At 36.1% G+C, this 59,924-nt stretch overlaps 4 protein-coding genes, 2 long non-coding RNA genes and 1 pseudogene across 9 annotated transcripts; all 7 read right to left on the bottom strand.

The window, feature by feature from the left end:
• Positions 1-3,023: 3,023 nt before the first annotated feature.
• On the bottom strand, positions 3,024-10,952 carry LOC125220606 (annotated as a pseudogene).
• Positions 10,953-18,896: 7,944 nt separating this feature from the next.
• Positions 18,897-19,536, bottom strand: LOC125223668. The gene is made up of 2 exons (XR_007176760.1): positions 19,458-19,536; positions 18,897-19,365 (listed from the first exon to the last, which is right to left on the bottom strand). It is a non-coding gene; the product is annotated as an uncharacterized LOC125223668 (long non-coding RNA).
• A 12,607-nt stretch (positions 19,537-32,143) lies between these two features.
• Positions 32,144-34,853, bottom strand: LOC125223663 (serine carboxypeptidase-like 7). Of its 3 annotated transcripts, none has more exons than XM_048126910.1 (14): positions 34,671-34,851; positions 34,450-34,595; positions 34,312-34,373; positions 34,108-34,230; positions 33,901-34,003; positions 33,789-33,826; positions 33,601-33,702; positions 33,422-33,508; positions 33,180-33,332; positions 33,033-33,104; positions 32,825-32,943; positions 32,622-32,735; positions 32,476-32,536; positions 32,144-32,393 (listed from the first exon to the last, which is right to left on the bottom strand). In XM_048126910.1, exons 1-14 carry the CDS (start codon positions 34,808-34,810, stop codon positions 32,310-32,312), a joined length of 1,404 nt encoding a protein of 467 aa, XP_047982867.1. In that variant the 5' UTR covers positions 34,811-34,851; the 3' UTR covers positions 32,144-32,309. The 3 variants fall into 3 exon arrangements, with proteins under 3 accessions (XP_047982867.1, XP_047982868.1, XP_047982869.1); XM_048126911.1 differs by having other exon boundaries at positions 34,486-34,595; XM_048126912.1 differs by lacking the exons at positions 32,144-32,393; positions 32,476-32,536 and having other exon boundaries at positions 32,801-32,943; positions 34,671-34,853.
• Positions 34,854-37,221: 2,368 nt separating this feature from the next.
• LOC125223665 (armadillo repeat-containing protein 7) lies at positions 37,222-38,917 on the bottom strand. The gene is made up of 7 exons (XM_048126915.1): positions 38,828-38,917; positions 38,507-38,582; positions 38,323-38,359; positions 38,172-38,245; positions 37,987-38,080; positions 37,825-37,907; positions 37,222-37,649 (listed from the first exon to the last, which is right to left on the bottom strand). Exons 2-7 carry the CDS (start codon positions 38,576-38,578, stop codon positions 37,473-37,475), a joined length of 537 nt encoding a protein of 178 aa, XP_047982872.1. The 5' UTR covers positions 38,579-38,582; positions 38,828-38,917; the 3' UTR covers positions 37,222-37,472.
• Positions 38,918-42,975: 4,058 nt separating this feature from the next.
• Positions 42,976-45,317, bottom strand: LOC125223667. Its single transcript, XR_007176758.1, has 3 exons — positions 45,038-45,317; positions 44,187-44,274; positions 42,976-43,209 (listed from the first exon to the last, which is right to left on the bottom strand). It is a non-coding gene; the product is annotated as an uncharacterized LOC125223667 (long non-coding RNA).
• A 4,931-nt stretch (positions 45,318-50,248) lies between these two features.
• On the bottom strand, positions 50,249-51,211 carry LOC125220605. Its single transcript, XM_048122759.1, has one exon. It carries the CDS (start codon positions 51,209-51,211, stop codon positions 50,249-50,251), a length of 963 nt encoding a protein of 320 aa, XP_047978716.1.
• Positions 51,212-54,159: 2,948 nt separating this feature from the next.
• On the bottom strand, positions 54,160-56,838 carry LOC125223664 (serine carboxypeptidase-like 7). Of its 2 annotated transcripts, XM_048126913.1 has the most exons (14): positions 56,671-56,838; positions 56,445-56,590; positions 56,231-56,307; positions 56,042-56,164; positions 55,850-55,952; positions 55,712-55,749; positions 55,527-55,628; positions 55,365-55,451; positions 55,135-55,281; positions 54,989-55,060; positions 54,785-54,903; positions 54,588-54,701; positions 54,451-54,511; positions 54,160-54,349 (listed from the first exon to the last, which is right to left on the bottom strand). In XM_048126913.1, the coding sequence occupies exons 1-14, from the start codon at positions 56,793-56,795 to the stop codon at positions 54,266-54,268; spliced, it is 1,398 nt and encodes a 465-aa protein (XP_047982870.1). In that variant the 5' UTR covers positions 56,796-56,838; the 3' UTR covers positions 54,160-54,265. The 2 variants fall into 2 exon arrangements, with proteins under 2 accessions (XP_047982870.1, XP_047982871.1); XM_048126914.1 differs by lacking the exon at positions 55,365-55,451.
• Positions 56,839-59,924: the final 3,086 nt, after the last annotated feature.

The following is a 59,924-nucleotide window of genomic DNA, read 5'->3' as shown; positions in this document are numbered from 1 at the left end:
AGCAAGAAATTCATCATTCATGGCACATCGCCAAACTGGAATAGCTATAGCAATTTTGGCAGATGCAGGGACAACAAGATGGAGATCTTTGGAGTCATCAGAGGCAGAGGAAGTCGCAGTGAGAGCCTTGGGCTTATGAATGCCATGTTGAGATCTAGTTTTCATTTGATGCTTTCGGGGTGGTGGAAGCGCTATGGGAGGAGGAGAAGGAGGATGAGGAGGAGAGGAGATTGGAATGGAGGGAGATGAGGAATCATCAATCACAGGAGATAGGATGCAGCCACTGTTGGGAAAAGGTGAAGGAGTGGGGAGAGCATTGCTGGGAAGAGGTGAAGGAGTGAGAAAATCAGATTTCATTGATGTACTGGGAAGATTACATTTCAGCAGGATCTTTTTTACAATAGGATAAGCACAATGACCAAGCCGTTTGTGCCAAAGATCTAGACTAGATGCTACATTACAAGATGAAGTAAACACAGATGGAAGAGCATCAGGGGAAGTAGGAGAGACACTGGCTGCAGATGAGTTCTTGACTGAAATTGATGAAGGTGAGGGAGACTTGTGAAGAATGAACTTGTAAGGGCCATGTTCAAGGGTGCCCCGTAGAATTACTTCCATGATATTCAGAAGCAGTGTTGAGATTAGCTAGATCGTTTGAAACATGGTGAGTTGCACCCGAATCTGGATACCATGATGAGGATTCAGTATTGAACTCGGAGGGCGAGTAATAACTGGAAGCATTACGGGACTGAGCCAAGTTAGCAGAGGGAGGTTGCTGAGGCTGAGATACAGGCTGATTTGAGTGAAGCTGAGATGGAGGCTGAAGTGAGTGAAGCTGTTGATGTTGAGCCCTATGATGAGAAGGTGGGTGGGGCATAAATGACGGCTCAAAACGGTACCAACACCTATCAGAAGAGTGACCAGGTTTTTGGCATAATTGGCAAATAAGCCTTCCGTTGCCTCTGCCGCGAAAACCACCGGATCGACCACCGCGAAAAACAGAGCCTCGACCACCACCATTCCTGTTGAAGTTGGATCCACCACCTCGACCTTGATGGAAACCATCCTTTCTTCCTCCAGATGTGTGAGCAAGATTAACTGAGGGTACAGAACCATCAATATTGATTTTCGAAATTTGTGCGCTTGGATCTTCCAAACGGGACTCAAAGCTATGAAGCAGAGCCGCAACGTCCTGCACTGTCCAGTCGTGAGTCTTGGCTGTGACAGTGACAATAACTGAGTCATAATCATGACTAAGGCCTCCAAGAATGTAAAGAATGTGATCCTCCTCAGGAATGCGGCATCCAGCGGCACCAAGAAGATCGCAGAGCTCTTTGATTTTGGCTAAAAAATCTCTCATTGTGAGATTATCCTTTTTGATGGTCTGTAGTTGAAATTTATACTGCATGACTTTAGCTCTCGACTGATTTGCGAAGCTAGTTTCCAAAGCCTTCTAGATCTCACAAGTTGTTGTAAGTCCCACCATGAGAACCATGATATTCTCTGTGAGTGACGACTGAATCCATGAGGCAAGCAATTGATCTTGCCTACGCCAAGCCAAGAAGGCAGGATTTGGCTTCATGATGCCTCCTGCACCAGTTATCTCATGGGGAGGTTTCTCTTGATCCTCCAGCAGATATGACTCAAGTTCATATCCTCTAATTGTTGACATGATTTGTTGTTTCCAAACAAGATAGTTGGATTCAGTGAGTTTGATGGCAATGGGGTGACTTTGTGATAGGAAAGGTACTGCATAGGGACTATGCCCATTCCCCTCCTCGGAGGTTGAACTGCTCATATTTAAAAAAAAAAATTGGGAATGAACAAGGGAAGAAAATAGAGCCACAGAACCTAGGAAGAACCTAGGCTCTGATACCATAAAAGGATTGCAGCAAAAAACATAGTAAAGCAAGAAATCATTATAGCTTAAAGAGGAATGTGTGAAGCACTTTTCATTGATCAAAAGATGATATACATAATCAGAAATACATCTATATATAATAACTACAAGTGGAAAAACTGCCTCATGGAGTAACTGCCTCATAAACGTGGGAGAGTGCAGCATTGCATCAAGAACATGGGAGAGTGCTCTTATTCGATTGCTCTCTTCCTTTCAACAGAATATCTTTCCAACTTGGGCTGCTAACGTGGCAAGGATCTTCTTGAGCTGATCTTAAGGTCTTATCCAAAATTCTCTCAACATGAACATCCTCTGTGTGAACATTTGACAGATTCTCATTCTCTACATTGTCAATGATTCGACATAGGTTAACAGTTAGAAAATGTAGACAAAAGTTAAACGGTAATTATTGCAGCTCGCTGAAATCATTATTCAAGACATGGAAGATAAAGCCTATGAGGAAATGAAAACAACTATGAGCAGAAACTTCAATAATGCAACCATGCTTCTAAACAACACTTGAGATATAATTTCTATAGAATTAGTTTAAATTCGCAAATAATGCCGAGCAAGAAATGGTGTGTGGTGACACCAGGAGCAACCAGCGAGAATCAGTATGCGCTTTTGAACGTAGCGTGTGGACGATTAGTGGACTGCAAAGAAATCAAATGAGGCGGTTTGTGCTATCAACCGTTTACGTTGCATATTATTTCTCCATTCGTTGAAGAATACATGACTCACTTAAATGAGTTCAAAAAGTTCGCATTTTTTTCCCGCTCGATTTGTTTCTTGCAGTCATCGTCGGCTCGGCCCTATAAATCCTTTCTATTGCAGGTTTTGATGTATTGTAAATCCTATTTTTATAATTAATTTCTGTTGGCAATTGAAACATAAAAATGAATGTAACAATACTCCACATCGGTGTACACCAAGAGCTTAATCCACTATATAAGTCTCATGGGCCCCTCCTCCTATAACCAATTGGTTTTAGGATGGAACCCATGGATTTCTATCAATTTCATTATAAAATTTGAGGGAAATTAGTTAGTGTTATAATCCATATATAGTAAAATTGAAAAGAGGCATTTAATGGTAGATATCTTACAACGACAGTACTATAAAATATGTAACAATAGATGTATGCAGTATTATTTATCAAGAGAGAATTTTCAAATACAAATACACAACTTATACAGAGGGAGTATCCAAAATGCGTTTATATAAGTTAATCGCCACATTTGAGAGTCCGAACACAATAACGAAACGCGGTACCTGTGTTATAGGGGGCTGTGGTCGACCCACCTCTGGATCATGGGAAGACATTGCAGGGGCTTGTATTCTGCCGGTGTGTGTCCGGCCCCCTGAAACGCAGCATCCACAAATCTCAAACATCCACACTGCAGTACTCTGTAATATGTGCAAAACAGTTTCTTACCTTCACAGTTGCGTATGTTAGCTCATGCTCACTGTGTGAATACATAGTAGTATACCTTAAGAAAGAGCAAGAAAACCTCTATTAAGTTAGACAAGTACTTAACAACTTTCACTTTAAATCTAAACAAATCAACAAACCAACCCTGTGATTTGGCCTTGTACGAACCAAGGTCTCCATTTACTACGAATCTGGAGGTTTAAAGACGTTATCCATTTTTCAGTCACGGTGTGAGGAGCCGCCATGTCATGATCACCGCTGTCAAAACATCATTTCACTGTCTTAGTTCAAGTGGAAATGGTTGATAAGTCTGAAGTTGAAAACTGAAAAAATCAATTCACCTGAATATTAGAGCTCGGCAATTTTTATGAATGAACTTCCTATGATAATCGAGGGTGGAGTTGACATCGTATGTATAATCTCTTCCTTTTAAGGTATCATTACAGCGCGCCCATTCTATCTTTGTCCCCTGTCGAATAGGATCCCTTTATAGCCTCAAAAACACACAAACAGACAAGCCTAACTCGGATAATACCTCACGAATGTGTAGAGCTCTTTGGACGAGCTCATTATTCGCCCACTTGGTGGAGTATAGCATGTTCATACCCTGGTTTATATACAACAAACGAGTTCTGAAGATACAAAAAAATGGCACATGAGAGAAATTAACTAGAGGGGAAAAAAACAAGGAAATATTACGCGACACCATGGTTCTACACCAAGGGGAGAAGAAGATCGTAGAAAGCGCCTAGCAATTTCATCATGCATAGGCATATGATCCAGTAACAGGCCTCGTTTATCATTCCCAACATCACACACGGGCTCTAAAATTTGCATTACATATATCTTTTCCAGACACTGTACATGAAATAAGTAGAACATGTTTAGAGCACATGAAACCTAATAACACAAGCATATCGAACCACAAACCAGAATGCCATCACCTCAGTTACTCTTTCGAGATCTTCCATGCATAAATGATTGTCCGGATGAATGTTTAGGTAATTTCCATTGCAATTTTCTCTAGCAGACTGCACAAGAAGAGAAAGAAAAATGTAAGACGCGTATGACTCAATGAAATCAATAATAAATGGGAGTTATGATAGTGGAAGAGAGTAAGGAGGTGCCGTGTAGAGTTCATCTGACAGGAGTCCCATTCGATAAGCATAAGCAACTCTTCCATTCACTTCTCCCGACATTCCATTCATATCAGTAAATGGATTTCCCAGTACATAGCCCTGCTCGCAACCACAATATGTAATTAAGGAATTATACAAATACAAAAATTGCAACAGAACCAAGTTAAAATGCCTAGGCAGGGTGGACTACTTTGAGATTCAGAGGAGGTTCGTTCCCGGCTTCAATACCTATCAAACATAGAGAAGAACGTGTTACAAATTCTCATACGAACTCTGGTTTTCACTGAGCTTTAGCCTTAACTTCATTTTGGTTTAAATCAAATCTTGCTCTATCATTTGGTCCCCAACTTAAATTGTGCACAAAAGTAGACTCACAATCGCATTATGATTCCTACCATTATATACTTGGTCGACAACAAGAGGGACAATAACTCCAGCATAAGAGCCACCACCAATATATAGTGGATTCTTCGAATATTGGGGATGATTTATAAGCCACTGCACAAGAAACCAACTAAATTACTACTACTATCTATATGTGTAATAGTAATTGGGATTTTCAGGAAAAAAGGTCACCTTTTTCAGGAAATCATAAGTAAGCGTAGCTGAAACCGTGTCGCTGGTCTTATAAGCTTGTTCAGTTTTTGCATACGAAAATCCAGTACCAACAGGTTGGTCTATGAATATAATGTTTGCTACCTACATATAAATGCAATCAACATAAACTCTCCCAAAATCACAACCAAATATTCAATTGCTCTGTAAAACCTTAGTCCATGAATATGGATTCAATTGGAGTGCAGGTATGCTCCCATTGGAGTTAGCATAATCAATGTGGATAGGCCCTGCATGTAATAATCAAATTAATTTGAACAAATTGTTGAAATCTGAGATTGAAATTGAAGTTAAAAATGTGATGATTGGAATTACCAATCTCATAAAGGAGTGCGGAAAGACCGGAACAGGCCGGGCCGCCGGTGAGCCAAAGGAAAAGGGGATCATTTGTAGGGCTCCTTTGGGATTCAATGAAGTAGTAAAACAGTTGTATTTCTTGTGATTCTCCCACACCAACATAGCTTCATCATAATCATAACAGAGAAGATATTACAAAAATGGGATGAATTGATAAAACAACACAACATACCCAGTATGAAGTTTGAAGGGAAGTTTGCCGGGAAAACCAGGCAGAGTTTGAATTAGAGATTGCGAGTGAACCGCTAGCCAGAATGCGACGGTCAACGCCGCGAGCAGGTGGAAACGCATTACAAATCTCAGAAACAAGCACTACTCCATATGCAAATGCAATTATGCAAATACATGTGGTGGTATCTTATATTTGTATAGTAAGAAATGAATGATTATGATTAGATGCAAAATCTTAACATCCACTATTTCATTTTTTATTGTTACACAAATGTATACGTTTTCTAATTTTTTAAATGTTTTTTTTTATCTTTCAACCAGGGCTTGTCATTTATTGCGTTGTTGCAGACCACTCCACCATTTTTTACGTCAGAATTGGATTGAGTTATTTAATTTTTCAGTACATGTGACTTTAGAAATTTATTTCTTTAAGAGAGCTCGGATGGTATTGATATACCCACATGCACCCACCCCAGAATATGCTTCAACAGGAATCACACAAGGGTAGAATGTCAGTGAAATAAATGAGGCACGTGGAATTACTACATGATATTAATGCTTGGTGTTTTATTAATGAACTTAATTACGTGGATTGATTGTGCGAACTGCGAACCATATCTCGTTGCGAGTCGAGATGACTTGAATGAAGTTTAGTACTCCCTCCGTCCCACTTTAAGAGTCCCGGTTGAGTTCGACACGAGTTTTAAGAAATAGGAGTATAAAAGAAAGTTGGTGAAAAAAGATAGCGGAATGTGGGTCCTACTTTTATATATTAGTTTTATAATAAAATGTAAGTGGGAAAAGATGAGTGGAATGTGGAGCCTATTATCAGTTATGGAATATTCTAACGGGACTCCTAAAGTGGGACACCTAAAAATAGTAAACCAGGACTTCTAACTTGGGATGGAGGGAATTAGTACAGTACTATTTTGATCTCAAACGAATAAAATCAAAATGTTGTACAAGTGCTTGGAATTGTTGTACAATTTTGAATTTGATAATCTCTTTCGAATTGTTTATTTGACTCAATTTCGTATAATGAACTAAATAAAATAGTACCATTAGGAGTCCCGGTCATTTTTGTGCACTTGTTTTACAAAAATGATAAATAGTTAAAGTGGTGAAATAATAAAGTAAGAGAGAATTTTCTCAACACTATTTTTTCTCTTAATTTACTATTTCTCCCCCTTACCTATTTCTTAGTATTATTTTTATAAAATGAGTGCGCAAAAGTGACCGGAACTTCTAATGACGTACGGAGGGAGTAGTTAAAGTCCAATTAAGTAGGAGTAAAATACAAGAATTGGGCTAAACACTTACAAAGGTGTTGAGCCAAAATCAATTAGTTTAAATCATACACCTTCTTGAGCCCAATGAAGACTCAGAAATATTTTCTCTGTCATCTTCACGCTCCGTTCCAAAAACATTCGGTGAGTGAATAGTCCAGTATTTTCAATTTTTGGCGCCTTCGAAAATCTTATGGTAGGATATTTGGTGAATAATTCTACCGTAAAAGCTAGTACTAGTACTATTTATAAGTCTCACACCTACTATTATTTTTGAAGTAAAATAGAATTATGGTATAAATGAATCGTAAGGAAAATATACTAAGCTAGAGTAATATAATAGAAGACGATGTGATTATAAAAATAGAAAAAGACTGTAATAACCATGCTTCAACGAATAGTAGTAGTAACTTTTTTTTTCAAATCGCATATACTTCATCTGTTCTCCGAAGAATATAAATTTTTGATTGAACATGGATTTTAGTACACAGATGGTAAAGTAAGAAAAATGAAGAGAGAATGGTAGGTCCTCAGCAATGACATGACATGTGTGCAACATAATTTTACACGTTGTGGTAGTGTAGCACACATGTCGACGTGACGACGTCATGATTTTTTTCAGGAGCATGGCGTGTAGTGCGCATGAGCATTACGTTGTCAATGCCCTAAAGGACATTTCAAAGAATTCAAAAACATGATACATAAAAAGTGATGGAACAAAAAACGTCAGAAGATCTACAATGGGTACAAAGATGACCATCATCCGATCAATTCCAAACATTCTCTAGTTTGGAAATTGAAATGAAGATAAGAGAGATTCTAGAGTGGGGAGAGAGATAACCATCTTCTAAACATTTCAAAACACTCCCTAGGCTTGTATGATGGTGCTGTATGCCCTGCCCCCTGCATATATGTATTGCCAACCATAAAAAATTGTTACTAATAATTTACTTCATTTCAAATTAAATACTAATAGTATAAAAAAGATTGCATCTTTTATCTTGCCTTAATTGTAGCAAACATGAGGTAAGCCTCCTTGATCTTATTCTTGTATAGCTCTGTATAACTGCAAATCACATAACACACAAGGTTGAACAATGAGATTTTTACTTCAATCATCTGTTGCTATAGCAGCAAAATTCACCCTGCAACTTGACCATCAACGGTCCATGCCCTCCACTCATCATTCACGGACAAATTCAGTTGGCGTATCCATTTCAACGTGGCCATGTAAGGTACACGCATGTCATGATCACCGCTGAAACAAAGAGGCGTATAGCTTCACTAACATTGTCAAAAATTATACGCGAGCATTAAGACTGTGGATTTCACCTATACACCAAGGCTTGGAAGCCTCTAGCACTCAGATTTTGATGATACTTGACAACGCTTTCTATGTCATATTCGTAGATGAAGCTCCGGTTACATCTAATCCAATCACCTACCGTTCCCTGATTGATTGGTCAATGTTCAAGCAAAACAACATCTTAATCATGTGTTATACTCAAATTAAAAAAGTTGGGTCATGTTTTGTACCTCTCTGATGTGCAGAGCTTCTCTCACAGTTTCGTCGTTAGCCCACACGTTGGAGGCCAGATATGTGTGTTCCTGCAAAAGACAACAACTTTGAGTTAGGTCGATGATGGATGACATGAATGAAGGCAATGTGAGAGGCAGAGTGGAGGAATACACGACATGGTGGTTCATTTGGGCTGGAGAGGGATAAGAAGTCGATTGGATCATCTACTATAGACAGTAGGAACCTTCTAGAACCACTCTGATTTGGTGTTGTGATTTCTTTGCACTTTGGCTCTAGAATATGATCGCCATAGATAAGCTTGGTGCACTGCACTTTATTAAAAGGCAAAGCAATATAAAACATCAAAATCTTTTAACATATGCCAAGAATATATCATTAGTAGGGATGCCAGCCCGAATAGCCCACCATATTTATAGAGTTGGGGTTGAAAATTTCTAGCATGATAAAATTACAACCCGGTTAGCCCGCACCCGATTAACTCGCAACCCATTACGGTCACACTCAAAAACCCGATAAAATTTATATTGTTCTTTTTGTTTTACTCATAATTCGACACTACATTGATTATTTTTATAATACAGATAACAAAAAAAAAACTTTCAATTTTATATTAATTAATATATTATATTTTTATTAATATAATAATAGATAAATAAATTAGAAACTTCAAATTCAGTAAAAAAAATAAATTTCTAAAACATGTTTTAAAATTTCTCGAAATATGACGATGTTTTATTTTGCACAGATCTCAAATATTAGTATTTGATCAAGTTTATGTTTGGTATATATATCAAATTTATCACAATTAAAAGTTTTACATTTTATAAATATAACTGATTTTCACCATTATTTATTGATTGATCGCATGTTAATTTTATCCGATTAACCCGTTGGCCAGCCCGAAACCCGAACTTTTAAGGTTAGGGTTGAACTTTTATAACCCCAAAAAAATCACAACCCGAGTAGGGTTGGTTCACCCGCTGGGCCGACTTGATTAACATCCCTGATTATTAGTGATGTATACCTGATTGATACTATACAGAGCAAATAAACATTCGATGTTATTTGGATCTGGATTCTTATACTCTCCGTTGCAGCTGCTTCTTGCTCGCTGAAATCATTATTCAAGACACGAAATTAAAGCATATTTAAGCAGCAAGTTCACCAATAGCGATATAGTAATATGTATAGTAGGCACTGGTTTAATTTTGCAAATAAACAACGAAAACACCTCAAATTGTTTGTCTGAAATGAGTGCCACTCTGTGAGCATAAGGTATCTGTTCATTCACATCCTCAGCATGTGTCACTGGATTCCCAACCATGTAGCCCTGTTCCCAATCCACAAAATAATTACTGTCTACTTATATCTTATTCATATAATCATAGTATAGAAGTATTAATAAAACAAAATCAAGAATGAAATAATTAATATAGCAAGAACTCCCATTACTTGGAGAGACATTGTTGGCTCTAGTCCAGCTTCATTGCCTGCAAATTTTCAACTTAATGATGAGGAAATAAACAAACCGTAAGCATATTTAAGTCTTGAGATGCAACTAACTACCTTTAGCTATTTCAAGTGCAAGCATGGGAACCATCTTGCCACCATAAGAGTCACCCGAAACATAGAGACGATTCTTGATAAACTCGGGATGAGCTAACAGCCACTGTATTTATTTTTCCAAACAATGACGACAGAAATAAGCAAGCCTTCCATCAATAACAAAACAAAGGGTAAGGATGAAAACCTTGCGTAGAAATGTGTAATTATGTTGGGTCGAATTAGTGTCGGAGGAAGGGTAGCTTCTTGCATTGTTGGAATATGAGAATCCAGTCAGAACAGGATAATCTAGGAATATAATGCTGGCAACCTAACACCATCAAAACAACCATCATCATGTAATGTGGATGAAAATCAAGAATGGAAATTTATGTATCAAACCTTAGTCCAAGAATATGGGTTCAATACAAAAGAAGGTAAGCTTCCATCAAAGCTCTCAAGATCAAAGGCTAGTGGACCTACAAATTGACATTAAATATTCTAATTAGGACCCAATCCAAGTATAGCTCATCTCCAACAAAAGAAGAGAAGAGAAGAGACCGATTTCATAAACTAGGCTGGAAAAGGCAGAGCAGCCGGGGCCACCGCTGAGCCATATGAGCAAAGGGTCTCTATTAGGATCGGTTTCGGATTCGATGAAGTAGTAAAAGAGCTGAATTTCATCATCCTCTCCAACCCCAATGTACCTGAATCCCACGAAACAGCATCAGTTCTGTCCAATTAAACAGAGGAAACAGAGTATAGTGAATTGAGACATGAAGAGACCCTGTTTCGAGTTTGAAAGGCAGAGCTCCGTCGTAGCCGGGAAGGGTCTCCACGATTATTTGTGAAGCAGCACACTTGATTCCGACAACAAAAGCAACTAGCAAATGAAGGAATGTCTTCATGGCTTGTGACAAATCTACTTCAAACTTTTCTTAGTACCTCGCTAAAATAGAGTTTTTTTAGCATTCAATGACCACTGACGCTACTAAAAGGAGGTTTGTTTAAAAATCAATCCCTATATGCTTGATCAGACAACTTGATTGGCACACAGTTTGCCACGTTTTTTCCATGTACAGTTTGTGTTTTCCTTAGGTTTGAAACCAAAAAAAAGTAACGGGAATTTACATGACTTTTCACATTCGGTGAGTATTTTAGTCCAATTATTTTCGATTTTTGGCACCTTTGAAAATCATACAGTGGGGCATTTTGTGAATAATTCTACTGTAAAACCTATTTCCCTCTATCCGTGAAATATTGTCTAGTAGTGTCATTTTGGTCTGTTCGTGAAATGTTGTCCACTTTACTTATTTTTTCATTTTTGATAATATTTTGCAGAAGGAGTATTTAATTATAATAAATTTATGTCGCTTTCTACATAAGCCTCGTGCTCATTGTTTTGAAGAAAATAGAATCATGGTATGAATGAATGAAGCATGAGGAAAATATGATAGTATGACACATTGTGAATGACACGGGTTTTAATATGAAATTGGTAAAATAAGAGAGAAAGGAAAAAAAAAGAAGAGAGAAGTAGTATTAGTGGAATGTTGAGTCCATGTTATTAGTAAGAGTGAAGGGAAAAAAAGTAAGAGAGAACTGGTTGAAAACTTTCTGTTTTTAAACATGGTTTATTTTTTGTGGACAACCAAGAATGACAAATGTGGTCTATTTTTCGTTGACGGAGGGAGTATATGAATGTGAGTTTTAAAATGTTAGAATCATGCTTGGTCAAAGGGTTTTGATCAAGAATAAATGTTACGAAAAATTTAATTTTATAATATTTAATGATTTAATGTTGATCTACTAAGAGAGTAGATGACCATGATATATTCATTTTCTCCAAACTGATTTCTGGTGCGTGAAAAATAATAGATTAAAGTTAGTCATATATAGATTAATTAATAGTGTATTAACTACTATCTCATATTAGAAGAGTATAAAAGATGTACTCTTTATGTCTCAATCAAGATATCTATCTTTCTTTTATTTGTTTGTCTCATTCAGTTATTTGTCTCATTCAGGATATTCATTTTTTCTATTTGTAAATAAAATACTTCATCCGTCCCCAACGAGTATGAACTATTTTATTTTTCATCCGTCCTTGAGAAGTATGAACTTTCTAATTTTAAAAAGGTCAAACAACATATTACCCCTACATGATAATTTTATTTACAACTTATACCATTATCATTAATAATTTATACCAATACGATAATGTAGACCTCACTCTCCACTAACATTATTTTCACTACTCTCTCTCTCTTACTTTTCTCCTTATTTATTAAATCTCGTGCCGAACCCATTGTTCACACTCTTTGGGGACGGAGGGAGTACCTTCATTATGCTTTCTAATTCAAACTAGCCATGATGACAAATTCAAATTCGATTATGCTTTCTATTTTGAAAACTCTTCTCTCTATGATGTGAGATTCGTTTTAACTATACTTTAATTATTTGTTCTTTCTATCTCTCTTACTTTATCAATTATGCATTAACATTTATGTCCAACCAAGATTGCATACTTATGTAAGACAGAGGGAATAATATTTACTCCCTCCGTCCCGGATAATTTGACTTACTTTAACTGGGCACGGGTTTTAAGAAATATAATGAAAAGTGAGTTGAAAAAGTTAGTGGGATGTGGATCCTACTTTTATATATTAGTTTTATAATAAACGGTAAGTAGGAATGAATTAGTGGAATATGAGTTCCAAAACTAAAAATGATAAAAGTTAAATGGGCCAAATTATCTAGGGAGTACTATTTTAATATAGAACATCTATAACTAGAATTAACCCGCGCACCACAACCATTGGTCAAGGAAGGTGTGTCCTCAGGCCTCAGCAAATGTGCAGCATAAGCACTACTGCACTACGTTGTCAATGCCCACAAGGTCAATTTAGAAACACGATTAAAAAACAAAAGTGGTGGTACAGGGTACAAAGATAAAAACCAAAACATACGAAAATTAATACATAAATGAAGATGAGAGAGATTTTAGAAATATAAAATATTGTGGTGCAAAATTTATTGTAGAATTAAAATTTTGCCATAGATATTTTTTTTTATCACATTATATATATATTTTTCGATGTGAGAAAATCGTATTCTCAGGCAAAACAACAATACGCCCAAACCAAATCTAACCAATTTTCTACCCCTACCAGCAAGCACAAATACACCAAGCCTTGACCCAACAAGATAGAAAAGAGAACGACTAGTAGGGACAGCACCACCCAAGGCTAAAGCGACCAAAAGAAACTCTCAAAAGCACGAAACGAGCATGATCAAACAAGAGGATGAGGTCAGCCATGTCTACCCCACAATGTTTCTCGAATTATGCTGTGGCATTCGAAATCCTGTCAAGAGCTCTTCGTTGATTCTTTGGTTCTCTCCAAGGTCTAACTTCACTCCTCTCATCATTTATTTGTTCCACTGAGAAGGGAAATTCTGGGCACCAACCTCGATTCCATGCGCCAAGTCTCTAGAATAAGCATTTCTTCTCAAACTTCCAATTGGATTGAAACACTTGAAAGTTGATTTTATTTCTTATGTCCCAAATGGTTCATGTAATCACAAAGAACATCGCTATGAAGAGCTTCTTATCAAACTCTCAAACTAGGGACCCTTTCCATGCTAAGAATTGTTGAAATCGTGTGTCCAGTCAAATGAGTTGACCAAGACTAAATATGACGAGACATTTAATTTTGTGTAATTAAATGATATAGTGTCGATCTACGCAGATGATCGTAGTATATTTATTTTCTCAAATCCGATTCCCGGTGAAAAATAATGAATTAAAGTTGGACAAAAATGTGAACTAATTAAATGAGCTATGAGAGAAGCTATGCGATTAATTAAGAGAGTTAATTATTTCACATTGGAAATGCCAACCTTCTTAAACTAGCACTCCCTCCGTCCGCCATTAGGAGTCTCATTCCTTGGTGGCACGGATTTTAAGAAATGTTAAGGAAATTGAGTGGAAAAAGGTTAGTAAAATAAGGGTCTCACTTGTATATATTAGTTTTAAATGAAATGTGAGTGGAATGAGTTAGTGGAATGTGGAACCTATTACCATTTATGGTAAAAGTGAATTGAGACTCCTATTCACGGACGGACTAAAATGGAAAAAATGAGACTCATATTCACGGACGACGGGAGTATTTAATAAAAAGAGTTATTACATGTAATAATTATAGTTTACTAACATGGGCTGTAGAGCCCACACGCGCGATGTCGCCGCGAGTGCTGCCGTGACTGTGTGCTCGTGTCCTTGGAGTTGGATCTTGGTCTTTGGGTGGTCTTTAGACTGTTCTTTGGGTTCGATCGTTGGGCTTGACCTGAGGCTAGTCTAATTCTTTTTAGATCACGCTTTCACGTCAGCAACCCAAGTGGGATGACACCTCGTCAGTATAACGCAGTGAAACCAACGTGGCTGACACGTGATAAAGTCCACATCGTGAGCGAACCTAGACACACAGTGTGTCCATATACATCTGCCCAAGATCAGCCTCTCTAGCTCCCGTAACGGCTTGTAACGCCCGGCGGTTACAGCCTTGCAACGATGACAACCATCAAGCTTGTGTTGACCCTTGCAGTTGACTAAGCCTATAAATAGGCTAGTCATTCCATGCATAATACACACAATAAAAAGCATTCTGCATCATAAGTTCTTTCTCATTTTTGCATTTGTTCTTCTGTCGAAGCCCTGCTCTCACCTCCATCCAGTTCGCCGGAGCTCTGCTGATAGCAGTGCTGCTTCATCAGAGACAAAAGTCGTTTTATCTTTTGGGACGACACGCCAATCCGAAATAACTACATGGCGTATCTCATCTTGTAGACAAAGGCCTCCTCGACTCGGCTTACTACTGCATTTACGGTTTTATTGTTTCGCTTCCAATTATTGTAATTTCGTTTCAGTCTTCTTTTTGTATTCTTTTGGATTGTATTACACCTGGTTTATCTCTTATAATCTAGAAACCAACAGGAAAAAAACCATCGGTTCTCTGTGAAAGCTCACACGAATGTTCCACAAGCTTCCCAATATCCTGCAACTAAATATAACGTGCTCAATTATCTCTAGCTCCGTCTTGCAAAGAACACACCGGTCATCCTGATTCCACTCACGCCTATTATATAATGCATGATTTATTCAATAATTAAAATTTTGCAATTATTTTTAAAAAAGAGTAAAGGTCAATTTTGGTTCTAAACATATGACCGAAATACCAATTTGGTCTAAAACATTCACTTTTTAAAAAACTGGTCCATAACAAATAAAATTGTTGCCAAAGTAGTCCTTTTTTAACGGTTCCATTAAAAAATTAACGGTCAACACTAAATAACCACATTTTGACCTAATTAGTATATTAATCTATAATTAAGTAAAAAATAAAATTAAAAATTAAAAAACTATTCACCTTCTTCGTCAAAAAACCTGTCTCCACTAGCAAATCGCCGGCTTAACCAGGGTACGCCCCTTTCGGAAACAGATTTCCAGCGCCCACCGCTGTCTTCGCCGACATGGTGCTTAAGCCTCTAACTTTTCAACTCCGTCTCTAAAAATCAGAGACAAACTCCAAATTCACACTCCCATCTCTCTCTTCTTCTCCTTCGTTAAAATTCTCTCCCTGCCAGCGAAATTCAGCCCCTCCGCCGCTACCGTTGCGGTGCTGCCAGTTCTCTTTCTCACGCTTATCCTCTCTATCTCCTCAATCCAATCCAATTCACTCTCTTTTCTGTCTCTATTCCAGCGGCCGCCTCCGTCAGTCCCCTGCATGCTCTTTTCCTCCGTCATAGCCAACGTGTGATGACGTCTTACCATCGCCCTCACACTGTTCCAGATCTGTCTCCCTCTCTCTCTCTTTCCGTTACGCCTTTCCTTTGTCTTTCTCGTTCATTTCCCTGCTCACCGCTACACCCTCTCGGTCATGCCCCTGTGCAATCAGCATGACCACTTCCAAGCTCGCTCTCTCTTCGTGACGATTAGCCGGTGTGGAGCTGCTGCTTCCACGAAGATTCACAGCTCACCGTCGAGAGCTCCTCCAGACTGGGATGCTTCCACCGTTGTCAGAAAATGATTGTTAACTTAGCAATCGAGACTCGTGGAGTCAGAAAATGGTTTGAAGGGTGTTTTACTGGGCGATTTCTTCATAGGGTTTTCAATAGTGAATTGGAAGAGTATTCTGGGAGTTGAGGTAGTGTGTTTTTGCAGAGAAAATTAGGGTTCTTGAGATGAAAAAGAAGGAGAAAGAGAGATGGTTTGTACTAATTAAAATCCACTAATACAGTCAAAATATCACTAATCAAGAGCTGATTGTCAGTTTTTTACGGAATCATAAGAAAATGACCACTATGACAAGTATTTCATTTTTTATGGACCTGTTTTTCAAAAAGTGAATGTTTTAGACCAAATTGGTATTTCAGCCATATGTTTAGGGCTAAAATTGACCTTTACTCTTTAAAACATCATATAATTTTTTTTATACAATACAATTTTATATTGACATAATAACTAATTAAATCATGAAGTTGCCAAATTCTAGTTTATCATATCTGTATATGAATCAATAGTAACCTTTTTTTTATATTAAAAGTTCCACTAAAATTAAAAATAAAAGAAAATAAAAGAAAAGAAAAGTTAACCCATTTTTATTTTGTGGAATAAGTTTAGACTAGAAATAGCTTTTCTTTACGTAAATATAGATCCATTTGTGTGTAATAGTGTATTAAGAAATATACTATATAATTTATTAGGTGATTCCTTCAGGTGTAAATGAGTCTAACAATTATTTTGACAATTATTCGCAACGGTTACTATCGCGAAGTCTTATAAACACTTCCCGATAATAGTTCATTTTTTATTTCATAATATATAACTTATTTATACACTTTTATAGTTATATTGACATATTTTAATTTGATATATAAATTTCATTCAAATAAAAGAAAATTTACATAATTAAAATGCTAAAATTACATAATCAATGCCCATAAGGTCATCTAAAAGAATTTAAAAACATGATACACGAAAAAGTGGTGGTAATGGGTACAAAGATAGAAACCAACATATACAAAAACATGAATAGAAAATGGCAAGTGCTTTAATCCAAGCAAGAATAGAAAATTATTAAGTGATTGATATTTGTAAAGTTACTGATATAGTATTATAGTATATAATATTGTATTCATTTGCATGTATAAATAGATTCAAAAGGAGGAAGCATACTGATAGTAGAAATATGTTATTGATTTATCGGTACAAATTGATTGAAAATGAGGAAGCACAATAAATGCTACATTGAAAAGAGAAAAAAAACCATCTTCTTAACATTTCCAAACACTCTTTAGGCTTGTATTCTGGTGTTGTATGTCCTGCCCCCTGCATTTCAAATTATATTAGCAAACATGAGGTCATCTTCCTTGATCTTACTCTTGTACAGCTCCTTGTATATGCAAATCACCAAAAAAAACATGGTTGAGCAATGAGATTTTTACTTCAATCATCAGTTGCTATAGCAACAAAATTCACCCTGCAACTTGACCATCAACGGTCCACATTCAGTTTGTGTATCCATTTCAACGTGCCAAGGTAAGGTATATTAATATTGTGATCGCCACTGTAACAAGGAGGTGTTGTATAGCTTCACTAACGATGTCAAAAAATATACACGGGTATTAAGACTGTGGAATCAGCTAATAGAGACCGTAGGAACCAATGGCGGAATCAGAAATTTAAATAAGCCGGGGCTGAAAAATTTACAAATTATAACAGTAGTAAAATATTTAATTTCATATATAACAACATTACAATTTTAAAAAGTACTCCGTATTAAATAATACTCCCTCCGTCCCCGATTAAGAGTCACACTTTGACCGGGCACGAGTTTTAAGAAATGTAAAGAAAAGTTGGTTGAAAAAGTTAGTGGAATGTGAGACCTATTTTTTTATATTGGTTTTATAATAAAAATGTGAGTGAATTGAGTTAGTGGAACGTGAGACCTACTTACTATTTATGGTAAAAGTGAAATGTGACTCTTAATTGGGGACAGACCGAAACGGAAAAGTGTGACTCTTAATCGGGGACGGAGGGAGTACTCCTTTTGTCCTTATGCAATATAGACATTTCATTTTCAGCATTCATTTTGAAGAAATGATTCTCATTCCGTCCACGAAAAATAGGACACATTGTGAATGACACGAGTTTTAACGTGGAATTGGTAAACTAAGAGAGAAGAGAAAAATGTACTAAGATATAAGTAGTGTTAGTGGAATATGGGGTCTATATTATTAGTAAGAGAGAAGGGAAAAAAGTAAAAGAGAGGTTATTGAAAACTTTCTTTTTTTAAAATGTGCTCTATTTTTCATGGACAATCAAAAATGACAAATGTGTTCTAATTTTCATGGACGGAGGAAGTAATAAATAATTAAAGTAGAGAAAAAGTTAAATAAGAGAGAATAATATAGAGAATACTCTTTTGTATATTATTCCCCCCTCTTACTTTACTCTATGTGCACTTTAACTATTTATTAGTAGTATATTTTTTTTCCAAAATGAGTGCTTAAATGAAACGCCTCTGCTGCAGATGAAGTAATTATCACAGACGAATTGTAGTAAAAAAAAAAGTTACCATCATTTTTATATGCTCTATCCACAAATGACAAATTTGTTTTAATAAGTTTCACAAATACTCTTTTTATCTTAGTAAAATTAAGAATGTTTGGAACTAAGTTTTTTTTCATTATTTAGAATAATTATATAGTTTGTGATGATTTGATTTTAATGATTAAGGGTGGAATTAAATTATGCTGAAAGTATTTTATACGATGAAGTATTGGACTACATATATGTTGGGGAGAATAAAATAAATTAAATGCTCGTTTAAGTTTCATTTTGGTGAATAAGATGGAGTATGAGAATAGGGTAAATATAGTTATTTATCACTAATTTTTATGCCATTTGACCGGTCAAATATTTTTCTTTCTTCCAATGCTAGAGATATATCCAAAAAGAAAAAAGAAACAGATCTTTTGCACTCCCCTGTTCATCTTTATTCCCCACCGTCTCGCCATTCCTCTTCCTTCTTTCCATAATTCCTCTTTTTGCGTACTTCTCTCGGCCTCTTCTCCACTTCACCGCCCAATTCTTGTGTTCTTCTTCCTGATACTACTTTCAATTTTAGAAAATCGGGCGCGGGGTTCACTGGCTCTTGGGGCGGAGACTAGTCGGAGGAAGGCCATGTAATGGGGAGTCTGTGTCTGGGTCCCCATGTAGTTCCGCCGGTGGTAGGAACCTTCTAGAACCACTTTGTTTTGGTTTTTTTGTATTCTTCGCACGTTGGCTCCAGAATATGATTAATATAGATAAGCTTGGTGCACTGCACTTGATTAAAAGGCAAAGTATTCAGCGTCGTCTAAAACATCAAAATCTACTGACATATGCAAAGAAAACATCATTAGTGATGTATACCTGAATGATAGTACTATAAAGAGCATATAAACATTCGATATTATTTGGATCTGGATTCACATACTGTCCGTTGCAGCTGAAGTCGACACGAAATGAAAGCATATTTGAGCAGTAATATAAATAATCATGTGTTGGGATAATTGAGTGAACAATTATATAAAGCTCTCTATGATGATTAACCGAGAACGATGGAGAAGGAGCATAAACTGTAGAGCAGAAGCGTACCTTAGATCCATAACGTATTGAAAGGCGGAATTGCTTTGCAGCGGCTATGGATCTTCCAAACGATTAGAGACATTCTTTGCAATAGTCTGCCGAGAGAATACAGAGATATCGAATGTTCTTCTTACGTCTGGGGACCATAACCCTATCTTATATTTATATAAATATAAGACCCTTTTATTTTCTATTCGGTCCCTCATCAAATAGAAAATCACTTTATGGAATCTACACTTATTTCCATAACAATTAAATACACTTTAACTCAAACCTTAATTTTTATTGGATCACTTTAATTGATCAACTGAAAGATAGCCATACACATTAAATTAGTCATGTGGAAGCCCAAATTTCCAACAATCTCCCAATTGGGCAATACATGACACCAAATAAATGTGTACAAACCGAATGAGCGCTCAAAAGTGCTATCACATAGTGTATTTTCAAACAATCTTATTATCAACCATATCGACATAGGACTAAAGGGGCAGTCACCATATTTTTTCATGATTAAACCCATCAGTAATCACATATGCAAATATAATCAACAACAGATCAATTATAGAGTGTAGCATGAAAATTTCATGCAAGGTGATCATACATGCCTATTTCCAACTAGTCCTCCCAAAGTGAGATCAAACCAAAAATAATGGACAAAACATAATACTTTATTTCTGCAGAGAATAACATAAGTTTTATAACTATATGTTCAAAACACAATATAGAGCAATAACTAAAACTACTCCCACTGAACGGAAGTATCCTTAAAAAACATAACACCCATTTGGGCTACATGCCCATGAAAGACCTTGGGTGATAGTCCTTTAATGATTGGATTTATAATCATCAAATCCATTCCCTTATGCTCTATATGTATTTGTCCATTCTGAACCCTTTATTTACCAACCAGGAAGCTCCTGTTGTTTTAGAATATAATACTGCAGAGTTATTGTCACAACATAATTTAAGTAGTCTTTCAATACCTTACAATATGCAGCCCAGTGACAAAATTTCACAGTCATATTCATTAACTAGATGCCTCAAAACAAGTTACGAATTATGTTGTCATGGTAGAAGTAGCTACAAGTGTTTGCTCAGCACTTCTCCACGAAATGGCTCTACAGCCAACAGACACACGTAACCTAAAATGGATCATTTACTGTATTGGCATCTAACAAAATCAGAATCAAAATGCCAAAAGATCTCTCCAAATGATCTGATTTTCTATATGCGAGCATGTAATGCTTAGTTCTCTATAAATATCTCATAACCCGTTTTGCTGCTTCCTAATGATCCATATCGAGTTATTGAAATATCTGCCCAACATATAAATAATTAAAACCAAATTGGGTCTAATACACACTTGAGCACACATTAGGCTCCCAATCACCGAAGCATATGGAACCTTCTGCATTTTCTAAATCTCAAGATTTATCTTAGGGCACTGAATGAGACTAGGTTTGTCTCCTTTAGTCATAGGAGTATTTCTTTACTTGCAATTATGCATCTTAAATACTTTAGGCACCTTTTTCACTATATCCCTTCTGTTACAATCGAAAATTATTTCTTTCGATTTCCAAATACAAAAGAGGCTTCCCCAAGATCTTTCATCTCAAATTTCTTCAAGAGAAAATTCTTGGTGTTAGTGCAACATATCCTTATCGAAAATTATTTCTTTCGATTCTAAATACAAAAGAAGATGCATTTGCTCCCACTGAACTTGTGATACACACAACCATCAATAGCATTCTTTCTGAATCCAAATTAAAGAACTACTTCATAAAATTTGTGGTACTATTGACGAAAGTCTTAATTGAGGTTGTTGAGATTGACTTTAACTGATATCATCCGCATGAGATTGAATGTTTACGACAATATCATCTTGAGGTTCTTAATATGCTTCTTCTTCAATGATAGTAATTTACATGATCATTGTCAGAAGCAGTAGCAGGTGCCTATACAGACTCCTCCTCAAAAGTAATGTTCTTTAACACATTCTTTCTCCAAACTCAACATTCTCAAGGAATACTATGTTTCTCGTCCCAAAAATTAGTTTCTTTTGTGGGATCATAAAGTTTAAAAACCCCTAAATTTTTCTGGAAGACCAAAATGAGAATATATGCTATAGTCTTTAATGCCTCTCCCTAAAGCGAATGCGACAAGGAAGAATGATAAATCATACTCCTTCACATATATTTTTAAGAGTTTTATTTCGTCTTTTAGCTACACCACTCATGCTAGGCGATCTCGATATGGTGTACAAAAGGACAATCCCACACTCTTCCAAATAGAAGGCAAAAGGTCTTTGACATTGTTCACCTGAGCAGTCATTTCTGTCGTAGTATTCGCCACCACGGTCAGATTTGACTTTCTTAATGCCTTTGTTGAGTTGGAGCTCAACATCAGCCCTGAATATTTCGAACTTGACTAAAGCCACAGACTTTTAATAGATTAAATGTAGGTGCCCAAAACAAGAATATTCATTTATGAATGATATAAAATATTGTTGATCATTCCAAGAAACCGAAGTGAATGAACCACAAATGTCCCCATATATCAATTCTAAAATGTATAGCTCTATTGACACCTAATTTCTTAAGTTTGGTCTGCTTTCCTTCGATACATTAAACACACAAATCAAGTTCTGAAAAGATAAGTGTATTCAATACAACATCTGACACAAGTCTCACAATCCTTTATTTTGAGATATAACCAAAACACTTGTCTCATAAATTAACCAAATTTTCATTATTTAATTTGCTTAGTCCCTTTTGATACAACATGTAAAGCTTTTGAATATGAAGTAATATAATCGAGCATACAAAGATTGTTATATGCACTTAAGAAACAGTGCCCACAATATTAGAATTATTTGATGAAAGAACTTTACTATTTCTGAATGAACAAGAGAAACCAAATTTGTTCAAAACAGAAATAGAAACCAAATTCAGTCTAAATGACTGTACAATAAAGTATCCTTCAAAACCAGAATAATTCCAGTCTTTAATAGCAATCTACAATGCCCAATAGTCTCTACTTCCACCGATTTGTCATATCCCACATTGATGTATCTTTCACCATCAATTGACTTTCGGTAGCTCAGACAGCCTTGCACTGATAACTTTATGTGAGTAGTAGCACCAGAATCTACCCACTAAATATCATTAGGGACTAAATCCAAATTAACTTCAGAACAGACCAAAACAAGAATTGTAACTTTCTTTGCACGCCATGCGTGATATTTATCACAATTCTTCTTTTTTATATCCATTTATCATAATAGAAACAACTATCATTATCCTTATGTTGTTTCTTTTGTGATGAACTCTTATCCATAGCAGCATTCTCAATAGACTTTCTCTTAATGTCCTTTAATTTATTTCTTGAGATACTGACCAGATGTGCAACACCAAATGCACAAACAAGTCTTTAGAATTCAAGTTTAAGTGAAGCAACGTGAGACATTTTCAGAATGTGCTCCCTTATGTTGCCCTTGCCCTTATACTTTATTGAGATCAAGCACGCTTGTCTCAACCTTAATGTTTTTCACAAAACGTTCCTTAATTTTTGGCAAGACATTCACTGGCCTTAGTGATATACTTAGATGCAGTGCCTCGAAAGGCTTCTGGGATGCTACACTTAATGATCAGTAGACTTACACGATTCACGTATTCCCACTTTCTCATAGTGTCTTCTTTGATAAGAAGCACCATAGTCCGTAGGAGAAGTAGGTTGCTCAATCCTTAGCGCGTAATCTAGATCCATGCAACCCAAAGCAATCAAAATATAATATTTGCAATCCTTAAAATTTTACCCATTCAACACTAACATATTGTTCATGTTGGAAGAAACTGCAGAAGCAGACATCACAACTGAATAGAGAACAAAACCAAATTAATTTTCATGCTCACATCATAAAATTCAAATAAAATGGTAGCATCTCGAGGTACCAGCACAACAACGAATCAAGTCTGTGGACAATAATATGAACTTGCAAGTGGCAACCTTTTGCAGTAATCAAACACTGACAATAAGATCATGTCAAGCAATGTCCACATGTGGGCATCACATTTGCTCACACGAAAACTGGATAATCATCACGTATTTATCACCACAGGTATGTGTGTATCTCGTGCCAAATATTAATCTTCCTGTGGGCCGACTAATATCCGCATTAAAAATACGCACACACTTACCGTCCTAACATTCGCAGTAAAGAAGTCTAGACAAGAGAGGTTACTGTTGCAACGTCTTATTTCGACTAATCTATTTGAACATTAGTAAACCGGATCGAGGTATTGAGCACAACATTCACAATAAGTTGTAATGTGAATTTGTAAGTGGTATTCTCTTTATAATGATCAAACACTGACAATAAGATCATGATAAGCAGTGTCCACCTGTGGGCATCACACATTACTTACACGAAAACTGAATAATTATCACGTATTTATCACTAAAGGTATGTGTGTATCTCGTGCCAAATATTAATCTTCATTTGGGCCGACTAATATTGGCATTAAAATACACACACATCAATGAAGGAACATGAGATGCACCAAAAATTTGAATTAAAAATTTTAAAAACCGAATACAAACACTTGCAAGCAAGTCGTTGTTAACTGTCTGGAATATAGTGGTTAGCCAACGAGTCACTGGGTTCGCATACCTTGCGAACTCAGCAAGTCGCTAAATCCTGACGGCCAGCCTTATAACTCCCCAGCAAATCGCAAATTGCTGACTCCTAATGGGATTCCATATAATTTTTCCAAATCCGATTTTCACTAAAATTGACAAAATATCCGAATTTTGATGTTCCCAAGAATGAAACCAATGACTATAAGCAACCGAAAGTAACATCAAAACAACCAAACAATTCCACGAAACACAAACTCTAAATTTCATGGATTTACATTAATAAGAAAGACATATAGAAGCATGGATTCACAAGACAGAACATAACTCAATTCATAAACCAGATAACAAAATACTCGTATGCGTGCGGAGATATAAAACAGAGAAACAAAAACCGGATATCTGAAAGTCGTGTTTATCACTTTCAGATCAAATCAATTTCGGGGTTCAACCAAAATGTTTGATCGGATAAAATTCAGAGTATTAGAAGATCATATGTTTGTATTTTCGATATATTGAACCAGAAAATGATCAGTAGAAGAAGAAGATGAAACAGTGCAATGAAACATTGCAACTGTTGGGAGATGAAACCGAAAATAACCGAATTTCAAAGGTTTCCTAAATTGCAATTTAGTCCTTCGACTTTCGGAAATTATATTTTCGGATGAATTTCCGATACAGTAACTTTGTCGGAAATAAAAAATTTCCAAGCTCGACCCCAGCCAGGGGCTCTGCCCCTTGGACCCCGCTACCCGGGGGCGCTGCCCCCGGACCCCCGTTCATCTATCTAGGAGCTTCGCTCCTAATATTATAACGAATTCAAATAAGCGTGCACTCCGCACCTCCATACTTAAATGATGTATCATTATAACAATAACCGATCATTCAAGTTAATCCAATTACACTAAAATATCTAACAATCCTCCCCTATTTTAGTGCAATCCTTGATTAACTAAAACAAGTCATCTCAAACATTCAAACTTTTGCATAAATGAAATATCGTAACGATTGAATTCCATATTAGTACATTACACATTCCAAATATTCGAATACCCCGGGTGTCTCTAAGGATTGAACCCTGGGAACTCACATTGAATACACGAAGATAATGTACACAAAAGTTTACATATGAATAGTTCTATCTTGACACTATATTTTACTAGCCTATGTCCTTATCCTTCATAAACATATCGAAACCAAGTCCCAGCTTCTTGAAGCGGCTAAACTTCATGCTTATATAGGTAGCTCCTTTATTCTTGCACCTACATTTGCAATTTTTCAAAAGAACTATTAAGAATCTATATATTCAACCTCCTTAACTTGTAGGTCCGAACACATACCTTGGGACGATTTTCAAATGTGTTCCAATCTCCAACATTAAGTTTTCCACATTGAATTCTGCATCTAGTGTCATACTAAATGGGAATTGGGTATCTTAATATCAGAGATTTGTAGTGGACTTTAATCCCATCCCTATAGCCGATTTGTACACAAGATCTCTACTTAACCCTTTGGTTAAATGATCGGCTAAGTTGTCATGAGTTCTTACAAACTCCACAGATATCACACCATCCAAAATAAGTTCACGAATCATGCTATGTCTAACACCTAAGTGTCTTGACTTTCCATTATACACTTGACTATATGCCTTAGCCAAGGTAGCAGCACTATCACATCTGATAGATATAGGTGATATCGGTTTAGGCCACAATGGAATCTCATATATCAAATTTCTTAGCCATTCAGCCTCTTTACCAGCTGCTGCTAATGCCACAAACTCCGATTCCATTGTTGAATTTGTTATACAAGTTTGTTTCTTTGATGCCCAACATATAGCACCACCTCCAAGACGGAATACCCAACCACTTGTGGAAGAATGATCTTCCATATTGGTGATCCAACTTGCATCCGAATAACCTTCAAGAACAGAAGGAAATCCAGAATAAGACAACCTATAATCCATTGTTCCTTTTAAGTACTTAAATACTCGATTCATGGCTTGCCAATGGATTAAACTTGGATTATGAGTATATCGACTCAACTTTCCAACTGCAAAGGCTATATCGGGTCTGGTACTAATCATAGCATACATTAGTGATCCAATAGCCTTTGAATATTCAAGCTGATTCACAACAACTCCTTTATTAGGTACGAGCTTTGCACTAGGATCAAAAGGAGTCTTAACTGGAGAACAATCTTTGAAGTTAAATTTTTCCAAAATCTTCTCAATATAATGTGATTGAGAAATGGAAATTCCTTGTTCTCCATGTGTGATCTTAATTCCAAGAATCACATCAGCCTTCCCCATGTCTTTCATCTCAAACTTAGATGACAAAAATGCCTTTGTTTTATCAACTTGATCTTGGTCAGTACCGAAGATCAACATGTCATCCACATATAGGCAAATGATAACCCCTTTACCGGTAGCATCAAATTTGCTATATACACACTTGTCTGCTTGGTTTAATACAAAACCATTAGACAATACTACGTCATCAAACTTCTGATGCCATTGTTTGGGGGCTTGCTTTAGTCCATAAAGAGATTTTACCAATTTACAAACCTTATGTTCATTACCAGGCATGACAAATCCTTCTGGTTGTTTGATATAAATCTCTTCATTTAATTCACCATTCAAGAAGGCAGTTTTGACATCCATTTGGTGAATTACAAGATTATGTATAGCAGCAAGTGCTAACAATAATCTAATTGTGGAAATCCTAGCAACAGGAGCATAGGTGTCAAAATAATCAATTCCTTCCTTTTGTCTAAAGCCTTGGATAACCAATCTGGCTTTATATTTGTCTATGCTTCCATCCACCTTCATCTTCGTTTTGAAGATCCATTTGCTATTTAAAGCTTCACAACCAGGTGGTAAATCAGTCAGTATCCAAGTACCATTTTGGATTATAGAATCCATCTCCTCTTGGATTGCCTCTTTCCAAAAAGCGGAATCTCTTGAAGCCATAGCTTCTTTGTAAGTCCTTGGATCATCACCAATAGTAAAGCAATATTGATATTGAAAATTAATTTCATTTCTTGATCCTTCAAGTAAGTACAATTGGAAATCATTTCCAAAGGACTTAGCTTTTCTTGCTCTACTACTTCTCCTAGCCTCAGGAGGTGTATCTATCACCTTTCCAGTAACATCATCAGAGTTACTAGACCTTGCAATCATGCCTCCAGGTTTAGGTATAGACGTGAATCTATCCTCATTGCCAAAATCAGCATCCCTTGACTCAATAATAGAGTGCACAGATACATAGTCATTAGGTTCTAAGACATAGAACCTATAACAAACAGAATTTTCTGAATACCCCAGAAACACACAATCTATGCCTCTTTGACCTATGGTTTTCATTTTAGGGTCAGTTAGTCTTACCACTGCTCGACAACCCCAAACTCTAAGATAACTCAATTTTGGAGGTTTCTTATGCCAAAGTTCATAAGGGGTAATCTTGTTCCTTTTGTTAGGAACTCTATTCAACAAATAACAGGCTGTTAACATAGCCTCACCCCAAAATCCTTCACTTAGGCCAGAATAACACAACATTGAATTAATCATTTCTTTCAACGTTCTATTCTTTCTTTCAGCTACACCATTTTGTTGTGGTGTATATGGAGCAGTCGTTTGATGTACTATACCAGTCGATTCAAAATACGCTGGATCATAATACTCACCTCCCCTATCAGTGCGAAGAGTTTTAATCTTCACACCATGATAAAGCTCTACACTTTCCTTAAAGATTTTAAATTTATCAAGAGCTTCATCTTTTGAATGACATAGATAGACATGGCAAAATCTAGTAGCATCATCAATAAAAGTAACTACATACTTTTTATTACCAAGTGATGGAGTCGAATGAAAATCACACAAGTCACTATGTATAAGTTCTAATACCTTAGTTTCTTTATTTACATTCTTATTGAAAGGTTGTCTAGTTATTTTAGTTAACATGCAAGTTTTACACCTTTCATTATTCAACTCGAAAGCAGGTATCAAACTCATTTTCGACATATCTTTTAATCTCTTATAATGAACATGACCAAGTCTAGCATGCCACAATTCTGATTTACTAACATGATTACCAATACTTGAAGAAGTCATGCAAACAGAATTATTCATAAAAGAGACATCTAGATTCAACCTAAACATGCCACAAAGATAACCAAAGCCAATAAAATTACCATGCCTTGACAGAATGTATTTATCACTTTCTAATACTTGTTTATAGCCACAACTATTCAATACAATACCAGAAACTAAGTTTTTACGAATTCCAGGTACATACATAACATTTTCTAACAACAACGAATTTCCAGAGGTAAATACTAGGCTAACAGATCCTATTCCTTTGATTGGTTCAGTTGCAACATTGTCCATCTTCAAGGAAGATCCATCTTCAATTGGTTTAAAGTCCTTGAACCATTGACGATCCTTGCATACATGACATGTTGCACCCGAATCAATCCACCATGAGATATCATCATCCTGCACATAAAATGCTTCAGAGATTATTGATGCATAATAATTCTCAACCGAATGATCATTAGGTACAAAAGACGAACCTGATTGCTTTTCCGGATCCTTGGATCCATTTTGACCAGCCTCGTTTTTCCCTTTTCCTCCACCCTTTCCAGACTTACAATCCTTCTTGAAGTGCCCGGATTTGCCACACTTCCAGCAAGTCAGTTTGGGCTTCTTATTCCCATCCTTACTGTTATAACCTTGAAACTTCCGTTTCCCTTGAAACTTACGTTTCTCTTTACCAGCCTTTGAGGATTCACCCTCTTCCACCATGTTCACAGAAGAACCGACCACATTTTTAGTATTACCACCAGAACTCTTTTCCATATCACGTATGGACTGTTCAATTTGGAAATCACTTCCAAGTTCGACCAAGTTTAGTTCTTCCTTCTTGTGTTTCGGATTATTTTTAAAATCCTTCCAAGAAGGTGGCAATTTATCGATAATACTAGAAACATAAATAGATTCATCCATTTTCATATCATATTGGGAAAACTGTCCCAATATCCTCAACAATTCATTGTATTGTTCCATGACAGGCCTCGAATCAACCATTTTATAGTTGATAAAGTTACCAACAAGAAATTTCTTGCTAGAGGCATCTTCTGCCATATACTTGGCTTAGAGAAAATCCCACAATTCCTTAGCAGACTCTACATTTTGATACACATCAAAGAGGGAATCAGACATACCGTTTAAGATGTGACCACGACATATGTAGTCATCGTTCTCCCACTTCATCCGCCTCCTCGTCTGTTCCAGAGTTTCATTATCAACAGCCTCGGGCATGGGAGTACTCAGAACGTACACCACCTTGAGATTTGTCAGCATGAAATGGATCTTCTTTTGCCAGCGTCTAAAGTCCTGGCCAGCAAACTTATCTAACTTTGCGAAACCTTTCGCTCCTTCCTTCATTGTTTCTTTGTTCGACATATTGATTTGATCTTTGTTAGGGAGATATAAAACAGAGAAACAAAAACCGGATATCTGAAAGTCGTGTTTATCACTTTCAGATCAAATCAATTTCGGGGTTCAACCAAAATGTTTGATCGGATAAAATTCAGAGTATTAGAAGATCATATGTTTGTATTTTCGATATATTGAACCAGAAAATGATCAGTAGAAGAAGAAGATGAAATAGTGAAATGAAACATTGCAACTGTTGGGAGATGAAACCGAAAATAACCGAATTTCAAAGGTTTCCTAAATTGCAATTTAGTCCTTCGACTTTTGAAAATTATATTTTCGGATGAATTTTCGATACAGTAACTTTGTCGGAAATAAAAAATTTCCAAGCTCGACCCCAGCCAGGGGTTCTGCCCCTTGGACCCCGCTACCCGGGGGCGCTGCCCCCGGACCCCCGTTCATCTATCTAGGAGCTTCGCTCCTAATATTATAACGAATTCAAATAAGCGTGCACTCCGCACCTCCATACTTAAATGATGTATCATTATAACAATAACCGATCATTCAAATTAATCCAATTACACTAAAATATCTAACATACAATAGAACAATTATTGATTCTCGAAACACCAGAGTAACACCAAAAATAACCAAACCAGATCCATAAAATATAAACCCTAATTTTATGGATTTACGGAACAACAATAAATTAAAACTCTAATTCTCCTTTTCCAATTCTCAGAGAATCATCAATAGAGTGGCTCTGATATCACTTGTTGGGATAATTGAGTGAACAATTATATAAAACTCTCTATGATGATTAACCGAGAACGATGGAGAAGGAGCATAAATAGTCTGCCGAAAGAATACAGAGATATCAAATGTTCTTCTTACGTCTGGGAGCATAACCCTATCTTATATTTATATAAATATAAGACCTTTTATTTTCTATTCGGTCGCTCATCAAATAGAAAATCACTTTATGGTATCTACACTTATTTCCATAACAATTAAATACACTTTAACCCAAACCTTAATTTTTATTGGATCACTTTAATTGATCAACTGAAAGATAGTCATACACATTAAATTAATCATGTGGAAGCCCAAAATTCCAACATCATACTCCTTCACTACACTTCTAAACAAAAAAGAAAATGAAAAAAACATGTAAAGCAAAAGCAACTTTGCGTAAAAATGTGTAATTATGTTGGGTTGAATTAGTGTCGGAGGAAGAGTAGCCTCTTGTAGTGTTGGAATATGAGAATCCAGCTCCAACAAGGTAATCTATAATTTATGAATATAATGTTGGCAACCTAACACCATCAACAACACCATCATGATGTAAGGTGGATAAATTCAAGAATGGAAATCAAGAATCAATGAATTTATCAAACCTTAGTCCAAGAATATGGGTTCAATACCAAAGTAGGTAAGCTTCCATCAAACTTCTCAAAATCAAAGGCCAGTAGAGCTACAAATTAACTTTAAATATTCTTCTAATTAGCACCAAATCCAACTATAGCTCAAAAATATAGGCTCTATATTTTTGAAATATTTGTTTTTCACGTGGTTTGAAATCAACAAAATAAACAGTAGTTTTCATGACTTAAAAGAGAAATACATAGGTTCTAACCCAAAACTAATTGGTGATAGGAGACTAGGAGTAGTGACCTATGAGATTTATATCCTTAGTTTCGGTTTTCTTTTAAAACTAATGTGGAATAGTTATATCTTATTCTTTAGTTTCAATTGCCAACACCCTCCCTCAAACCCTACAAGGCAAACCTTGGAGGGGTTGAACTTTTTCTTGATCAATTGGACGGATGACCCAAAAATTTTCAAATCGATTGGATCATTGACCCTAATTTTAAGTCCAGACATACTATTGGGTCGGTCATTTTTTTAGTTTCAACCCAATATTCTGTTAGATTAATTAAATTTGACCTACAATCGGTAACCCACTCTAATAACTACTCTAATACCATGTTAAATGATATAGAAGAAGACATAGAATATGGTTTATATAGAATGAGATGATTATTCTATTGAAGACACTATACATGGTATGTCTTGTACAAGGGAGAAGAATAATCCTATTCTATGAAACAATTGATTTCAATCACAATATCTTCCTTTTCTAACACATTCAGACGTGTTCTCTGTTGCGTCCAATTATTTTCGAATTTTGGCACATTCGAAGATCATATGGTAGTGAATTTTGTTAATAATGATACCTTAAAAGCTAGTATTAGTAGTAGTATTTATTACACAATAAATTTAGTCACATTCATTCTTTTTGAGTCTCACGTCCATTGTTTTGAAGAAAACAGAATCATGGTACGAATGAAGCGTGAGGAAAATGTGATATTTATGTATGAATATGAGATTGTAAAAATACAAAAAGACTGTAACGACTATGCTTCAACACAAGAAAAAAGTAACTTGTGCTAATGGGTACAAAGATAGAAACCAAAACATACAAAAACATGAATAGAAAATCCCACGTGCTTTAATCCAAGCAAGAATGGAAAATTATTACAGAAATGAAGATGTGAGAGAATTTAGAGTGGGAAGAGAGATAACCATCTTCTTAACATTTCTAAACACTCCCGAGGCTTGTATTCTGGTGCCGTATGCCCTGCCCCCTGCATACATGCAGGGCAACCATAAAAATATGATAGCACTACTAATATTTTACTTCATTACAAATTATATTATTTTTCTTGCCTTGACTGTAGCAAACATGAGGTAAGCCTCCTTGATCTTACTCTTGTATAGCTCAGTGTATCTGCAAATCACATAACACACAAGGTTGAACAATGAGATTTGTACTTCAATCATCAATCATAAGTTGTTACAACAGAAAAAATCACCCTGCAACTTGACCATCAACGTTCCACGCCCTCCACTCATCATACACGGACAAATTCAGTTGGCGTATCCATTTCAACGTGGCCATGTAAGGTATATCCATGTCGTGATCGCCACTGTAACAAGGAGGTGCTTATAGCTTCACTAAAGTTGTCAAAAAAATATACATGAGTTTACAGACCGTGGGATCAAATTTTGAGGTCACCTATACACCAAGGCTTGGAAGCCTCTATCACTCAGATTTTGATGATACTCGACAACACTTTCTATGTCATATTCGTAGCTCAAGCTCTTGTTACATCTCGTCCAATCAGGTACCGTCCCCTGATTGATTGATTGATTAATTTTTAAGCACAACAACATCTTAATAATGTGTTATACTCAAATTCAAAAAGTGGGGTCATGTTTTGTACCTCTCTGATGTGCAGAGCATCTCTCACAGTTTCGTCATTAGCCCACGTGTAGGAGGTCGCATATCTCATATTCTGCAAAACATGACAGCTTTGGGTTAACCTCAATGATGACATGTAGACAATGTGATAGGCAGAGTGGAGTAATACACGGCATGTTAGTTTATTTCCGCTGGAGAGGGATAGGATATCGATTGGATCATCTACCATAGACGGTTGGAACTTTCTAGAACCACTTGGTTTTGGTGATAGGAATTTGCATTTTGGCTCTAGAATATGAGCTCCATTGATAACCTTGGTGCACTGCACTTGATGAAAAGGCCATCACCATTGTGTAAAACATCAAAACCAAATGGCATTTTTGTAAGGAAATTGTGTTGAATGATGTATACCTGATTGATGCTATAAAGAGCAAATGAACATTCAATGTTATGTGGATCTGGATTCTCATACTCTCCGTTACAGCTGACTCTTGCTCGCTGAAATCATTATTCAAGATATGGAAGATCAAGCAAAGGAAAAAAAAATACTCCAACACTAATTTAAATATGCAAATAGACAACAAAAGCACCTCAAATTGTTTGTCTGAAATGAGTGCCACTCTATGAGCATAAGGTATCTTTTCATTCATATCCTGATCTTCATATGTCAGTGGATTCCCAATAATATAACCCTATTCCCATTCCATAAATTAGCCATAGAAACCAATGACAAGAAAACAAATAAAGAAGGAAATAAGATATCAAGAACTCCCATTACTTTGAGAGACATTATTGGCTCTATTCCAGCTTCATTGCCTGCAAGTTTTCGACTTAAAATTTTGATGAGGAAATAAACAAACCGTAAGCATATTTATGTGAAAAGTAACTACCTTTAGCTATTTCAAGAGCAACCATAGGAACAATCTTGCCACCATAAGAGTCACCCGAAACATAGAGACGATTCTTGATAAACTCAGGATGAGCTAACAACCACTATACTTGTTTTTCCAAAAAATGACAGTGAAACCAGAAAATGAAGGTAAGCTTCCATCAACAACAAAGATGCAAAAAAGCAGCTAAAACGATCGAAGAGCAACCTTGCGTAGAAATGAGTAATTATGTAGAGTTGCATTTGTGTCGGAGATCGGGAAGGTTGTTGCATTGTTGGAATATGAGAATCCAGTTCCAGCAGGGTAATCTAGGAATATAATGTTGGCAACCTAGCATCATCATAACCACCATCAAATAAAATGGATGAAATCAATCAAGAGATAATGAATGTAGCAATAATTGTAAGTAACCTTAGTCCATGAATATGGGTTCAATAGGAAAGAAGGAAAGCTTCCATCAAAGGCAAGTGGGCCTACAAATTAGCATTAAGGAGAATTAATCAGAACCAAAATCCAACTGGTGTCACCTTAAAAGCATACGATAAAGACCGATTTCATAAACGAGGCCGGAAAAGGCAGAGCAACCGGGGCCGCCGTTGAGCCAGAGGAGCAAAGGGTCTCTAGCTGGGTCGTTTTCGGACTCGATGAAGTAGTAAAAAAGCTGAACTTCATCATCCTCTCCCACACTAATATATCTGAATCCCACAAAACAACATCAATTCATTCCAATTAAATAGAGGAAAACAGAGTGAATTGAGAAATGGAGAGACCCTGTTTCGAGTTTGAAAGGCAGAGCTCCGTCGTAGCCGGGGAGGGTTTCCACGATTGATTGTGAAGCACCACACTTGATTCCGACAAGCAAAGCAACAAGCAAATGCAACAAAAATGGCTTCATGTCTCTCCACCTCATGGTCGTGAAATTTCAACGTGTCTTAATATTTCTATTATCAAACATCGGCAGCTACTTAAAAAGATCATGTGATATTATCATATTATCCTAATCAAAGGGCTAAATTGTCAAAACATCACTATCCATTATTTAACATATTACATTTTTATCTTCTTTCGGTGCAATTAAGACTCCTTTTGTCTAAAAATAAATTTTTTAGGCAGCACGTGGAGACGTGGTGATCATGAGGTTACAGGTTCAAACTCCGTCACCTGCTAGAAGACTTTCGGCCTTAATCCGCAAGTTCGGTCGAATAGGATTAGTCGAATTCTGCTAAAAGACGGGTTCGGTACACCTATGATTAAATAAAAATATATATATATATATTTTTGTCTTTTTATCCGTCTACTAAAAGTAGAAGATACTATCATTTTCAATTTATACTCATTTCTTTTGATCTCTTCTAATTTATCAATTTTATATTAACATTTGTTCTGCTTCAAAAGATTTTATTGCAGATTTGATTTTAAGGCTGCTTCAATTATTTAAACAAAAGGAATATTTGAGTAGCATATAATTATGTCTTTAAATATGGACAAAAGGTCCACAATTATTGTTTCACCCATGGCATTTTTTGTGATGACATTTTGCCACCAACTCCATTTAAAAGTTGAGCTAGTCTTGGGCCCAGCGCGTGGTGAGCTCAAGAAGACAAGCGAGTAGATTGCAATGGAGGCAACGGAAAGGAGAAGAAGAGTGTGCACACCGTGCAAGTGCACTAGAGCTTTTTTTGACATAAAAGACTGCCTACTAAACTTTTGCGATGTGATTTACCAGCTCAAGATTGGGTAATGTTGAATCATTTTTAACGGCTCTAATTGTTTTGCAACATTTTATATTTTGTTAGTATTTTTTCCCTCTAACGTTGTGGGAATCTTTTTGCAATTCAATCAAATACGAAAAGAGAAAAATAGGTAGCTCGGGACAAAAGGAGAAAGATAAGAATTAAGCTTTGAATTGAATTACTGACGCTGTCACGCTATTATCTATGATTTGGTTTCAATCTCAATCTGTCTGATTACGTATATCATGATGGTATACTCTTTGTTACGATGCTACAGTATATCAATGAACAATTATTTAATGTAGCAGTGGAGTACTCCCTCCTTCCCCCGTTCAAAGAATCATTTTACTCCCTCCGCCTCAACGAAGATGACTCATTTAGAAAATGATATGAGATTTTAAGAGATGTTGTTTTATGTGTTAAATAATGAGAAAAAATACAATTTTACAATTGATGTGAGAGGAAACTTTTTCTAAAAGAGAAAATGTGACATCTTTTGTGGGACAAACTAAAAAGGAAAATGTGACATCTATTGTGGAATGGAGGGAGTACTCCTTTTGTTGTCCATGATTTATAGAAACATTTACTTTTATTCTACATTTAGTATGTTGACTCCACATTCCACCAACTTTTCACACTCACAATTTAAATAGATACCACATTCCACTCACTTTCTCCTTTTACTTTTCTTCATAACGTTAAACAAATTTTTAAAACTCGTGCTGAATCAGAAGGACTCTCTAAATGGTGGACGGAGGGAATAGTTGTTTTAGGTTTGAAATTTTTGGGTTTGAAAAATTCGACTTAAATTAGTGGTACTTCATGCTTATTAACTGTCCCACTTATTTGATTTTATTTGCAAGCTGGATGCATGAAAAATTTAGGGTAAGAAAAAAAAAAGACACAAGTTTGATCAAATTCTTATGTATTATCTCATAATTGTATAAAATGGCCGATTAAATTATAATTTGACTAATTTTCTTAATTGTCCCATGAATTTGGATTTGGAAAATATAATTGAGTGCGACGTGGACATCAGGAAGGTATGATGTGGAATAAATTATTAGCGACATCGTTCCACTCCAGCTTTACGTCTTTTACAAAAAAAGAGGTTGAAATTGTGTTCCTTCCGTTCTTCTTCACAATCGTTTAAGTTATGATTTAATAGAGCTGAATCACCGTTCAATTCACGCACAATCACATGGGTTGCAACGTTCCCTACGTCCATGTCATGCCCAATTTTCTCTAAATTCAAATTCATGGAACAATTCATAAAATCATTAAAATTATGATTTAATCAGCCATTTTTTTATGTGATAAACTAAAATTTGAACCAAGTTTTTTTTTCTATTTACCCAGAAAATTCATGTGTGTCATGTCATGCATATATTTCGCTATTAATATTTAATATTTGATTAAATGTTTGGTTCCCCAAGAGGGGCCCAGCAGAATTAGTAAGCAGCTCCATCACATCATCATTTAAGAGTTGAGACAAATCCACTTTCCTTTTCTATGATTTTGAGATAAACACCCATAAAAAAAGGTGTTCTATAGAAATTTGGCAAGAATTTATAAACCTTATGTAGAATTGTGTGACTTTTGTCACCTCAATTAACACAGAAATGTATCTTTCCAATAAATTTTCACATTTTACAATAAAAAAATATACAAAATGAAATGTTTTAGAAGAAAAGAAAATAATCTTCATGATTTCTCATCTGATAAGCCTCTTGCTCTCATTCATGTCATGTAGGATCATAATTTCCAACTTACAAGCTCAAAAATTCAGGAGATGTGAAACTAAACTTATCTGCTATACTTACATGCTGTAACACAAGCCTATTTTTCGTTGAGAGACGTAACGTACCTATCCAAGAACGCCCGTGCTGGATTGCTAAAGCTCGCACCAGCTGCTGTAAACCTTTTCATAGCATCCACTACCTCTGGTTTCAAAATTTCATCCTCAGCCTTTGCACTACTACACAGATAGTACAGAGATCCAATTGCGTAATTCACCTGCATACAAGCGTTTTAAGGAACTTCTCGATGAACATAACCTTAACTACATTGAGACGAGAGCCATCAAATCGAGCTCAAAGCTCCAAAACAATCTTGAATGGAATCTTTTTATTGATGACGGTGGAGCAAATAATGTATAGTAGTATGTGTTAAGAGCTCAAAGAAGATTTACCGTGTTTCTAACAGGGCTCGATAAGCATTGGATGACAAGAGGAATACCGTCGCATTGGATGACAACCGCAGCATTTGTTGGATCTGCAATTTGGAAAAGAATTCTAAACGAGAAATCGTTGCAACGGGAAAAAAATGATAACTACATAGCGTCCAACCACACCTGCACAAGCATTGCAAATTCCTCCGACTGCAAACTCCACAAGCCTCTCATTGGACTCAGTTAGGCAGTCCAGAAAAAGCTCCAAAACATTTAGCTGCTCAACGAAAAAAAGAACAGTTGCTCGTGTCACCAATACGAGATCCGTTTCACTAATAAACTAAACCGAACACAATAAAAACACAAACCTGACGGAAGAATGTATAATTATAAGGATCATAAGCAAAGTTCCCCAAACTAGCAACAACTTTCTCTTTTGTTTCTGCATTATCATCACCACAAATTATTAAATGCTGATTGGAGTTCAAATACATGAAACAATTGATTGATATCTCATACCTTCATCAGATGCATTTTGAAATTGTGCAACCAGTTCCTGTGGCACAGAAATGTAGAAAGCTAAAGCCCTAAAACCTAGTCCCCATCAATTGACAATTGATCATACTCCTTAAATACACGATAAATTAGAAAAATTGAACAATTCTAGGGCAAAATTAACATTTGATTGAGATAGGAAACTGACCTGAAGATATTGCAATCTCGGAGATCCATATTTTCCGGTGCGCTCCTTTTGTCTCTGATCATTGGTAAACATGTTGCTGTAACACATCATCCAAAATGTTCAAAAGCGCAATACAGATTGCATTTAGCATTAACATGAAATGCTACATCTTCAATTTGTTAAAATGTAAGCTCAATTATCCCAATTTATCATTTTTTTCGTTTTGCTACAGTATATGCGTTTGAACTGCAAATATTTTTGGAAAATTGCAAATCAACCAATAAATATGCATTTGCAGAATTCTGTGAGTGGAAGAAACACTGTAGGAAGATAGAGACATACCTGGAAGAGAAAGAAGCGGCGACGGATGTGCAGAGGCGTCGGGAAGAAGAAGAGCGCGGCGTTTAATTTCATTATATGAATTGAATGGGCTTAATTTAATTGAATTAATTATGGGCTCAAACATTATTAATTTTCGAAAATAGCTACTATTTAAATATGAAATCCAGTTAAATTATCTTTGAAAACGTAATACTCCCTCCATCCTCCGTTGGGAGTCACACTTCCGTTTCTGCACTCGTTTTATAAAATGATAATAAATAGTTAAAGTGGAGAAATGATAAAATAAGAGAAAATAATGTAGAGAAAATACAGAGGGAGCATTAAATTATGAAATTTTAACTTTTTTTAGTTGTCGTATTCATGCACAAAATTTCATTTTTTAATAATGTTAAAAATGAATGCGAATAAAATGTGATATTTATAAACGATCGGGAAATTAAAATAATGTAAGTACTAGTACTCCCTCCGTTTCGCCATAGTTGAGTCATTTTTCATTCCGGGAAGTTTCTTCACAGTTGAGTCATTTCTATATATGGTAACTTTTTTCTCTTTCTTACTTTATTCTCTCTACTTTATTTACTTTATACTTTATTCTCTCTACTTTATTTACTTTATACTTCATTCTCTCTATTTTACTTTTATATCTATTTATTTAACACATCCAATATTCATTTCTAAAACTCTGTGCGAAAAGTTTCGTCAGAACTATGGCGAAACGAAGGGAGTAGAATAAAAGGTTGAACGCACACTTTGACAAATAGAAAAAGAAGTTTTTTTATTCTGATTTTGATTGGCATCTAGTAATTTTTTGAAAAGATTCATGCTCCATATTCATCGTACGAGAAGAGGACAACATGTGTTGTAACGTGTTTTTACACGCTACGGCATGTAAGCACACCGTGCGTTTTCTCTTACGCATGTCGTTCAATGCTCATAAGTTGCCAATAACGCCCTTAGAACATCTAAAGGAGTGAAACAAAAATTTAAGATTACAAACAAGGTAAAGAAGAGTTCAGATGCCTACAATGAGTACTATGAGATTTCTTAGGCCCTAAATTTTGGCCCATGTCTTCTCATGGCCCAAATTCCAAAGTTCCAATTAGGCTAAGATGACAAACTGAATAACTCAAACTGTGGCGGAAATTAGAATTTTTTAGACATAAAAACAAAGCAGCAACTTGCAACAATTTACTAAATTCAGAAGCAAAAGAACTAAGTTAAAAGCTAAAAATAAAACAAAAAGTCTCACCAAGGGGAGCTAGAAATGTTATAAAAACTAGGAAAATGACTCCCAAAAAAGTGGTCTAAAAGTGTATCTGAAAACTGAATGTGAAATGGAGGCTAAAGTGGTGAAAGAGTGCACAAATCAGATTCTACTTAGTGAGAAAAGAGAGAGAAACTCGATGCGAAAAGGTGTTAGTATTTTGTGTTCCCTTAATTTCTATTGTCCAATGTGCAAAACCAATGGACAAAAATACTTCAACTAATAATGGTTAAACAATTTGATTACTAAAACGTGATCCTAACTCTCTAATTCCACTCCCATCACACGCAAGAAATGAGGAAGGAAAAGAAAAATGGCTGACACACAATTACCTAAACCTTAAAAACACAAAATCAATTCATTAAACTTCCAAAACATATGCATACAAAACATCAAATTAAAAGCTGAAAATTAAAGGCTCGTTGAAGAAGTTAAAGAAGCTTAAGAACACTTAAACATGGTGAAAGAAATGCTAAAAAACAAGACCAACATGAACCATGCAAAACATGCAAATCGAACCCAACTAGACGGCGAAAATCACGAAATCAACCGGCAATCTTGCATACACGTTTTTCCTTTGCGTTTTCTTCCACAAAATTCAAACACAATCAAGGAAATAAGCTAGATAAACTGATTTAAAAGCTCGAAAGAAGTTTTGACTAACAAGAAAGTAACAAACCCTAGAGCTAAACAACAAGCTAAAACCTAAACATTCAAACAAGAATAAATATTTTTTTGGTGCTTTCTTTTTCTTCAAAATCCTTGAACACAAACTGAAATAAGATTTAGAAGTAAATATAAACTCAAGCTCACAACTAAATTATAACAAGCAAAACCGAAAATTAAATGCACTAAGCAACTAACTATCAATTCCCAACACAACTAAACAACAAGAGCAATAAATACACAAGAACTTAGAGCAATAACTACTACTTCAATATGCAGCAAAATAAGGCCAACACTCTTAACTATAGAGTTGAGATGTTAGCAAAAGTAAAACCAAAACAAGTGCTACAAAAGAACTAGAGCATTTAACCACTACAAACAAACTACAACTTCACCCCATGATGAGCAAAAAGATGATGGTTGTTCTGTAATGAAGAGAGTATGTTTCTAGAGAGAGAGTCAGCTACTACTAAAACTAAAGATGATAGATGGAAATTCGTGGTAGTTGGTCTCAAGCTAAGTTAAGTATTGTTTTTTTAACAAAAGATAATTCCCTTTTCTCATGCCTTAGACGAAGATGGACACGTGCCACAAAAGGAAGCGGTCTTGTAATTGTGCTCAAATGACTTCATGCAGTTTTCCCGTCGAGTCCAGGTTGGCCAAGCTGACAACTTGGGCAGTTTGCCATTCTTTCGACTACTTCAAATTATACTTCAAATTATTGCACTTTTTGCATCACTCAACTATAAATGTCTTTCTACAATGCCTCTGAATTATAAGCTCAATTCCCTGCCAAATTAAATAGCATCTTCTCATGCATATAGTATTCAACAAAAGAGTGCGAAAAGTGATCAAATTCAAGTGACAAAAACTAGCCTATCAATTTATATATTAGTTCTATAATAAAACGTGAGTATAAATGAGTTAGTGGAATATGGGGTTTACTACCAAAAATAGTAAAAGTGAAAAGTGACAAATTTTTAGGGACGAGAAAATGAAATAAGTGACAAATTTTCAGTGTCTGATGGAGTATATAATTAATATATAAAAATAGGATCTCACTCTACGAACTTTTTCCACCTACTTTCCACTATATCTCCTAAAACTCGTGCTAAATCAAACAGTGTTAATTAATGGAGGATAGATGAAGTAATAATTATTCAAAACACCATTCATATCTTATACTCCCTCTATCCCAAGATAACCGAGTCACATTCCTTTTTGGGATATCCCAGTACCATAAGTGATCCATTTTTCTTTTTAACAAAAAATCTCTTCTCTTATTTTATACCCCACACCTACTTTATTCTCTCGTCACTCCCCTACTTTTCTCTCTCTCATACTTAACTCTCTGCACTCTAACTCTTTCAAATATCGTACCCAAAAAAAGTATTTTACTTATATCAGGACGGAAGGAGTACTCCAAGTTAAATATCTCATTTATCTTTTTGCATTCAATGACAAATGCTAGTAAATGGGGTTTGGTTTCTATCGCTCTCTGTTTGTACTCACAATTGATGCACAATTATTTCCATTTAAAAATAGACAAATGTTAAACGATGATTCACATGACATTACATTCGGTGAGTGAATAGTCAATTATTTTAAATTTTTGGCACCTTCGAAATTCTTATCGTAGCACATTTTGTGAATAATTCTACCGTCTCAACTTATTTTTAATACAAGTATACTCGCAAGTGTACGGGGCTAATGTAGCAAATAGTAAGCAAAGAGTATCGTATCCACAGAGACAATCAGTGTTAACCTAATTACCACGAACCAACCTCAACTACTATCTAGATGAATCGGAAAGTTTGAGTTTTCTAAATCTACTTAAAAGCAAGGTAAAAACAATTAAAAACAACTAGAGAACTAAAAGCAAATAAGAAAACGGATGTAGATAAAAGATGAGAAGGGTAGAATCCTACGGGATCGATAACAACTATCCTATGCTCAACTAACTTCCTAACTATGCCAACAAGGGGTCTCAAGCATATTAGGTTAAATAGGGCTCGAACTTTCCTTGTTTTGAACTGTCGGCCGAACCTGGCGGGTCGCCAGGTTCGTTGTATGGTGAAGCTGTAACACCCCTTACTTGGTTAATTTTAACTAAATAAGTGGTGTCACATCTCGGTACGATCGATAAACTAAAACCTGTCTATTTAACCTGTATAACTTTTTTTTTTCTTTTTGCAAACACTCAGCATAACTAAACCTGTTAGCACAACCAGTTACTACTATACATAACAAAGTAACGATAACATGCTTCGACAATTATTTACAATCCCATTAGCAAAAGAAGGTTACATAACCTTACATCTCCAAACCAACTATATACAATCAAAAGTTAGCCTAAGCATTCCACGTGAGAACTCCAACTGTACCAGCAAAAAGGAGGGTAGTGACTTGACACATGCAGCTACCCACGAGCGAGATCACTCGCTTCTAAACTCTGCAGGAGGGAGAAAAAATGGGGGTGAGCTTCAACAAGCTCGTAGTGTAAACGCATTCCAGAAATCAATCTCGAAAGACTTCAATCGATATCACTTACACAAAATATCAAATTATAACTTGGAATGCTATGCAATATCTGTTCAATTTTCCTTTCAAAGTCTATTATAGTTTGCTAACACTTTATATAATATCTCCCAAACTATCTTGATACAACAAACACAATATATTAGTCATGATGATACTTTCAAATGCAACCATTTACCATCGATCAATCAAAACCATATGGCACGAAGTAACATATATCATACAACTATCAATTCCTTTAATTAATCAACAATATGCTTTAGGAAAACTATTCAGCTATCCAAGGCACGGAACATCAATTCTCAATCAGATATCACATTCATATCACATATCAGCCCAAAATTATGCTTAGCAATGGACACGGGTACACGAACACTATAAGTAGCCCGATGAGGGCCTCTGTCATGTATACATCTTGGTGAGATACTATCAGATGTTGTATATCTTTCGTATAGCCTATCATAAGGCATCTGTCACATATTACCCGTATAGGGCTCATATCAACTATCAACATATCATATGGATCATCGCTTCGGTTATCCGGAAGACGAATGATCAAACATGTGTGCAGTACTGCTGTCATATGTCATGCCAACTATACCATGTGATTCACTCAAGCAATGGAGCATAACACAACTATTTCATATCAACTTTCACATTATTGAACACATATAACTACTTAAATCACTTTGCATATCATATATCACAACAATTCACAATTTTAAAACATAATTCCCACATCTTACCTTTCCATATCTCATTTATGTCATTGAGTTATACCATTCACACAACCATATTTAATCTCTATTGCACAAGCAGATAAAACATATAAAAATGTAGCAATATGTCTCGAAGTTAAAGAGATTAAACTCTAGAACCCGCGTACACTACCTGTACACGTCACAAAAGCTCTATTATTTGTTTAGTCAACCGTGGATGTGCCCCTTTCCCCTATCGTTTGTGCTTGCACTCGGTTCACCTAATTTTTCAAACAATCACATACACAGTTTATAAATAAACACAAATAAAGCCAAATAATCACATCTATCTATTTCACTTTCCATACTCTTCCCTTTATCACAAAATAAGCCAAATATAATATGTATGCAAGTTAAAAGATTTCTAACTTCATTTATAGCAAAAAGAAGCAAAGTAATTCAATAATATTATTCAATAACTCCGGAAAAAGAGGGCTATACCTGGCTGTCCCAAAATTATAAACCTCAAAATTCCATTTTCCTCCATAAACCAAACCTAATTAATTTTCAAAATATGGGACAGCAACTTTATTTTAACATTAAACTCAAAAATTTGACATTTTGAAGCTAAACTCATAACCAAAAGTCTTTTGATATCAACCAACAACTAAACCTCTTTTACCAAATCCTTTTTAAAAATTTCCAGCTTGAATATGTAATAGAAATCAACATCAAACTTTACCACAAGGCAGCCCCAACTTTATACAATATCAAAACCATCAAGAAAGTAACATTAAAATCACTATCAAGAGTTTAAGGTCACATACTACCCTCAAACTCAGATTTTTCTATCACTTTCATGCTTAAATGTCATAACATACTTCCAATTGCATAATTGCATAGCCAATTTACACAAAAGCATCAAAGCAACAAAATCCCCAAATTCAAAAACCCTAATTTCGACTCCAACAGCAAGAATCACATCAAATTAACACCACTACTATGCTTAGAAACAAGATTAAGGAGGTTATAGAGGAGTCTAACCTCTAATTTCAACTAATTTGCAAAGCTAAGTGGAGATGAGTTTGCAACCTCAGCTCTAAAATTGAGAAAAACTAGGAGGAAATTGAGAGCTTGAATTGATGGTGGATACTACATGCTTCACGGTTGAGTGATCGGAGCTATCACGGTGGCTGATCGAAGGGAGTAGAAAAGCTGTGAAATTTTATAGTGAAGAAGGTAGCAGCGTGGGAAGAGAGAGAGAAAAGAGATATGAGCTATTTCTTTCTCTTGCAAAATTCTAACCAAATCATTTACTAATTTTAATTCTTTTTTTTTTCCTCTTCCTAATTTCCTAAAAAAAACACACTTCCCTATTACTCGTCAAAATCCTTCCATCCTTTTTCTTTATTCTTTTTCTTTATAATTTTCCCTAAATTCCTTCCTCACTACACGTATCTTCCCTTTTTTTTTTCCTTACTTATCTCTTTCGATTCTATTATTAAACTATATTTCTTTTGACCTCCTATATAAAAACTACTCCAGTTGGTTTAAACAATACTCCCTCCGTCCACAAAAAATAGATCACTTTTGCCATTTTGGGACGTCCACAAAAAATAGATCACTTTCTAAATATGAAAAGTTTATCTCTCATACTTTCCCACTTTTTCTTCCTTCTCTCATACTTTACTCACTTTTTCTCTTTATCTCTCTTACTTTACCTACTTTTTCTCCTCCTCTCTCTTACTTTTCCAATTCTATATTAAAACCCGTGTCATACACAAAGTGATCTATTTTTTGTGGACGAAGGGAGTAAAATACATGTAAAACACATACTAACTCCAATATTATCCTAATTTTGTTTTCCTAATTAGCTCAGGGATATTACAGAAGCTGGCGGATTGCCAGCTGCTCTCGGCGATTTTGGGCTGTTGTCCTAGCGAGTCTCCAGGTTGGGCATCTTCGAAGCTGGCGGTTCGCCAGTTCGTCCTTTTTCATCTCGGCTGCCTCCTTTCTCCATTTAAGTTCATTTTCGACCCTTTTTCTACACATTCTTCACAAAATAGTCAAAATACCAATATCATAGAGAAGTAGCTATTACCATATCTCAAAATACACAATAATACGGAATAAAGGAGCACATCACAATACAAATTCTATCAAGTTAAGCCGTCGAATGCACTTTTACAACTAACTCGTATATCACCTTGGATTCATGCTTCACTCGGTATGTATATATGTGTGTATATTCACTTCACTCAAGGTGTATAGGATATCAAGTAACGCTCAAATCAATCAAAAATGCATGGTTTACCATAGGCTTGCTCAATGTCTAACCTCTCCTCTACTTCGTGTGACAATAAATCTAGAGTCCGAAAGGTCTTTTGTTTAGGTTATAATGTAGGCTCTTTGGTAAGGTAGGGTAATATTTGGCTAAAGTGACTAAATTCCCAAAAAGATGTGAAATTCCAAGACATTACACAATCCACTTTCAACTTCAACCATTCACCAAAACACTTCTCAACAATAACTAGACTTTGTCTAATTTCTTCCCAACTTCCAAAGACCTTGAATTATTCTCTATATACTATTATTTTCTTTTTCTTTTTCTTTTCCCATTTTTTTTCTTTTTTTCTTTCTTTTCTTTTCTCTTGTTATTTTTTTTTTCTAAATACAACCAATTTTCATATGGACATACAAATGCAGACTTATGTTGATCTTCCGGGGCAATTAAAATTTGATTATAACCCGAATATCCATCAAGAAAACAGTAGTACTCATATCCTGCCAACCTATCTAACATTTGATCAATAAAAGGGAGTGGGAAGTGATCTTTCCTAGTGGCTGCGTTCAAAGCACGATAATCAATACAAACTCTCCACCCGAACACAACTCTAGTGGCTATCAATTCATCATTCTTTCCTTGCACAACTGTCATACCACCCTTCTTAGCTACAACTTGAGTTAAACTAACCCATTCACTGTCAGATATGGCATAAACAAATTCCTGCATCTAACCACTTTATGACATCTTTCCTAACTACATCTTGCATAATTGGATTAAGTCTTCTTTGATTTTGAACCTTAGGTTTACACCCTTCTTCTAACAAAATTTTATGCATGCACAAAGTCGGGCTAATCCCTTTAATGTCATAAATAGACCATCCAATAGCACTTCTATGTTTCCTAAGAACTCTCAACAACTTATCAAGCTCAGACACAGATAGGGAAGAAGATACAATTACCGGATACGTTTCATTTTCTCCAAGGAATGCATACTTCAAGTGAGTTGGCAATGGTTTTAGCTCAACTTTGGTCCCCTTTCCTTTCTCCTTTTCTTTCTCTTCATCCTCGTTCCTAATGGAAGAAATTTTTGTTGACGACAAGGGATCTCTTCGGAGGAGTCAAGTGCACCTACAAAATCAAATAATTCAGAGTTAGCATCAGTTATTTCATTAATATCAGAGGAATAAAGAGATTGAAATAGGCATCGCTCAAGTTGATCATGTGAAGAGTTGATCCCGGCCACTCCTTCAACACAATCTTCCACCACTTGCACATAGTTGCAATGCTCTATCATCTCTACTTCTTCATCATCATGCACTTTCATGGCCTTGTAGATGGAAAATGTAATGCTCTCATTGTCAAGGCGAAGTGTAGGCTCTCCCTTTGCCACGTCTATCATTGCCTTCCATGTAGCAAGGAAAGGTCTTTCCAAAATCAATGAGATCTTTTGGTCCTCCTCCATATCTAGCACAACAAAATCGACCGGATAGATAAAGTTATTCACTTTGACTAGAATATCTTCCACTATGCCTTTAGGATATGTGACCGTCTTGTCTACCATTTGGAGTGTGATAGTAGTAGGCTTCAATGTTCCAATCTTAAGCTTTCTGAAGAATGATAGGGGCATAAGATTAATGCTTGCCCCTAAATCACATAATGCTCTCCCCACTTGATTGTTGCCCACTATACAAGAAATAGTGAAGCTACTGGGATCCTTAAGCTTGGCTGGCAGTTTCTTCTGAATTAGCTCTCTGTCAAATTGACAGTTTCATATTCTCCCCACCTTCTTTTCTTGGAGATAACATCTGATATGGATAGTCTAGCCAAGTGGGTGCCAGCAGGATAGCTCCACAAATCTAGCTGATTGGTTAGTTTGTTCAAGCTAACTGATGGAGAAGATATGGGGAGAAGAAATAGGCAATCTTGTTGAGCTTGTTATTTTAATTTGTTTAGCTGCATTAATCGTCTATAAATATTAGATTCTTAGGAGATAGAAATCATCTGGGAAGATCAGTTCATAGGACGAGATTTCTCGTAGGCCTCTGCGGAGGATTAGGCCTCCTTTGTGAGGATTTCGTTTCATTGTTTCTCTCTTTTGTGTTCATTTCCATTCAGTTCCCTTTTGGTAAAATAATCGAGAGTTTCTCTTCCAGATTCTTGAGTATTTTGTTTGAGCATTTAACTGAACAATTTGTGCCAAGTTTCTGTGTGAGATAAATTTCTTTCAGCACCTCTCGTGCTTGATTTATTCGAGTGTCAGCCTTTACTCCTAACAATTGGTGCGGTGAACGATGGTGCCTCCGCGTACCACATACACCCTTTTAGATGGTTTGGAGAAGGTTGTCGGCAATCTGGAGAAGAGGACGAAGACGTTGGCCATTGTGGTCAATGAATTGAAAATTCAATGCCTGCAAATGGACGAAAGTGTATCGGCGTTGGGGTCTCAACTCGAGAGGTTCAGGGCAGAAATGCGGGCTGCTTTCTTTTATGGGAATCCGAACAGCATTACTGGTTCGTTCCCTAAAGTTTCATCTAACGGGCACGGCTCCAACATGAAAATTTCAGGTGGCACACCACCAATCACAATCCCCACATTCGACGGCTCCGATGCGATCGTGTGGCTCGCGCGGGCTGAACAGTGTTTCCTGGTGTCTAAAATTCCACTGGATAATCGCGTGAGTGTTGCCATGGAAGCATTGGCAGGCCCGGCAGTACCATGGATCCAACTCCTTATGCGACGAATTCCCACTCTATCTTGGGACCAGTTTGCGCAGGAAATGATGAAACGTTCTGGTGATTCAGAAGCATGGAAACCCAAGAGCGTTGCTGTTCGCCAGGAGATACCAGCTATTACCCCGTCTGCAATACACACTAATATCGACATTAAAGCGATCAATACAGTGCCCCTGCTCTTGGCAGTTCAACAACCCATTCCACCTCCAGTTTTGGTGCCTCTACCATCTCCTACCTGTCCACCTCCACTAGCAACGGTGACAGCACCGCTGTTTTTCTCTAGTCCACCTAAAACAGCCAAGGAGAATTCTCTACACGCCATCCAACAACCCCTACCTATACAACAAACGTGCACACCTTTGGCAGCACAACAACACATTCCACCTCCAGTTTTGGTGCCTCTACCATCTCCTCCTAGTCTATCTACACCAGCAACTACACCTACACTAGCACCAGTGACAGCACCGCTGTTGTCCACCTCCAACCCTTACATTCTGCAGTTTCAACCTCCATTCTCTTCCTTGCTGCGTTGTTTAGTTTCCGCTGCTAGCCACCAATCTATGCAGACGATGGTTTCCTTTCCGGGCTTCCCATATGCAGCAGTTGACGTTCCTTTCTCCTGTCTAGTCATGCTGCAATTCCTTCATATAGTGCGTCATCTTCAATGGTTCGATGCTCTGGCTACTAACGGGAAGCATGTGTTTGAACCTCCACCGAGAATGTGTTGTGTTTCGATTTTGAGCTCAACCTTGAGGGCCCTCAAGGTTGTTTCGAGAGTGAGGCAGTTGATACGGATAGTCTAGCTAAGTGGGTGCCAGCATGATAGCTCCACAAATCTAGCTGATTGGTTAGTTTGTTCAAGCTAACTGATGGAGAAGATATGGGGAGAAGAAATAGGCAATCTTGTTAAGCTTGTTATTTTGATTTGTTTAGCTGCATTAATCGTCTATAAATATTAGATTCTTAGGAGATAGAAATCATCTGGGAAGATCAGTTCATAGGACGAGATTTCTCGTAGGCCTCTGCGGAGGATTAGGCCTCCTTTGTGAGGATTTTGTTTCATTGTTTTTCTCTTTTGTGTTCATTTCCATTTAGTTTCCTTTTGGTAAAATAATCGAGAGTTTCTCTTCCAGATTCTTGAGTATTTTGTTTGAGCATTTAACTGAACAATTTGTGCCAAGTTTCTGTGTGAGATAAACTTCTTTCAGCACCTCTCGTGCTTGATTTATTCGAGTGTCAGCCTTTACTCCTAACAACATCCTTCAAAAACTTAGCATAGTTTGGCATCTCTTGCAAAGCTTCCACCAATGGTATACTGATTTGCACCTTCCTAAAGATATCAAGAAATTTGGAAAATTGTTCATCCATCTTCTTCTTCTTCATCTCAAATGGGAAGGGCACCTTGACTGTCGTAGGAATAGGCAGAGGGGGCATCTTTTCTAGCACTGATTCTTTCTCTGTCTGACTGTCTACCTTGTTCTTCCCCTTAGAATTCTCTTCTGCATTGACATATTCCGCTGGAGTACTCTTCTTTTCCTCTACAGGCATGGAAGGTCCTTCATAGCTTTTACCGCTCCTTAAGTTTAAGGTCTTGCAGTCCTTGGGATTGTTTATGGTCTGTGCTGGGAATTGACCTGGCTGATGTTGGATACCTACAGCTTGAGAAATTTGACTAATCTGAGTGTCAATGCTCTTCATATGCACGTTCAAACATTGCACGTCATTCTCAACCTTCCCCAGCCTTTGACTATTACACTCCATGTACTTGTGTGTTTTCTCCATATACTTGGTAGTCTGATTCATGAATGCTGCCAAGATATCTTCAGTACTAGGCTTTTTCTGTTGTTCTACCAACCCATTAGACACTGTGAACTCTGGCGGTGGTTGCAGAGCATGAGAGATTGGGATGCACCTTGTTACCATAGTTGTTATAGTTACCACCACCTTAGTTGGGCGATAGTTGTTGAAGTTCCTATTATTTCCTCCTTGGTGCACATAGTTCACACCTTCAACTCCTCCTTGCAGTTCTGGTCCAGGTTGTCTCATCTCCATAATCCCCAGTTGAGTGGTCAAAAGATCTAGCTGCTGAGACAATTTGTCTATTCTATCATCTTCTATAACGGAGGCCACCCTGTATGACTTGTTTCTTTCATTATTCCATCCTTCATCAGTGGAAGCTACTCTCTCAATCACTTGCATGGCATCATTCTATCCTAATTTAAGGAGTGCTCATCCTGCGCTCCAATTCAGTTCACGCATTGCATCTGGAGTACACCCCCTGTAAAAAGTTATGACTTGGTGTCCTGGAAGACCATGCTTGGGGCATCTTTTCAGCAGTGTCTTGAATCTAGCCCATGCTTCTCGGATTGTCTCATGAGGTTTCATCTGGAACTGAATTATCTCTGCTTGCCTCTTTAGAACTTCCCTGGGTGGGAAGTACTTCTCCAAATATAAGTCTACCATGGCATCCCACGTTTTAACAGATCCTGACCCCATGCTGTCGTACCGGTCTCTAGCATCATTTCTCAAGGAAAATGGGAATAGTCTTAGTCTAATTTGTTCATCTCTCACCCCATTAAGCTTCACCGTGTTACTGATTTGAATAAACTTAGTGAGATGCTTGTTGGGATCTTCATTGGCCTTCCCCGCGAAAGCATTAGCCTCGGCCATATTAAGCAATCCTAGCTTGAGCTCAAAATGATTGGCATCGATCCCATCATTGCCAATTGGTGGGTTCTCTACCTCTCTGTAAGCGTACATGTGTGTATTTACACTGGCACTATGGTTTGTTGTCCCTCTTTTTCTTTTAGTTGTTTCACCACATCTGCAAGTTGTAATTGGAGTTGTTGGACTATCAGATCTGGATGTGGTACATTGTTCTCTTCGTTATCCGCCATTGTTACTGCAACAGGAGTAGGCGGTTCTCTCTTAAGAGGCAAAAGTGATCTCCCTTGGTTGAGCCTTCTCTGAGCGTTCCTCCTTCGGTTGGATGCTTCGATCTCAGGATCGAATAACTCTAATGGTTGCCCCTTAGAGCGAGTGAGCATACAACCTGAAAAGACAAACACAAAAGTGAGAATAACTCAAAAAGAAAAGAAAAAAAAATAAAGCAAGTAAAATCTAGATTAGTAATCTTAATTTTTATCACAATATGTGGCTATAGTAACACAAAATTGTCCTTGGCAACGGCGCCAAAAACATGACTCAACTTATTTTTAACACAAGTATACCCGCAAGTGTACGAGGCTAATGTAGCAAATAGTAAGCAAAGAGTATCGTATCCATAGAGACAATCAGTGTCAACCTAATTACCACGAACCAACCTCAACTACTATCTAGATGAATCGGAAAGTTTGGGTTTTCTAAATCTACTTAAAATCAAGGTAAAAACAATTAAAAACAACTAAAGAACTAAAAGCAAATAAGAAAACGGATGTAGATCAAGGATGAGAAGGGTAGAATCCTACGGGATCGATAACAACTATCCTATGCTCAACTAACTTCCTAACTATGCCAACAAGGGGTCTCAAGCATATTAGGTTAAATAGGGCTCGAAATTTCCTTGTTTTGAACTGTCGGCCGAACCTGGCGGGTCGCCAGGTTCGTTGTATGGTGAAGCTGGCGGATCGCCAGCTGCTCTCGGCGATTTTAGGCTGTTGTTCTGGCGAGTCGCCAGGTTGGGCATCTTCGAAGCTGGCGGTTCACCAGCTGTGCATTGCAATTTCGTCCTTTTTCATCTCGGCTGCCTCCTTTCGTCATTTAAGCTCATTTTCGACTATTTTTCTACACATTCTTCACAAAATGGTCAAAGTACCAATATCATAGAGAAGTAACTATTACCATGTCTCAAAATACACAATATACGATCAAATCCAAGTAAAACTACCCTCTAAAACCCATGTATAATCCAAGTGAATCAAAAAACTATTTAAGTCATAATAAATTAAGTCAGCACTATGTATGAGTCTCGCACCTATTTCTCCCTTCGTCCCATTTTAAGTGGCGCATTTCTAATTCGACACATGATATTATGTAGTGTTATTTTGTGAGTGAGATAGAGAAAGTAATGTAAAAGAGAGATGCATTAGAAAAATTGATGTTTCTATGTTTAGAAATAATAAATTATACTGGCTGGAGGAATATTTCGATGAATGTGTGATTTTAAAAATATCAAAGTCTACATTCACATGAACTAGTAGTGGTTTTAACATATATAGAATCTAATTATAACGGATTTCAGAAATCTTGTTCAATCCGATTTTGGCATACGTAGAATATAAAGAAAAGTTGGTTGAAAAAGTTAGTGGAATGTGAGACCTATTTTTTTATATTGATTTTATAATAAAATGTGAGTGAATTGAGTTAGTGGAATGTGAGACCTACTTACTATTGATGGTAAAAATGAAGTGTGGCTCTTAATTGGGGACGGACCGAAATAGAAAAGTGTGACTCTTAATCAGGGACGGAGAGAGTACTGTGTAAGTGCTGGTATTAATTAATTTCTTATAAACCTAGAATCTACATATGGTGTCTACGTTCACGTCCTCTTTGTTCTTCTATGTCAACTTCTAAGTTAAGTAAAAAATTAACCTTTGACATGAATTGATACACCCTCGTTCTACCATTTAAAGAGTTATTTTGTCATTTTAGATTGTCCACGATTTAAAGGAACATTTAGTTTTTTCCGCTTTTGATTCACGGATCTCACATTCCACTAACTTTTTACACTCACGGTCCATTATTAAACTAGTAGTACTAAAAATGGGTCTCACATTCCACTTACCTTTTCCATTTACTTTTCTTCATAAAGTTAATCAATTTCTTAAAACACGTGTCAAGTCAAAATTGTCTTTAAAATAGTGTAAGGTGGGAGTAGTAATTAAATCCCTAATCATGCAACTATTACAAATATATATATATATATATATATATATATATATATATATATTAGTAACACATTACAAATATATAAAGTCAATCAATTTCTTAAAACACGTGTTAAAGTCAAAATTGTCTTTAAATAGTGTAAGGTGGGAGTAGTAATTAAATCCCTAATCATGCAACTATTACAAATATATATGTATTAGTAACATAAAGAAGTCGAAATAAAAATTTCCAAGTGCTTTAATCCAATCAACAATGGAAAATTATTACAGAAATGAAGTAACATAAAGAAGTCGAAATAAAAATTTCCAAGTGCTTTAATCCAATCAACAACGGAAAATTATTACAGAAATGAAAATGAGAGAGATTTTACAATGGGAAGAGTGATAACCATCTTTCTATCATTTGAAAACACTCTCTAGGCTTGTATGATGGAGCTGTATGCCCTGCCCCCTGCAAATATGCATTGCAACCAATTAACCAAAATTTATTAGTACTATAATTTTTTACTTCAGTTCAAATTGTATATAAAATAAATTGCATCTTTATCTTGCCTTGACTGTAGCAAACATGAGATAAGCCTCCTTGATCTTACTCTTGTATAGCTCTGTGTATCTGCAAATCACAAAACACATGGTTGAGTAAGTAATATTTTTACTTCAATCATCAGTTGCTACAGCAGAAAAATTACCCTGCAACTTGACCATCAACGGTCCATGCCCTCCATTCATCATACACGGACACATTCAGTTTGCGTATCCATTTCAACGTGGCCATGTAAGGCATAGTCATGTCATGATCACCGCTGAAACAAAGAGGTGTATAGCTTCACTAACAATGTCAAAAATTATACGCGAGTTTTCAGACATGAATTAGATTTGATTTCACCTATACACCAAGGCTTGGAAGCCTCTATCACTCAGATTTTGATGATACTCGACAACGCTTTCTATGTCTTTTTTGTAGCTCAAGTGCCGGTTACATATACTCCAATCAGGTACCGTTCCCTGATTGATTGGTTAATGATCAAGCAAAACAACATCTTAATAATTTGTTATACTCAAATTCAAAAAGTTGAGTCATGTTTTGTACCTCTCTGATGTGCAGAGCTTCTCTCACAGTTTCATCGTTAGCCCACACATTGGAGGTCACATATCTGTGATCCTGCAAACGATGACAGCTTTGAGTTAGTTCGAAGATGACATGAAGGCAATGTGACAGGCAGAGTGGAGGAATACACGGCATGTTAGTTCATTTCGGCTCGAGAGGGAGAGGAAGTCGATTGGATCATCTAATAGGAACCTTCTAGAACCACTTTGATTTGGTGTTGTGATTTCTTGACACTTTGGCTCCAGAATATGATCACCATAGATAAGCTTGGTGCACTGCACTTGATTAAAAGGCAAAGCAATCAGCGTTGTCTAAAACATCAAAATCTTCCAAGGAAAATATGTTTAGTACTGTATGCCTGATTGATAATATAAAGAGCGAATGAACATTTGATGTTATTTGGATCTGAATTCACATACTCTCCGTTGCAGCTGATTCTTGCTTGCTGAAAACATTATTGAAGCAACTTTAGTAATATCTACAACACTAGTTTAAATTTGCAAGTAGACAATGAAAGCACCTCAAATTGTTTGTCTGAAATGAGTGCCACTCTATGAGCATAAGGTATCCTTTCATTAATATCTGCATCTTCATCCGTCACCGGATTTCCGATAGAGTAGCCCTGTCCCATTCAACAAAATAACTTTATCTGGTTAGGCTAGAAACAAACCAATGATAAGAAAACAAATCAAGAACTCCCATTACTTTGAGAGACATTATTGGCTCTAGTCCAGCTTCATTGCCTGCAAGTTTTCGACATAAATTTTGATGAGGTAGAAACAACAATAAAGGTTAAACAAAGCATAAGTATATTTAAGTCTTCAGATTCAACTAACTACCTACCTTTAGCTATTTGAAGAGCAAGCATGGGAGCAATCTTGCCACCATAAGAGACACCGGTAACATAGAGACGATTCTTGATAAACTCGGGATGGGCTAACAACCACTGTATTTATGACAGTAAAACCAGCAAAAGAAGGTAAACTTTCATCAACAACAACAACCCAAAAAAAAAACATGTCAAGCAAAAGCTACCTTGCGTAGAAATGAGTAATTATGTTGGGTTGAATTTGTGTCGGAGGAAGAGTAGCCTCTTGTAGTGTTGGAATATGAGAATCCAGTTCCAACAGGGTAATCTAGGAAAATAATGCTGGCAACCTAACATCATCACCACCATCATGATGCAATGTGGATGAATTCAAAATGGAAATTTATGTGTCAAACCTTAGTCCATGAATATGGGTTCAATACAAGAGAAGGTAAGCTTCCATCAAAGCTCTCAAAATCAAAGGCCAGTGGACCTACAATTTAACATCAAATATTCTAATTACCACCAAATCCAACAAATAGGCCACCAAGCTCAGAAAACATAGGATTAAGTTCCAATTCAAAACTACATTTCTGTGTGTGTGTGTGAGTGACAGAGAAGTGAAGAGACCGATTTCATAAAAGAATCCGAAAAGGGTAGAGCAACAGGGGCCACCGCTGAGCCAGATGAGCAAAGGGTCTCTAGCTGGGTCGTTTTCGGACTCGATGAAGTAGTAAAAGAGCTGGACTTCATCATCCTCTCCAACACCAATATACCTGAATCCCACAAAACAACATCAATTCTTTCTAATTAAACAGAGAAAAACAGAGTGTAGTGAATTGAGAAATGGAGAGACCCTGTTTCGAGTTTGAAAGGCAGAGCTCCGTCGTAGCCGGGGAGGGTTTCGACGATTGATTGCGAAGCAGCAGGCTTGAATCCGACCAAAAGTAAAACAAGGAAATGCAACAAAAATGGCATCATGGCTTATGACATTGCATTCCTAAGTGAGTTCAAACGTGTCTATATACTCCCTTTCTTCCTTTCTAATTGTGGCAGTTGTTTTTTACACGGAGATTAAGAGAGTGTACTAAGTGCACGGTGATTGTAAATAAAGTAAAAGAGAAATAAAGTACATTGAAAAAAATATAAATTACTCAATTACTCATGTAACAGAACCTCTTAAAATAAAAAAAATGACTTAATTAACGTTAAGAATGGAGTACTAAATAGTGTTAATTGAACGTGCGATTTTACCTTATTCAGTAAAGTTTCAAAACACAATCCATATCTTACACTCCAAACATTAAATGTTAAATCAATTTCTTTTAGAACTGCCAAATAGCGAGGCGCTCATTTAAAAATATACTCCAAGTTAGTATCATAGTATTTTATTTCATGTAGTAAAAAAAATATAAATATTACAAAATTTAAAAGACTACTAATAAATAAATGGAAAAACATGCCTACTCGCACACCAGGCATATGCTGCCTGCAAGGCTCGTGACTTGCGTGATGCGACTCATTGACATGTTTTCTATAATGGAAACAATATTATATTTACTTCATTAACACGTTTTCTATAATGAAAATAATATCATATTTACTTTATTATCTTTCTCTTTAACTCACAAAACAATAGTTGTGCTAAATAAAATTTCGTGCAAAAAACAAATATTTGACATTTATTGGGACGGATGAAGTAGTAATAAGTAATAACTAAATACTAACAAAGGTCCACAATTATTGTTTCACCCATGGCATTTTTTGTGATGATATTTTGCTACCAACTCCATTTAAAAGTTGAGCTAGTCTTGGGCCCAGCGTGTGGTGAGCTCAAGAAGACAAGCGAGTAGATTGCAATGGAGGTGGAGGAGGCAATGAAAAGCAGGGGCGGACGCAGAAATAAATAACGATAAAGGCTATGAATTCTAAATTTTATTTTAAAATATATTTTTTATTGTTTTAAATTATTTATAAGGACTTTTACATAATAATTTGCCATGAATTAAGGGCTTTAGCCCCCTACCCATTTTATACATGGGTCCAGCCCTGACGGAAAGGAGAAGGGAGGACCGGAGAAGAAGAGTGTGCACACCGTGGTGCACGCACTAGAGTTTTTTAACATAAAAGTTTGCCTACTGAACTTTTGCGATGTGATTTACCAGCTTAAGATTGGGTCATGTTGAATCATTTTTTACGGTTCTAATTATGTTTTTAACATCTTATATTTTGTTTTTTTATCCTCTAACGTTGTGGGAATCTTTTTGCAATTCAATCAATAAATTCAATTATTGAATTAGTGACGCTGTCACGCTAGTACCTGTGGTTATGTTTCAATCGCAATCTGTCTGACTATTTGTAAATCATGATGGTACACTATTTGTCATAATTATTTTAATGCACCGCAGAAGTAGAGTTACTCCCTCATCCCAATTAAGTTAATAAATTTTCTTGGCAAATTGCGTTAAAAAGTATTCATTCTATCTTAACTAGATTGAGTCGTATTCATTTTTGGAATGTTCCAACTAAATTGAATTATTTTTTTTATTTTTTTTTGTTAAAAAACAACATTCAATCACTCTTATTTTATTTTATTACCTACTTTATTCTCTCTTTATTTTTCCTACTTTATACCTCTCTCCTATCTTTCAACATAATTTTTTAATCTTCGTACCAAATAGTTTTGACTCAACTTAGTTGGAACGGAGGAAGTAAGAGAAAGAAATAAAGTATGAGAAATAAAGAGAATAAAGTAGGAGATGAAATATAGTAAGAGTGATAGATGTTATGTCTTTTGTCAAAAATAGAAATGACTCAACTTAGTTGGGACATTCTAAAAGCGAATACAACTCAACTTAGTTTGGACGAGGAGGAGGATTTGTTTTGGGTTTGAAAAATTCGACTATAATTAATTGTACTTTACGCTTATTAAGTTCCGTGAGTGTTATTAACTGTCCCACTTATTTGATTTTATTTGCAAGCGGATGCATGAAAAAATTAGAGTAAAGGAAAAACATAGCAAGAAGTTTGGTCAAATTCTGATGTATCTCGTAATTTTATAAAATGGCCAATTAAATCATAACTTTGACGAACTTTCAAAAAATCGTCCCATGAATTTGAATTTGGAAAAAATTGAGTGTGACATGGACGTCGGGAAGGTATGACTTGGAATAAATTACAACATCGTTCCACTCCAGATTTATCTCTTTTATGAAAAAAAGAGAAGTCACGATTGTTTAAGTTATGATTTATAGAGCTAAAATCACCGTTCAATTCACGCACAATGACGTTCCCTGCAAAATATAGGGTTGAAATCACGTTGCCTACGTCCATGTCATGCTCGATTTTCTCCAAATTAAAATTCATAAAACAATTTAAAAAATCATCAAAGTTATAATTTAATCGGCCATTTTTTTAAATTATGGGATAAACTAAAATTTGGGCCAAAATTTTTTTCTCTCTAATTACCCAAAAAACTCATGTGTGACATGCATATATTTCGCTATTATTGATTAATTGTTTGGTTCCCCCAGAGGGGCCCAGCACAACTAGAAACCAGATCCGTCACATCATTATTTAAAAGCCTACTATTCGCACACCAAGCATGTGCTACATGCAGTGACGGAGCCAGAATTTTAATAGTGGGGGTCCAAACTATCATTAATATTTGTTGAGTGTTTCAGTGCTAACGACACAGAAACGTGAGCAATAAAAAAATTGCGCGTGAAAAACGAATGATGAGAAATCTAATTAGTGAATAGATATTTAGAGCATATCACATATTTTACTAACAGGGTGTATTATAATGCTAATTTTTCTTAAATTGCTAACTTGCTAACTCATCAACGCAATTTATTAAAAATGTCAACACGATCATACTAAAATATTAGCACATATCTGTGTTGACATTTTAATATTAATGTCAACACAATTTGTTAAAATATCAATTTAAGTTTATATTGACATTTCAATATCATCGTGTTAACATTTTTAATACAATATGTTGATGAGTTAGCAAATTAGCAATTTAAGAAAAGTTTACTAACATAATTTATATATTATCATATTTATTAGATCAAAAGTTATCTTTTATTATAAATTTTTTATAAT

Source organism: Salvia hispanica, chromosome 4 (genome assembly GCF_023119035.1).
Source record: "Salvia hispanica cultivar TCC Black 2014 chromosome 4, UniMelb_Shisp_WGS_1.0, whole genome shotgun sequence".
Lineage (NCBI taxonomy): Eukaryota > Viridiplantae > Streptophyta > Magnoliopsida > Lamiales > Lamiaceae > Salvia > Salvia hispanica.
This window is presented reverse-complemented; position numbering and strand designations above follow the sequence as displayed.

Bases quoted from the DNA above. Each gene is read 5' to 3' on its own strand.
- LOC125223665 (XM_048126915.1), bottom strand. From the start codon at position 38,578: ATGTTTACCAATGATCAGAGACAAAAGGAGCGCACCGGAAAATATGGA. The intron at 38,246-38,322 runs GTATGAGATATC...ATGATAATGCAG, and splicing joins TCAAAATGCATCTGATGAAG to AAACAAAAGAGAAAGTTGTT. The intron at 37,908-37,986 runs GTGTGGTTGGAC...TCCAAATTGCAG, and splicing joins AATTTGCAATGCTTGTGCAG to ATCCAACAAATGCTGCGGTT.
- LOC125220605 (XM_048122759.1), bottom strand. From the start codon at position 51,211: ATGCAAGTGATTGAGAGAGTAGCTTCCACTGATGAAGGATGGAATAAT.
- LOC125223663 (XM_048126910.1), bottom strand. From the start codon at position 34,810: ATGAGGTGGAGAGACATGAAGCCATTTTTGTTGCATTTGCTTGTTGCT. The intron at 34,596-34,670 runs GTCTCTCCATTT...TGTGGGATTCAG, and splicing joins CCTTTCAAACTCGAAACAGG to ATATATTAGTGTGGGAGAGG. The intron at 33,703-33,788 runs GTAATGGGAGTT...GAATGGGAATAG, and splicing joins AGCCAATAATGTCTCTCAAA to GGTTATATTATTGGGAATCC.
- LOC125223664 (XM_048126913.1), bottom strand. From the start codon at position 56,795: ATGATGCCATTTTTGTTGCATTTCCTTGTTTTACTTTTGGTCGGATTC. The intron at 55,629-55,711 runs GTAATGGGAGTT...TGAATGGGACAG, and splicing joins AGCCAATAATGTCTCTCAAA to GGCTACTCTATCGGAAATCC. The intron at 55,061-55,134 runs GTATTCCTCCAC...CATCGTTTGCAG, and splicing joins GAAATGAACTAACATGCCGT to GATCACAGATATGTGACCTC.